Here is a 72,089-nt window from a genome sequence, read left to right on the forward strand (position 1 = left end):
GTGGTACCTTCAGGCATTTGGAAATTGCCCCCAAGGATGAACCAGACTTTTGGCTGATTTCTTTTGATTTCCCCATGATGTCAAGCAAAGAGGCACTGAGTTTGAAGGTAGACCTTGAAATACATCCACAGGTACACCTCCAATTGACTCAAATGATGTCAATTAGCCTATCAGAAGCTTCTAAAGCCATGACATAATTTTCTGGAATTTTCCAAGCTGTTTAAAGGCACAGTCAACTTAGTGTATGTAAACTTCTGACCCACCGGAATTGTGATACAGTGAATCATAAGTGAAATAATCTGTCTGTAAACATTGTTTGGAAAAATTACTTGTGTCATGCACAAAGTAAATGTCCTAACCGACTTGCCAAAACTATAGTTTGTTAACAAGAAATTTGTGGAGTGGTTGAAAAATGAGTTGACTCCAACCTAAGTGTATGTAAACTTCCGACTTCAACTCTACATATTATTTAATAATTTCACCCACATCGCTCGCACAAATGAGCTTCTGCCTAGCTAAGCACTAAAATAAAAATTGGTTATATTTTAGACGCTCCACAAGTCCCGTCCTTATTGGATATCAGAACGATACAAGCCCACGTGGATGCTTGAAAGACAAATGAGGAGAGATGAATTAAAGGTAACTAACTAAAAACTAACTAGGTTTCCCTTTTTATCTGTGGAATAATTGACAGAAACACCCGATTTTGAGAAACTTCTGATTTTGACCCTGGGTCAAAATTCTACAAAGAACCAGCTAAAAAGAGGACCATATGCATGTCAGGTAAAATAACAATGCAATGTTCTTCTCCCAGGACAAACAAATGTCCATTAATGTTTCTTGTGCGTTCCGACCTTCCACCCAAATGAATATAGTTGGTTCATAGTTGGTTTTGATATTTTAACCTGCATGTCTGGTGTGGATGGACAAAATCAATATAAGAGCAATGCCACAACATGTTAATCTCTCGTGTAGAATCTGTCGCAATGGGATGGAATGCATAGGACAGGGGACATTTTGCACAGCGGGTTGCATGCGGTCTTCACAGAGGTCCGGAGGGATGCATTTAAAATGTAGTATATTTCCTCCCCATCAACATTTTCTAAAAATAGTCCTCTATCCAGCGCTTTTAGAATATTCAATGCTTCCTGACTGTCTGTTTTGATGACTGTTAGCAAGCTGGGTGAATTGAAGAGACTATAAATGTAGGTCCATCATCATTTCAACACAGTTACGATTTTGTTTTAGTCATTTCAATGTCGATTAAGATGTTTCTTTAAAAAACAAACCCAAATCACCTGCGGGACGGATTGAATGGGATCCGACACACTGGCAGTATGTTTTAGGGTGGAGACTTTGCAAAACAGAACTCACAATTTCTAACACGTTTGAACCCAGACCTTAATCACGCTGCTTACCAAATTAATCTCGGGTTAACCGAGATTAGACTACTCTAAGGAGTGACTGCAATCCACACTTTGGTTTGGAGGAAAAGTCACTGGCAAGAATTGCTTGTGTTAGCGTTTTTGGACAATACATATTATTTTACTCAGCAGTGTGACTGTTCTGGAATAAAATGTTCAATATATTTTCTTAAGCATCCTCTTTATTGTGTGCTTATTGTTTAACCATTGGCATGTTCTATGGGCCATTTTGAGACCTTAAGGAGCATCAGGTAGTGCTGGAATGTCTACCAATGGCATCTCCATCTTTTTGTGGGAAATTACACTGGTCACAAAACATTTATAAAGTATAAATAGCCTGCGCTTTAGATGAGACCACGCAAAAAAAAACGTAGCTAATGATTAGTAAATGGTTTATAAGGACACATATTAAACATCTAATGAATTATCTTAGAAATTATTATTAAACACTTTATAAGTTGTTTATAAATGTGTGAATAACTAGGTGATTAATATTTACAAATGTGTGAGTAATGATGAATAAGCTTTTTACTAATCCATTATAAATGCTTTATTACGTGGAGTTATTATTAAAGCACTACCAAACAGTGTGTAGGCCGGATTGGTCACGTGCACACGGTACAGTGAAAGGCTTGCAAAGTGAAAAATAAAGTACACATTGTTCTGAGAGGGGTCTTTGTTCACTTTTAGAATCCCCAAATGAAACATTGAAATGTGACACACGCTTAGCTGAAATTGCAACCCTTGGTACGTCTATAAATGTGTATTTCAGGTCAGAGGGAGGCTAACAAATAAACACAGGATGAACAATGAGACCTATTTCTTATCACCCTAATCCAGTCCTTTCTAAATGCCTAATATGAAAATGTGATGTCCCTGTGTGATGGAGGGAGTGTAAAACCAGAGATAACATCCATTTATATACATGAGCACAAATTACAAGTGTCTCTTCTCTCCTCACAGACAAGGCACTAGCATTTTCCACTCATCTGAAGTCTGACCACCTGCGTATGCCCGTCACTGTTATAAATAGCTCCCTTGATGACACTATAGTGCATTAAAATCCCACTGGCTGTCATGTAAATCTCCAGCCAACACTAGACATGGAGATCCACCAGTAAGTGCTGAGGAGGAAGTGTAATTCTTGCAGAGGGTACAGGAAGGATGGCATGGTTCTGACAGCTTTGAGTGTTCTCTTTATTTACACAACGCTGCTTGGATCACCTGCTACACAAACAGCTCTGGAGAGCCTGGTGATATACTGGACGCACACACACAATTCTCCTAACTGAGGAATCCACTGTGCATTTGACAATTCTGTTCTGACACAGAATAGGTCATTGTATCTGTTCATTTGCTGGAAGGCATTGCCATGTTAATGGACTGTTGACTTACTTGTCATATCTGTTTATAGAGAGAGATACATGTAGGTACAATACATATATATTTTTTTACATTTATTTAACTAGGCAAGTCAGTTAAGAATAAATTCTTATTTTCAATGACAGCCTAGGAACAGTGGGTTAATTGCCTTGTTCAGGGGCAGAAAGACAGCTCAGGGATTGTCAGCTCAGGGATTCGAACTTGCAACCTTTTGGTTACTAGTCCGATGCTCTAACCACTAGGCTACCTGCAATATACCCTGTGTTGTGCGTGTGCATGCATTCGCTCGGCCACATACACATTCTCGTGACAGTGTTTCAGGGGTGCGATGGCTGCACCACTGGAGACAATGATGAATGTGTTAACAGAGTGTACCTCCAAGGCTCCTGATCTTTCTAGGTATATCACATCACTTTCTGCTCAGCTTTTAAATGTGAGCTCAGCATTAAACGAATATGGAACAGCTTTCAGAAGCTAGTCTAACAGCGATAGAGAGAGCAGAGAGAGAGAGAGAGAGAGTGGAGAGCAAAAGAGATATGGCGAGAGAGAGACCAGATGAGAGATAAAATATGTGGCCAGGTAATGTAACACAGAAGTTGAGGCTCAGTTCACTAGAGAGGTAGAGTGCTGTGTGGAAGCCTGGATCATGGTATAAGGTATATGGTATAAGGTAAGACATGCAGGTATACAATTGGGAGATGTCTTTTTGAGAATCTGTGATGAGAAGGGAAGAATGGACGAAAGACAGTTGTGTATTTTCTGAAATAAATAGTTGCCTTTGTCATGTAATGACCAGTTGTCTTGTGGTCCTTTGTAGCTCAGTTGGTAGAGCATAACCCTTGTAATGCCAGGGTCGTGGGTTTGATTCCTGGGACCACCTATACATAAAATGCATGCAAGCATGACTGTACAAAAAAAAGTGTCTGCTAAATGGCATATATTATGTACTCAATGAGAGAGAGTCATTGAAGTAAGCACAAAGGTGTAGTCCTATGCATATATGTGTTAGTGTCTATGCATATGAGAGAGACAAAAGGGGGATTTTTCACTGAGAGCTGGACTGATAAACTAATGGAGGACAGAAAAGAATGAAAGGAGAAAGATGTAAAGAGAGATTGAAAGAGTAACTACTTTGTACTCCCAGTGAGTACAAAGACCCTGCCAGTATGACGTCCCCATCTCTCATAGTGTGCCACCTGAGTACTCTCTAGGACGAGTGGCACCTGCGGTGCCAGGGCCTACCAGGTCACTCTCAGCCACTATACCTGCCATAATGACCACCGTTGCCATGGGCGACAAAAGCCAAGCCTAAATGGCCTTCTAAAAGAGCCCAGAAAGGCGTGCTTGTGTGTGTGTGGTAGGATAACACTGTTAATACACACCAACACAGTGAAGAAGGCATTAACCAAATAGCTAGCCGGACTATCTGCATTGAACCCCCTTTGCACTAACTCCTTTGATTCATCACATACGCTGCTGCTTATTATCCATTCTGTTGCCTAGTCACCTGCACTTCCAGCGGCTATGCATTCACAATCCCAACTGAGCTGCTTTTCCCATTGGCAAATGCACAGGTGTAGCGCACAATACGTCCCCATGCATCCCTGCGCTCTATAGATTCTAGAGAGGCGGGAGTCCCACAGGATATGCTGGATCACATATGGCTATTAAAGGCTGTAGCCTGCCTGTGCAGTGGCCTGTGTGTGAGAGGGATCAGGGGGAGGGCTGGGCCCCTGCGTACTTAATTGTCTGTTTTATAAGGGAGCATCATTGTCCATGTCACCGTGGGGGAGTCGCGGGCTGAGCCATTACAGCTTCATCTGGCCTTGACTAATTGTGCCTGCGCATCTCCTGTACTCCTCCTCAACATTCACCAGCTGAAAAGAGGGAGAGAGGAGAAGAGGGAAAGAGACGTGAAAGTGAGCGGGAAAGACAAACATCGACAATGACTGAGTAAGAGTGTGATTGAAAGGGAGTGAGGGACAGAGGGAGAAAGATAGAAATCGAAGTACAGTGTGAGATGAATGATGACTAAGAAGGCGCAACTGTCATAGTCGTGTGTGTAGGTGGCAGGGAAGTCAGGCGCAGGAGAAACCAACTTGGTTAAACTGGAGTAGTTTTATTAACAAAAACGAACTCCAAAACCAACAAAAATACCACCCGAACAAGGAGGGGCATCGACTTCGGTAGAAGTCGTGACAGCAACAAGTTACAAAGCGCACCTCAAGTCCAGACAAGGTGGACTATTGAACTATTGTATTCTCCCTCTAGTTTTAGCTTTAATGAAAGACAGATGTGTGTGCTAGTGCTTCATTTCTACTGTGATCTGCCCCTGAGAAAGAGAGAGGGATGACACAAGGGAGGAATGGATCAGAGAAAAAGAGGAGACTATGTGAGAGAGTGGGCATCAGACCACTGACACTCATCCCTTTATTTCTCCCTCTTTATTTTCCTTCCTTTGTTTGATTTTGTCATTTTTTTCCTCCTTTTCTTAAATGATTAGTGTATACCTGTCAACACCTGCCATATTTCTCTGACGAGGCGTTTGTTGGTTATTAAGCGCCCAGACAAATTTGCTTTTAATTGATTAACGGGGCCCACTCGGGGACGTGTTTGTGCAGAGCTGAGTAGCTTTTTAATTAAGACTATTAAGTAAACAGGTTTCCAGTACGGACAAACAGTGCATCTCAAATAGCATCCTATTCCCTACATAGTGCACTACTTTTGACCAGAACCATATGGGCCCTGGTCAAAAGCAGTGCACTATATAGGAAATAGGGTTCAATTTGGGATGATTCCATGGAAGAAGAATTAGCAGCTCTACTTTGGCAGTTCCCTGGCTTTGAACTGTTAGTAATGAGTGTATTGTCAGAGGATTATGATTCTACTGGCACACTGTCAATCAAGAGGCGGAAGCGAGACTCTAAAGTGACCTAAGTATTATGTTGTATAGAACTGTAGCCAGGAAAGTGTCAGAGGAGCTATACAGAGATAAGCCTGTTTTAGAGGCATGACATTATTACATTACCAAATGAAATTTCCAACATGTATGATACCCACACAGGGCTCTCAAATGGCTCATTTGAAGATTTCATTAAACCAATGGTCTTTCTCATCTCCAGTCAGGTGTAAAATGTGCAAATGAACTAATATTCTGTTTTTGTGATTCAATAGTGGTTGGTTCCCAGACTGGGGTCAATTTGAATTGAAGGCAGTCAATTCAGGAAGTAAACTTAATTAAAAATGTGAAAAACAGCATCTATTTTCAATGACTTCTCCATAAACTGAGGAGTACAAGCAATTTATTTAACAAATATTTACATTTTTTATTAAAATCACTTCCTGAATTGACTGCCTTCAATTCGAATTGACCCGATTGGTTCCTTGGGTATAATCCAAAGAATGAAACATAAACATTTCCCCAATGAAGTAATTCAATTTTTGTAACGGGGTGAGTGACTGGTTGCCGGGAAGTCAGGCGCAGGAGAGCAGAGATGGGTGATAACAGGAGAACTTGAATATACACCCTGGGCCAAAGGCACAGGCGAGGCAGCACAAAGCACAACCACGGTAACATGAACCGGATAAACAAAACAAACAAACCTAGGTTTGGAACAAACCTAGCGCAAGCCAGCCTGTAGCGTGACACCCTACACAAAGAACAATTCCACACACAGACATGGAGGAAACAGAGGGTAATATACATTTAGTCTGATGAGGGAATGTGAACCAGGTGTGCGGGAAAACAAGACAAAACAAATTGAAAATGAAAGGTGGAGCGGCGATGTCTAGAAGACCGGTGACGTTGACCGCCGAACGCCGCCCGAACAAGGAGAGGGACCGACTTCGGCGGAAGACATTTATTATACTACTGGCATAGATTTCTTAGATTAATCTTTCTTTTGCATATGCTGCATAGGAAGTTGCGGCAGTAAATAGGGACCATAATTCCTGGTCATATGATCAGAAAAAAACTCTGTGCCATTTATACAACCACACAAATTTAGAACAACTGTCTCAAACTCTTCTACTCTCCAGGAACTGACACGGGTAGTGTGTAAATAGATAATAGCCATATTAAAGAGGGCTTGTAAAATCTTAATCATAGCTTATCATTAGCATGGGCTGAGCGCTCAGCCTCAGTCGGAGTTTCATAAATTCTTCATTCACTACAAGATGTAATGAAATCTTTTTTGTAATTTTCCCCATCAATAATTTGGAAGGCCTTGTCGAATGCCTTTCAGAGTCTATGTAAATGGTGCCTGACTAGAAATCCTACACTATAAATGTTGCATGCTGCTCTGTTAGGCTGATTTAACAAGGGCAGGTATTTAATAAGCTGATCGCCCACCGAATGGTCAATATTTAATCCACTATATTACCTCAGTCGATTTAGAGGGGTTAGAACTTTGCAAAGCCCAAATACTCTCCACCCGCTGGGCAGAACATTCATTGATTTGAGAGTTGGATCTCTGGTGAAAACTGTGTAGAAATTCTAACTATATGGAATCTGACGATGAATTCAAAGCTAAAAAGAAAGGCTCTAAATAGTGACCCAGTATGGTTCAGGTGATTCAATACAATTACAATACCTTATGGACGTTTTTATACAGTAGTCCATCATAGGTGCTCATTAGTGCAGCATTACATCTAGACCCACTTACGTACAGAACCTCCACTCGATAGTTCATTGTAGAACTCTTTCATTTTTCTTCTTTGTATTAATCAACTCTCTCCTACTACTTACTCAGTGTGAAGTGTATATTATGCTCTGTGTGAAGTATGATTAACAGTTCCAAGTACAGGTAGCTCGCTCCCAATCTCCTGAGATCTTGTCACATCAGATCTTTTTCAGAACTGATCTGACTGGGCAAAATACCAATTAATGAAAAAAATATTAGATTTGGCTGCCTGTCTAAATCTAGCCTTAGTTATTGCTTGCTTTTCTAAGTCTTCCAAACTTGCCAGAAGGCATGCCAGCTAAGACAGTTAGACAAGCTAACTACTCTAACTTGGATTCATAGCCTGAAATGGCTATCAAGATGCCGTCGAGGGCTGCCTCACTTCTAGTCCTTAGGAAACTTTGCAGTATTTCATTTTTTTATGTATAATTTCTTACATTGCTAGCCCAGAAAATCTTAAGTGTTATTACATACAGCCGGGAAGAACTATTAGATATCAACTTACCAGCACTACGACCAGGAATGCGACTTTCCCGAAGCGGATCCTTTGTCCGAACTACCCAGGGCATTTGAACTGATTCCAGAGGCTGACCCAAAACAATGCCACCAGAGAAGAGGTAGACGGAGCGGTCTTCTGGTCAGACTTCGGAGGCACGCACACCACCCATCGCTTCTGAGTATATTACTCGCTAATGTCCAGTCTCTAGATAACAAGGTAGACGAAATTAGGGCAAGGGGTGCTTTCCAGAGAGACATCAGGGATTGTAAAACATACTCTGTTTCATGGAAACATGGCTCTCTCGGGATATGCTGTCGGAGTCGGTACAGCCACCTGGATTCTTTGTACGTCGTGCCGACAGGAATAAACATCTCTCCGGGAAGAAGAAGGGTGGGGGGTGTATGTTTCATGATTAACGACCCATGGTGTAATTGTAACAACATGCAGGAACTCAAGTCCTTTTGTTCACCTGACCTAGAATTCCTCATAATGAAATGCCGACCGTATTATCTCCCAAGAGAATTGTCCTCGGTCATTGTCACAGTCGTGTATATCCCCCCTCAAGCCTAAACCATGACGACCCTCAAGGAACTTCACTGGACTTTATGCAAACTGGAAACCATATATCCTGAGGCTGCATTTATTGTAGCTGGGGATTTTAACTAAGCAAATTTGTGAACGAGGCTACTTAAATTCTATCAGCATATTGACTGTAGTACTCACGCTGGCAAACCTCTGGATCACTTCTACTCTAACTTCTGCAATGCATAGATGACCCTCCCCCGCCCTCCTTTCTGCAAATCTGACCACAACTCCATTTTGATCCTCCCTTCCTATAGGCAGAAACTCAAACAGGATGTACCTGTGCTAAGAACTATTCCACGTTTGATCACGTGGACTGGGACATAGTCTGGGTAGCCTCAGAGAATAACATTGACCTATACGCTGTTTTGGTAATTGAGTTTATAGGAGATTTTGTTCCCACTGACTATTAAAACCTACCCTAACCAGAAACCGTGGATAGATGGCGGCATTCGCGCAAAACTGAAAGCACGAACCACTACATTTAACCAGAGAATATGGCCGAATACAAACAGTGTAGATATTCCCTCCGCAAGGCAGTTAAACATGCGAAATGTCAGTATAGAGACAAACTGGAGTCGCAATTCAATGGCTCAGACACGAGATGTATGTAGCAGGGTCTACAGACAATTACGGACTACAAAAGAAAAACCAGTCACACCACAGACACAGACGTCTTGCTTCCAGACAAACTAAACACCTTCTTTGCTCACTTTGAGGATAATCCATTGCCACCGCCGTGGCCCGCTATCAAGGACTGAGGGCTCAGCTTCCCCATGGCCGACGTGAGTAAGACATTTAAATGTGGTAACCCTCGCAAGGCTGCCGGCCCAGACAGCATCCCTAGCCACATCCTCAGAGCATGCGCAGACCAGCTGGCTGGTGTGTTTACGGAAATATTCAATCTCTCCCTATCCCAGTCTGCTGTCCCCACATGCTTCAAGATAGCCACCATTGTTCCTTGACCCAAGAAGGCAAAGGTAACTAAACTAAATGACTATCACCACTTAGCACTCACTTCTGTCATTATGAAGTGCTTTGAGAGGCTAGTCAAGGATCATATCATCTCAACCTTACCTGTCACCCTAGACCCACTTCAATTTGCTTACCGCTCCAGTAGGTCCACAGACGATGCAATGTCCATAACGCTGCACAGTGCTCTATCCCATCTGGGCAAGAGGAATACCATTCAACACCATAGTACCCTTCAAGCTCATCATTAACCTCTTGGGGCTAGGTGGGACGCTAGCATGCCACCCGTGGTGCACTCCATCAACAGCAGGTGCATTTCAAGAGCGGCAAATTTGAATCCAAATAAATGTCAAAATTCAAATTTTTCAAAAATACAACTATGTTACACCATTTGAAAGATAAACATCTCCTTAATCTAACCACGTTTTACGATTTCAAAAAGGTTTTACGGCGAAAGCATAAATTTAGAGTATGTTAGGACAGTACATTTACAAGAGTTGTGTGTAATGTTTTGTCAAGTCAAAGACAGGGTCACCAAAACCATAAAACCAGCTAAAATGATGCACTAACCTTTTACAATCTCCATCAGATGACACTCCTAGGACATTATGTTAGACAATGCATGCATTTTTAGTTCTATCAAGTTCATATTTATATCCAAAAACAGCGTTTTACTATGGCATTGATGTTGAGGAAATCGTTTCCCTCCAATAACCGGCAGTCAAGTCAGCGTCAGAAATTAAATAATTAAAATTAGAAAACATTGGTAAAATATTATATTGTCATTTAAAGAATTATAGATTTACATCTCTTGAACGCAATCAACTTGCCAGATTTAAAAATAACCTTACTGGGAAATCACACTTTGCAATAATCTGAGCACTGCGCCCAGAAAAATACGCGTTGCGATACAGACTAGACGTCATGTTGGGGAGATCTAAAATCGAAAATACTATGTAAATAATCCATTACCTTTGATTCTCTTCATCAGATGTCACTTCCAGGTATCACAGGTCCATAACGAATGTAGTTTTGTTCAAAAAAGCTCATCATTTATGTCCAAAAATCTCCGTCTCGTTAGCACATGATGTAAGCCAGCCGGACTTCTCGTCATGAACGAGGGGAAAAAATATATTTCCGTTCGTTCAAACATGTCAAACGTTGTATAGCATAAATCATTAGGGCCTTTTTAACCAGAACATGAATAATATTCAAGGTGGACGAATGCATACTCTTTTATAACGTATTGGAACGAGGGTACCCAACATGAACTAGCGCGCCAGGTGTCTAATGGGACATCACCGTTCCATGGCTCTTGTTCGGTCAGATCTCCCTCCAGAAGACTCAAAACACTTTGTAAAGGCTGGTGACATCTAGTGGAAGCAATAGGAAGTGCCAAAATATTCCTAAACCCCTGTGTTTTTCAATGGGATAGGTTTAAAGTCAATACAACACATCAGGTATCCACTTCCTGTCAGAAAATGTCTCAGGGTTTTGCCTGCCAAATGAGTTCTGTTATACTCACAGACACCATTCAAGCAGTTTTGGAAACTTTAGAGTGTTTTCTATCCATATATAATAAGTATATGCATATTCTAGTTACTGGGTAGGATTAGTAACCAGATTAAATCGGGTAAATTTTTTTTATCCAGACGTGCAAATGCTGCCCCCTAGACCCAACAGGTTAAGCTTGAGGCACTGGGTCTCAACCCGCCCTGTGCAATTGGGTCCTTAACTTCCTGACGGGCCGGCGCAGGTGGTGAAGGTAGGTAACATCATCTCCACTTCGCTGATCCTCAACACTGGGGCCCCACAAGGGTGTGTGCTCTGCCCCCTCCTGTACTCCCTGTTCACACATGTCTGTGTGGCCATGCATGCCTCCAACTCAATCATCAAGTTTGCAGACGACACAACAGTAGTAGGCTTGATTACCAACAACGATGAGACAGCCTACAGGGAGGAGGTGAGGGCTCTGGGAGTGTGGTGTCAGCAAAACAACCTCCCACTCAACGTCAACAAAACAAAGGAGATGATCGGGAACTTCAGGAAACAGCAGAGGGAGCACCCCCCCTCCCCCTATCCACATTGACAGCAGTAAAGAAGGTACCCCATAATGACAAAGTGAAAACAGCTTTTTAGACATATTTGGAGTCCACCTGTGGTAAATTCAATTGATTGGACATGATTTGGAAAGGCACACACCCGTCTATATAAGGTTCCACAGTTGACAGTGGATGTCAGAGTAAAAACAAAGCCAAGAGGTCGAAGGAATTGTCTGTAGAGCTCCAAGACAGGATTGTGTCGAGGCACAGATCTGGGGAATGGTACCAAAATATTTCTGCAACATTGAAGGTCCCCAAGAACACAGTGGCCTCCATCATTCTTAAATGGAAGAAGTTTGGAACCACCAAGACTCTTCCTAAAGCTGGCCGCCCGGCCAAACTGAGCAATTAGAGGAGAAGTGCCTTGGTCAGGGAGGTGACCATCACTCTGACAGAGCTCTAGAATTCCTCTGTGGGGATGCTAGAACCTTCCAGAAGGACAACCATCTCTGCAGCACTCCACCAATCAGGCCTTTATGGTAGAGTGGCCAGATGAAGCCACTCCTCAGTAAAAGGCACATGACACCTCGCTTGGAATTTGCCAAAAGACACCTAAGACTCTCAGACATGAGAGACAAGATTCTCTGGTCGGAAGAAACCAAGATTCAACTCTTTGGCCTGAATGCCAAACACACCATCTGGAGGGAACCTGGCACCATCCCTACGGTTAAGCCTGGTGGTGGCAGCATCATACTGTGGAGGTGTTTTTCAGCGGCAGGGACTGGGAGACTTGTCAGGATCGAGGCAAAGATGAATGGAGCAAAATAAAAAGAGATCCTTGATGAAAACCTGCTCCAGAGTGCTCAGGACCTCAGACTGGGGCGAAAGTTCACCTTCCAACAGGACAACGACCCTAAGCACACAGCCAAGACAATGCAGGAGTGGCTTCGAGACAAGTATCTGAATGTCCTTGGGAGCCCGGACTTGAATCCTATTGAACATCTCTGGAGAGACCTGAAATAGCTGTGCAGCAACACTCCCCATCCAACCTGACAGAGCTTGAGAGGATCTGCAGAGAAGAATTGGAGAAACTCCCCAAATACAGGTGTGCGAAGCTTGTAGAGTCATAGCCAAGAAAACTTTAGGCTGTAATTGCTGCCAAAGGTGTTTCAACAAGGTACTGAGTAAAGGGTCTGAATACTTATGTAAATGTGCTATTTCATTTTTTATTTTTAATAAATAGCAAAAATTTCTAAACCTGTTTTTGCTTTGTCATTATGGGGTATTGGGTGTAGAAAAAAAACCTATTTAATCAATTTCAGAATAAGGCTGTAACCTAACAATGTGGAAAATGTCAAGGGGTCGGAATACTTTACGAAGACACTGTATATATTTTTAATATGACAAATCTGAGGGGGCACATGCCCCTCTGCCCCCTATGGCATGACACCTCTGGTTGGGCCTTCCAACTCCTCCTCAGTCCATGTTAATGGCAGCACTAATGGTACTGCGAGAGAGCAAAGTTATGAATATGCATCCTCCTCACCGCTGATAGTTTTTCAGAAGCCCAGTCCGCAGAAATAGAAAAAAGGAACAACAAATAATATCTCGCTGTAATTGGCTGTCTGGCAAGGTAATATGCAAATATGTGCTCTTTAGCGAGGCCTTTGTAGTGCGTGGAGAGTTTTTGAAACATGGAAATAGAGGTACTAGGACTTGATTAGAGTGTTCATTAGCATTGGGCTGGTGGGCACTCCCTGTGGTAACAATTTATTGTACTGAAGAATGTTCTCTCGTGTACAAATGCTGTGTTTATGAAACAAAAATATTTGTACTTATTCTGCTGGTTATAACAAGTGAGGTCATATTGTTGCTATTGTTTTTAAGTGCTACCCAAAGCTATAACAATAATTGAAAAAGTAAGTTGCATAGTAAATTATAGCAAATGTGGATTATTCCATTGTTTACTGCACTTTGTAACATTATGTGGACTTAAATGCACCCATTTTGCTGATGCCAATATCAATATGATTACATCTAGAACTTAATTTGTTTGATGGATCTTCAAACTATACATTTCTGTCGAATGAGTGATGGAAACCAATAAATATGTCAGCATTAATTTGACAAGTTGGCAGCGGCTGTCTTGCTTTTGCCTGACATCACACAGATCAATGCAGTTTAATCTACTGTGGGTATTTTGACTGTAGTTAAATGAACGCACATTATGATCGGTAAACAGATGAGCAGTCAGTCGATATTGCATCATCTCTAGGGCCTACCTCATATCCTGTTTGTGACAGGTCCCTCACCATTCATACTGTTCTGTTTGTTTAGTCGTGGAGTACAGTAGTTGTCTGATGAGCATATTGAAAGTATTCTTGGAATGGTTATTTTGGTGTTGCCAAATGTGGGCTTTATTAATAGATGGGAAATTGCTTGATTCATTCAGACTGCTGAAATGTGAGAAAATAAATGGATGGTTAGCTTAGTTTTCTATTAGTTGTCTCATAGTTTTCATAATTTCTTCTCTACTTGGTAAAGAACAAGACAGCTGCTCCATCACTGATTAAGTGAGTGCTCTGACTGCCTCAAACACTCACATCCCCACTCTCCACATGCCCAGGACCTTGACTCCGACTCTCCAAACATCACAGTGATTCACACAGCCGAAGGCAGGGTACCCAGTGTTCCTCATCTGCATAACCATGGCTCTGCATTTCTCCTCGTTTTCCACATTAAAGAGTCGCCACACACTAATTAGACTTCCTGGGTCAGAGGTCAGGGAGCTGGAGGAGAGAGAAAGAGATAGAGCTCATCCTTCCACCCTCTAGGGAGGGAAGGAAGATGTGGCTTTCTGAAAGCTTCTGAAAGTTTTTATTTTTCCAGACATTAGGGCTTGGTCGTGTGGAAAGCAGCATGCTGACAACTCGATTGGTCCTCGGGGACTGTTGTTTGAGTCTGTGTGCATAGGCCTACTGTACGTGTCCTAATGTGTACTGTTTGTCTCCAGGTGCAGAGTATGTGGGTAGACATGTGCTTGAGTAGGAATTGGTGAAGTCTATGATAAACTTGTTGAAAATAGCAAGGAAAAACGGTATAATTGTAGTTTGTTGTACAACCATAGCCCTATCAACATCATAGACACCATCATCATCATAAGCAGTACATAGTGATAGGAATAAGTGGATGATGTCAGCGCTATGGAAAACTCTCGATGACGCATGAATCCGGAAGTATTTTAATTTGAAGCGCACCATATTGCTGAATGGGGTTGAACGGCAGCAAAAAATGGATCACGGTGAAAGTGGCCGTAACTAGCCAAGGATCATTGTCGATGTAGTCGGTTTCATCCTGCCTGAGAGAGTCAACCTTAATATCTATGGCATGAGGACACGAGCCTTCTCGTGGCCTGCCAGGCCGTGATTGGTCTGTGTCATCCCGTGACGACACATGTAGTAATCGGAATGGATCACAAATTAATTGAATATCTCGATTTGTAGCGAACATTAAAATAATTCACTGTGGGGATCGAACTTCATCATAAGACATTTTTGGGGGGCCATTCTCCTGATTGTTTTCTCCCCAATTTTGTGGTATCCACTTGGTAGTTACAGTCTTGTCTCATCGCTGCAACTCCTGTACGGACTCGCGAGAGGCGAAGGTTGAGAGCCGTGCGTCCTCCAAAACACAACCCAACCAAGCCACACTGCTTCATGACACATTGCCCGCTTAGCCTGGAAGTCAGCCACACCAATATGTCAGAGGAAACACCGTACACCTGGTGACCGTGTCAGCGTGCATGCACTCGGCCCGCCACAGGAGTCGCTAGAGTGCGATGGGACAAGGACATCCCTGCCGGCCAAACCCTCCCCTAACCCGGACGATGCTGGGCCAATTGTGCGCCGCCCAATGGTCTCCCGGTCGCGGCCGGCTGCGACAGAATCAGGATCTCTAGTGGCACAGCTAGCAACTGCGATGCAGTGCCTTAGACAACTGAGCCACTCGGGAGGCCCAATTGAAATTTACATAGGCTTTCTAGAGCAGACCAGGGCTTTAGGCACCACTAGGTTTCTACATAGTAACCGATCAGCAGGGCTGTGACTTCACGCTCCTGACCGGACACTGGGGGCCTTATCCCCATACATAAAGACATTGATCATTTGAAAAAGCAGTACACATTTGAAAGCCAATCTAAGGAGGCTCTCCTTTGGTTTTCCGGCCTCTAGTGGATTTACGCTGTTTTGTTTAAAGATGCTACTAAACACATAATCAATTACCAGCATGTGTCACTTTGATTCATAAGTGTTCCATGAGTGATATCCTCAAACACAGACAGCCCCTTCATCATCTTCAATAACAGCAATGGGACATCTGTGCACAATAGGCCCTTGTACACACATACTGTACACGCATGCACACGAGTCACACACGTAAACACACAGACACAAATGCAAGCGTGCACACACACTTGCAGATGCACACAAACACAAATGCAAGCGTGCACAGTGCACACACACTTGCAGAAGCACACATACAGTACACTTATGCAAGCATACTAACACACGCACACAATCATGCAGACACTCTACCATATCTCAAATCAAATTAAACTGTATTTGCCACATGCACCAAATACAACAAATGTAGACTTTACCGTGAAATGCTTACTTACAAGCCCTTAATTAACCAACAGTGCAGTTCAATAAGAAGAAAATATTTACCAAGTAGGCTAAAATAAAAAGTAATAATAAAAAGAAACACAATAAGAATAACAATAACGAGGTTATATACAGGAGGCACCGGTACCGAGTCAGTGTGCAGGGGTACAGGCTAGTTGAGGTAATCTGTACATGTAGGTGGGGGTGAAGTGACTATGCATAGGTCACAAACAAACAGAGAGTAGCAGCAGTATACAAAAGGGATGGGGGCTCAATGTAAATGCTGATTTTTATGAATTGTTCAGCAGTCTAATGGCTTGGGGGTAGAAGCTGTTGAGGAGCCTTTTGGTCCTAGACTTGGCGCTCCGGTACCGCTTGCCGTGGGATAGCAGAGAAAACAGTCTATAACTTGGGCTTTCCTCTGACACCGCCTATTATATAGGTCCTGGATGGCAGGAAGCTTGGCCCCAGTGATGTACTGGGCCGTTCGCACTACCCTCTGTAGCGCCTTACGGTCAGATGCTGAGCAGCTGCCATATCTGCTATGAACTCTATGATATAACACAGTACTACTGACATCAGTATACCACAGTCAGTCTGCCTGAGAGTAAAAATTGTGATTTTAACAGTGTGTCCTACAGGACCATACATGTGCATCCAGGCTACAATCAGACAACTAGGGAACTGAGATGAAATACAGCTTCAAGGCAAAACCCAAACTCACAGCACTTGGCCGACACAGCCTTAAATAAAATATTCAGAGCTCTCCCAGTAATTACATTATCCAATTCACATTTATCGCACTAAGGGATAATAAAAGGTGCAAATGTGAATGTAAATGCGTTGCACAGACACTGTAGATAATTGCCCCATTAATTGCTTGTTTTTTACCCAACTGATAGTTGTTCTAGGGCTAGGATTTCCCTGGAGTTATCCCTATAGGGGATGTTCTTCTCTACTCTCTCCTTCCCTCTTCTCTCTGTCCTGCATCTCCCTTATGACCGTGTGTGTTCAGGTACTCAGGGCAGAATACAGCTGTCTCATCAGCATCATTTGGATGAGAGATGGAGTCATCCGTGGAGTCCCGTTGACGCCAACACCCCAGCTGCAATTCGGTGGGTTATGGAGGGGGTCGTGTTGCTATGACAAATGCATCCAGTTGGTCAAAACTGAGAGAGGCCAGCAGAGCCCATTAAAACATAGGGGTTGTTCTGCATTACTGCTCAGATATCACAGGTACACACACACACACACAGATAGCAAACATTTATACAAATGCGTGCGCGCACACACAAGGCTTACATTTACCACATTCAATAGCATTGGTTTTGTGGTCTATCCAACCCCTCTTTAGTACAATCAAATAGGTCTCCCCTTCCCCCATCCTTATTAGCCCCATATCATAACAATAACAGCAGCCATAAGAGATAATAATGATGCTGACACTATGCCAACTCCAAGAGAAAACTCTTGTCTCAAAGCCAACTTCCTAAGCGAAGGGTGGGGCTGGAGGGTGTAACATATAAAAAGCTCTGAGCTTTATAGCCAATGAGGCTAATTTATCAGACAATAGCAAACCAATATCAAAAGCACCATCTATTTTGTGAGTCTGACACATAATCCATGATTTGACATTTTAAAAAGTGTCTTCCCTTTCCAACCAGCCAGCTTCCCATTCGCTTTGCCCCTCTGAAAGGCACGGTGGTGGTAATTTGTTAGATTATAGATGGAGAGCTAATAAATAGCGGAGCTAGCGGCTCACACAAACCATTTATCGTGACCTTTATTCCAGGCAAAATCAATTTGCCGTTAATATGCCTGTAATAAGGATACAGCTTTTATTTGCTTGGCTCTCAAACTGCATTGATGTTTTTAGTGATGGCTGTGGCAACTGGCGAGGAATGGCAGTGTTGCATTTTGATTTGTTTACTGAGAATTGACAACCACTTAGCAACGACCTCTCGGAGGCAGTACAAATAAAGAAAGTGACACCTAACATAGCGCCAACAGTTGCCTGACGACGCAAACTGAATTCATCTGCTGCTCTATGTTCGCTACATACTTCAGTCGTTGTATGTTGTTCAGTTGTTTGTGGTGATGTCAAAATGAGGGGTGTTGTACAAAACAACGTCATAATCGATTGGATCATCTCTAACCAATCAGAGTATCAAAGAGAGAATGACACATTTTTGAAACACCGCTTTACCCACGTGTTCTGGCTCTGGCCCAACCCATCGGTTTCTGGGACCAATCAGAGCGGCTAGAATGTGTTCGCGTTCTAGAAATCGATGGGGAGGTACTCAGATCCAGACTCGTTGCAGAGGTTCCGTGTGGCTCAGTTGGTAGAGCATGGTGTTTGCAACGCCAGGATTGTGGGTTTGATTCCCACGGGGGACCAGTACGGAGAAAAAAATGTATGAAATGTATGCATTCACTACTGTAAGTTGCTCTGGATAAGAGTGTCTGCTAAATGACTAAAATGTTTTAAAAAAAATAAAAATAAATAACATCTGTGGGCGTGGCATAGAGTTTGGCCGGAGCAAGGAGTTTGGGTACCCAGGCAATGAAAACAGCAGTTATATCACTAGCTCTATTTATTGGATTGTAAAACTGTAGGCCTGTATACTTGATTGTGTTTCTGTGCTTTTAGTTTTGGTGATTTTCTTCCCAAAAACTGTGTGTTTTACATTGCTGATTGAGGTATGAAGAACAAACACATTGGCATAAGAGAGACTTCAAATTATGTTTGCTAGATCTCTAGTGCTGAGCGATTAACAGAAATTCCAGTTATTTGTATTTTTTTTAAACAACCAATTGACCTAGGTCGGTTCAGTTATTTGAATTCCATTTTGTTCTTCTTTTTTCTTGTGAACTCAATGCACACATTGAGCAGTTTCTCTAGAGATAAATCAGATCAAACCTGAACTGTGCGATGTAGTAGGACAGGGTTTCCCAAACACATTTTGGTTTTTGCCCTAGCACTACACAGCTAATTCAAATAATCAACTAATCATCAAGCTTTGATGATTTCAATGAGCTGTGTAGTGCATACAAACCAAACGTGCACCCCTTGGGGTCCCGAAGACCGAGTTTGGGAAACGCTGTTGTACGGAGTTGTAGTTTCATAGAGGCCAATATTCTACATAGTTTAGTGCAGAAAACATGGTAATTAAATACAATGACCACAATCCACTGCGCACCTAATTGTCTGGTCTGTGTTTCTTTTTACGGCTGCTATGTAAAAGAGAGAAGAATGCATGATTGAGAGGGATAGAGAGGAGTTGCTTCGCGAGGTACTGTATCTCTAGACTAGAGAATACACTGATACACTGATTCAGCAGTCAAAAGTATGCCTTATTTACTTTGAAGAACAACTAAAATAGTGATTTTGTCAAACAGCATAGGCAACAGCTCTATAGAGATGATGAAATAATACGTGTAATAAGTGATAAGCAGTAATGGGTAGTCACTACCATTTGTGGGACTTTTATTAATTATGTTATGCTGTGTTATTACAGCATTCAATCCACATAATGCATAGTGCATTTAGTGTTTAAAAAAATTCTTGAATCCGAAATTGAAAACTGTGATTATTATTTTTAAATCGAACCGAAACCTAACCAACCTCAAAAAGCACTAATCGCTCGGCGCTATAGAGCTCAGATATACATCTAGTCTAAATCTGATTCACCCCTTTAATCCAGTTGTACAGGTCTTGCACTGTATAATATGATAGACATACCTCAATGAGATCCACATCTGTTGAAGACCATAACAAAACAGAAATTGTGGTTTGAATAGATGACTACTTTGATCTTCGAGGTCAATAGACTGAATGGAAGAACACACAAGAGGTTACTCCATATTCATTTCTCAGACAATCAACCAGGGTATGTATTTTAAACAATGAAGTTGGAGTGTGTTTGCGCCTCTCCTCCAGGCTGACAGGCCTGTGATTGGTCTAAACATAATCCCGCCCACCAGCTGGCTCTCACTCTGTCAAACTGTCTGGTTTCACAGCTCCTCAGAATGGAACTTGAATGAAAGCCTATGGCAGTAGCAGATGAAACAACCTCTGGTTTTAATTGGCTGATCTCTCAGTCCATCACCATCTACCACAGGGGTTCCTTCATTTTTTGGGGCCCTTCTCCCTATTTTGATACCAAATAATTTTTAGACCCCATCATGTAAAAAGAGTTGTATAGTCAACGGGCAATGTATACTTTTTCCAATTTGGGATATGACTATTGTCTATTACAAATCAGTCTGACAGTATTTTTGACAGTATTTCAACATGAAAACAGTATGGTTTGAAGTGACTGAAATACATCAGAAAGGTATTGGGAAATTCAGAAGATCATCAGGCAATAATGTTGTATGATCTGTGTAGAAATGAACATCATCATTGATGTTGAGGGGTTGGGTTAAATGCGGAAGACACATTTCAGTTGAAGGCATTCAGTTGTACAACTGTCTAGGTATCCCCCTTTCCCTTTCCCTTTCTTTTCCCCACAGTCTGATTTAGTGCCTACTCTTTGTCCACTCGGTTCTAAAGGCTTATGGGCAAAGTAAAGGGAAATAGTACGTACATACGTGTTCCTGAGAGTCTTATCTTTCAGTGATGGGGTTATAATAATTTGTAGTTTAAACCATTCAAAAGATGTAGACACATTTGTAGGAAGTAAACAGAAATCACTCTGTTTATTACAACCACATCTAGCGGCTACCCGAGGATACTGGCGTAACCCTTTTATGTATCAAGCATGAATTTATCAAGCGATCCTTAGGTTAGTTTAGATTCGGTGCGCGAGCAGTGCAGGTTAAATAAGGAAGTGCATTCGGAAAATATGCATCTTAGAAATTGTTTTCACATTCCCGAATTGAGAATCAATTGGGCTTCCCCAAAATAATATTGTCAATGTGATAGTACATTTATCAAAATCCCATCAAACACAACTATAGCAGGCTTGCTCCCTATCACGTTCCACTTTATAGCACAGTGTTACCAGAGTTTATAATTATAATGGCGGCGATTTTCGAAAACTGCAATATTCTCGGCTTTTCTGAAACATGGCTCTTGGACTAGATACACCCAATGGCTATCCAACTCGATGGATTCTCCATTCACTGTGCAGACAGGACAGTGGAGTCAGAGAGGGGGAGGGGTTTGACTCTTCATCAACAACAACTGGTGTGCTGACTCAAGTGCGGTGTGCATGTCGACCCACTGTTTACAGTCTTGGAAAACCTGATGGTCAAATTCAGATCCTTCTACCTCCCGAGGGAGTTTTCAGCTGTTATTGTGACTGAATCAATGAGCCCAATCAGTCCTCCATGACAACAAAATCATAATCAACAGAGAAGGACTGGCTAATAAGTCCTTAGTTTTGGGGTTATGCTCAGGTAAAACAATTTGGCTGATCTATATTTCCATATTTTCAAGTCCTATTCTTGAAAATCAAGGGGTATAACATGTATTGGAACGACTCCAATTCAGATTTTTTTATGTGAAGGCAATAATAATTTAAGCATATTATTACATGTAGTAGAAAGTGATGGGTTAGAAGAGGCCTAGTTAACCAACTCCATAAAGTAACATTTATTTAACATCCATATATGGCCAGCTATGTAAACTTGAACCTTTCTGGGAAGGGGGTTCCGCTAGCGGAACACCTGGCCTACAGCCAGTGAAATTGCAGGGCACCAAATTCAAATAACAGAAATCTCAAAATTACAATTCCTCAACATACAAGTATTATACACCATTTTAAAGATAAACTTCTCGTTAATCCAACTACAGTGTCCGATTTCAAAAAGGCTTTACGGTGAAAGCACACCACGCGATTATGTTAGGTCAGCGCCTAGCCACAAAAAACCATACAGCCATTTTCCGAAGAAGGAGAGGTGTCACAAAAGTCAGAAATAGGATTAAAATTAATCACTAACCTTTGATGATCTTCATCTGGTGGCACTCCTAGGACTCCATGTTAGAAAATAAATGTTTGTTTTGTTTGATAAAGTTAATCTTTATGTCCAAAAACCTCATTTGAAATTGGCGTGTTATGTTCAGAAATGCATTGTCTCAAACAAACATCTGGTGAAACGGCAGAGAGCCACATCAAATTACAGAAATACTCATCATAAACATTGATATAAGATACAAGTGTTATACATATGATTAAAGATACAGTTCTTGTTAATCCAGCCACTGTGTCCGATTTCAAAAAGGCTTTACGGTGAAAGCACACCATGCGATTATGTTAGGTCAGCACCTAGCCACAAAAAACCATACAGCCATTTTCCAAAGGAGAGGTGTCACAAAAGTCAGAAATAGCATTAAAATGAATCACTAACCTTTGATGATCTTCATCTGGTGGCACTCCCAGGACTCCATGTTAGACAATAAATGTTTGTTTTGTTTGATAAAGTTAATCTTTATGTCCAAAAACCTCATTTGAAATTGGCGTGTTATGTTCAGAAATGCATTGTCTCAAACAAACATCCGGTGAAACGGCAGAGAGCCACATCAAATTACAGAAATACTCATCATAAACATTGATATAAGATACGTTATAAGTTCATCTTTATGTCCAAATACCTCCTTTTTGTTCACGCGTTTAGTTCAGTAATCAAAATGCACAAAGCGTGGGCACAAAGTCTAGACGAAAAGTCAAAAAAGTTCCATTTGAGTTCGTAGAAACATGTCAAACGATGTTTTTAATCAACCCTTAGGGTGTTTTTATCATAAATATTCAATAATGTTTCAACCTGGACAATACTGTTTTCATTAGAAAAGAAAGGGAACGGAGCTCGCGCTCACGGCCACGTGCATGACTAAACTAAAGGCTTTCACCTGGGCCATCTGCTTAGAGTGCTCTTATTCGCTCCCCTTTCACAAAAGAAGCCTGAAACAACTTCTAAAGACTGTTGACATCTAGTGGAAGCCTTAGGAAGTGCAATCTGACCCCAGAGACACTGGATATTCAATAGGCATTCAACTACAAACCTCAGAAAACTACAAACCTCAGAATTCCCACTTCCTGGTTGGATTTTTCTCAGGTTTTTGCCTGCCATATGAGTTCTGTTATACTCACAGACATTATTTTAACAGTTTTGGAAACTTTAGAGTGTTTTCTATCCAAATCTAATTATATGCATATTCTAGCTTCTGGGCCTGAGTAACAGGGCACGCTATCCCTAAATTAACATTGATTTATCTTGCAATAGATGTCGTTCAAATGTTAACATACATTTTTGTCTTCTTCTAATGGCTCTTAAAAGGAAAGTCATTTAAAAGTAACTGAATGTAATCAGATTACATTACCGAGTTTGGGAAAACCAAAATGTACGTTACTGACTACACTTTTGGACAGGTAACTAGTAACTAAAGAATTACATTTAGAAAGCAACCTACCCAACCCTGCGCATTGTTGAGATTACAGCTTCCAAGAAAGGCATTTCACTGTACTTGTGCACGTGACATTAAACTTGAATCTACAGCTGAAGTCGGAAGTTTACATACACCTTAGCCAAGTACATTTAAACTCAGTTTTTCACAATTCCTGACAATTAATCCTAGTAAACATTCCCTGTCTTAGGTCAGTTAGGATCACCACTTCATTTTAAGAATGTGAAATGTCAGAATAATAGTAGAGAGAATGATTTATTTCAGCTTTTATATTTCATCACATTCCCAGTGGGTCAGAAGTTTATTTTGGTAGCATTTGGTAGCATTGCCTTTAAATTGTTTAAATTGGGTCAAACATTTTGGGTAGCCTTCCTTTCTACTACAGCTGGAGCTCTACATGGCGACCGTCCACCCGGCTCCTTCGGGGCGTGAGAGTGTGTCTGCCCTCGTCTCCTGCCTCACAGGCAAAGCCCTGGAGTGGGCCAACGCCATATGGAGTGAGGGAGACGCGATGTTGGACCATTACACAGAGTTCACCCGCCGCTTTCAGGCAGTGTTCGACCACCCACCTGAGGGTCAAGCGGCAGGTGAACATCTGTTCCACCTGAGGCAGGGGACGAGGAGCGGGCAGGATTTCACCTTGGACTTCCGGACCCTGGCCGCCAGCGCGGGATGGAACGACAGGGCCCTGATCGATCCCTACAAGTGCAGTCTGCACGAGGACGTCCGTCGGGAGTTGGCCTGCCGAGATACCATCCTCACATTGGACCAGCTGGGGGACATGTCCATCAGACGTCCGGATCGGACCTGTCAGTTCCATCCCCCAGATGCTGCACTTAGGGCAACCGGAGGAGGGGTCATTCCCTGCACCATCTGTGGTCGCAGAGGGCACACTGCTGGTCGGTGCTGGGGGTGTTCCTCAGGGAGTCAAGGCAGCAGGCAGGGCACTATCGTGTCACCCCAGGTGAGTCGGCACCAGGCTCACCCAGAGCCCCCTGTTGCTCACATGTATGTGTTTATTTCATTTCCTGAGTTTTCCCCGCGTTCCCAGCATAAGGCACTAGTAGATTCAGGCGCAGCTGGGAATTTTATTGACCGTTCATTTGCTCGTAGTTTAGGGATCCCCCTTGTTCCTGTGATATGCCCTTCCTGTGCACGCCCTAGATAGTCATCCATTAGGGTCAGGGCTGATTAGGGAGGCCACTGCTCCACTTGACATGGTTACACAGGAGGGTCACAAGGAGAGAATCAGTCTCTTCCTTATTGATTCTCTTGCGTTTCCCGTGGTGCTGGGCCTACCCTGGTTGGCCTGTCATAACCACACTATTTCGTGGCAACAGAGGGATCTCAAGGGGTGGTCACGAGAGTGCTCAGGGAGGTATGTGGGGGTTTCCATCGGTGCGACTATGGTGGAAAGTCCAGACCAGGTCTCCACCGTGCGCATCCCCTCAGAATATGCCGATTTGGCTCTTGCCTTCTGTAAGAAGAGGGTGACTAAATTACCAACCCATCAACGGGGGGATTGTGCGATAAATCTCCTGGTAGACGCAGCACTTCCCAGGAGTCACGTGTATCCTCTGTCACAAGAGGAGACGGCGGCTATGGAAACATATGTCTCCGAATCCCTGGGGCAGGGATACATTCGTCCCTCCACTTCACCGGCCTCCTCAAGTTTATTTTTTGTGAAGAAGAAGGATGGGGGTCTGCGCCCGTGTATTGACTATCGAGGGATCAATCAGATCACAGTGAGGTACAGCTACCCACTGCCTCTCATCGCCAGTGCGATCGAGTCAATGCATGGGGCGCGCTTCTTCACAAAATTGGATCTCAGGAGTGCTTACAACCTGGTGCGTATCCAGGAGGGGGACGAGTGAAAGACGACATTTAGTACCACCTCAGGGCACTATGAGTACCTCGTCATGCTGTACGGGTTGATGAATGCTCTATCAGTCTTCCAGGCCTTTGTAGACGAGATTTTCCGGGACCTGCACAGGCAGGGAGTAGTGGTGTATATTGACGACATTCTGATATACTCCGCTACATGCACCGAGCATGTATCCCTGGTGCGCAGGGTGCTTGGTCGACTGTTGGAGCATGACCTGTACATCAAGGCTGAGAAATGTCTGTTCTTCCAACAGTCCGTCTCCTTCCTAGGGTACCGCATTTCCACTTCAGGGGTGGAGATGGAGAGTGACCGCATTTCAGCCATGCGTAATTGGCCGACTCCCACCACGGTAAGGGAAGTGCAGCGGTTTTTAGGGTTTGCCAACTACTACCGGAGGTTTATCCGGGGTTTTAGTCAGGTAGCAGCTCCCATTACCTCACTGCTGGAGGGGGGACCGGTGCGGCTGCAGTTGTCGGCTGAGGCGGACAGGGCTTTTGGTCACCTGAAGGCTCTGTGTACCTCGGCTCCCATGCTGGCTCACCCGGATCCCTCTTCATAGTGGAGGTGGATGCGTCCGAGGCTGGGATAGGAGCCATGCTCTCTCAGCGCTTGGGCACACCACCAAAGCTCCGCCCCTGTGCTTTCTTTTTGAAGAAGATCAGCCCGGTGGAGCGAAACTATGATGTGGGGGACCGGGAGCTGTTGGCTGTTGTCAAGGCTCTGAAGGCGTGGAGACATTGGCTTGAGGGGGCTAAACACCCTTTCTCATCTGGACTGACCACCGCAATCTGGAGTTCATCCGGGCGGCGAGGAGACTGAACCCTCGCCAGGCAAGGTGGGCCATGTTTTTTACACGTTTTGTTTTCACTCTATCCTACAGACCATGTTCCCAGAACGCTAACGCAGACGCACTGTCCCGGATGTATGACACAGAGGAGCGGTCCATGGATCATACTTCCAGCCTCTTGCCTGGTGGCACCGAGGGTGTGGGAGCTGGACGCGGACATTAAGCGGGCGTTACACACTGAGCCCACTCCCCCCAGTGTCCAGCTGGGCGCCTGTACGTTCCGTCTGCTGTCCGCGACCGGTTGATCTATTGGGCCCACACGTCACCTTCCTCTGGTCACCCTGGCATCGGTCGGACAGTGCGTTGCCTTAGTGGGAAGTACTGGTGGTCCACCTTGCCCAAGGACGTGAGGGTTTATGTTTCCTCCTGCTCAGTGTGCGCCCAGTGCAAGGCTCCCAGGCACCTGCCCAGAGGGAAGTTACAACCACTACCCATTCCACTACCACTACCCATTCCACAACGGCTGTGATCGCACAGCTGTGGTCGCACAGCCTGACGGATCTTCCTCCCACACAGGGCAACACCACAATCCTGGTCGTTGTGGATCGGTTTTCTAAGTCCTGCCATCTCCTCCCTTTGCCCGGTCTCCCTACGGGCTTACAGACTGCGGAGGCCCTGTTTACACACGTCTTCCGGCACTACGGGGTGCCTGAGGACATAGTTTCTGATCGGGGTCCCCAGTTCACATCCAGGGTCTGGAGAGCATTTATGGAACGTCTGGGGGTCTTGGTCAGCCTCAACTCAGGTTTTCACCCCGAAAGTAACGGGCAGGTGGAGAGAGTAAACCAGGATGTGGGTAGGTTTCTGCGGTCATATTGCCAGGACCGGCCGGGGGAGTGGGTGGCGTTTATCCCCTGTGCAGAGATGGCCCAAAACTCACTCCACCACTCTTCCACTAACCTCTCTCCTTTCCAGTGCGTACTGGGGTATCAGCCGGTTCTGGCACCGTGGCATCACGGTGGACGAATGGTTTAAGTGCTTGGAGGAGACCTGGGACACCGCCCATGTGCACCTGCAACGGGCCGTGAGGTGGCAGAATGCGAGCGCCGACCGTCACGGCAGTGAGGCCCCGGTGTTCACACCGGTGGATCGGGTCTGGCTCTCGACCCGGAACCTGCCCCTCCGCCTGCCCTGCCGGAAGCTGGGTCCGCAGTTTGTGAGGCCATTCAAATTCCTGAGGAGACTAAACAAGGTATTCTATAGGTTACAGCTTCCCCCCGATTACCGTATTAATCCCTCATTCCATGTGTCTCTCCTCAGGCCGGTGGTGGCTGGTCCACTCCAGGAGTCTGAGGTGCGGGAGGTTCCTCCGCCCCCTCTGGATATCGAGGGGGCCCCGGCGTATGCTTTTCGAGCCATACTGGACTCGAGGCGTCGGCCGAGGGGCCTTCAGTACCTCGTGGAGTGGGAGGGGTACGGTCCGGAGGAGAGATGCTGGGTGCCGGTGGAGGACGTTTTGGACCCTTCGTTGCTGCGGGAGTTCCACCGTCTCCATCCGGATCGCCCTGCACCTCGTCCTCCGGGTCGTCCCCGAGGTCGGTGTCGACGTGCAGCTGGAGCCATGCGTCAAGGGGGGGGTACTGTCACGACTTCCGCCGAAGTCGGTCCCTCTCCTTGTTCGGGCGGAGTTCGGCGGTCGACGTCACCGATCTTCTAGCCACCGCCGATCCACTTTCATTTTCCATTTGTCTTGCCTGGTTTCACTCACCCAATTTCCTGTTTATTATTTAACCCTCTGTTCCCCATGTTTGTTTGTGAGTGATTGTTCTTTGTAAATTGGTCCGTTATTTGTCGGCTCGTATATTTGCCTTGTATTTTTGTATTTTGAGTAAAGTACGTTGTTTACTCATTTCTGCTGTCCTGCGCCTGACTCTCTACACCAGCTACACACAGGACCACATTACAGAAATAATCTGTATGTAAACAATTGTTGAAAAATTACTTGTGTAATGCACAAAGTAGATGTCCTAACCGACTTGCCAAAACTATAGTTTGTTAACAAGAAGTTTGTTGAGTGATTGAAAAACAAGTTTTAAATGACTCCAACCTAAAGTGTCTGTGAACTTCTGACTTCAACTGTATTTGTGGTAGCTATTGAGCCTGGGGATGAGGTTAGTCTAAGACTTACCTGGTTAATCTCCAGGGGACTGAGGTGAAGACATACATCAGCAGGCCCGTTTCTTCCTTTTGCCTTAAAGTTATTATTTCCCACCTCTCCCGCGAGAATCCCAGAGTAAGCCAGCCAGGGTGCCAGGGATAGGGGAGGGCTGGGTGGCTGCATTATGGAGATTTGAGCCTCCGAAACATTTCAGCAAACATGCCTCAAGATCACAACTGTCAGTCTTGCTCGCAGCACAAGACCTTGTATTGTCAGCCTGCTCTCACCCTCCTTCCTCTTTTTTTCCCTCTTGCTTACCTCCACTTCCCAATTTATATGTAAATTCGTCTTCCCTAAACAATGCTGCACCCACATCTTTCGGCGAATGGCGGAGGTCCAAAAGCTAGAATAACAAGGCTGAGCCCTTGCTTTCCGAGGCAGCACTACAAATTATGTTTTTTTGGTGTTTTTAACGGTGACCTTCTGCGAACACTTGTGATGATACATTAATTGAGTGTGCCTTTTTCTTTCATAGCAGACATGTGTAGTGCTTCGACGTTTCAGCCTAACAAGCCCACACAGCACAAGCACAGAAAGTACTTATTTTAGAGTCTGAGCTACAGAAATCTCTCCCGTACAAACAGACGTAATGGCAGGTAACGTTTGACTGACTTTACACCAGAGGAAAGATTTATTTATTTTATTTTATCTAGGCAAGTCAATTAAGAACAAATTCTTATTTACAATGACGGCCTACACCGGCCAAACCCAGACAACGCTGGGCCAATTGTGTGCCGCCCTATGGGACACCCAATCACAGCCGGTTGTGATAGAGCCTAGATTTGAATCAGAGTGTCTGTAGTGATGCCTCTAGCACTGAGATGCAGTGCCTTAGACCGCTGTGCCACTCGGGAGCCCAAGTAAAGTAGAACAGAAAAATATATACTCTAAGCCATGTTGTGAAACTGTGAAAAATCACAAGCCAGATTTGCGGTTTTCAACAGACTGTGTCGGTTCAATTACTTTAATTCCGTTTAGTTTGTTTTGTTTAAGAGCTGTTTGTCAAGAGCTGGGCTGGGAGTCGTAGTTTTCATTAAGCAAATATTCAACCCAGTTCAGTGCAGAAATATGATAATTAACTACAATGACCATAATCCATTGCACCAATTTTATCCAGCTCGGACAGAGATGGATACACGTTTATGCCTGCTACTTTAGGTTAGGCCACATGACAAAGGAATGTACACAACACAATGACTAGAAAAAGAGATAGAGGCAGTTCGTGAAAGTACGCCTTATCTGCTTTAAACTAGTCATTGATTTTATCCTAACCTAATATGACCCCTTTGGGGTCACTTTTATTGTAAATAAGAATAGAATATGTTTCTAAACACTTCTACCTGAATGTGGATGGTACCATTATGGATAATCCTGAATGATTTGTGAATAATGATGAGTGAGAATTTAGAATTAATTTCTATTTGACACAATATAATTTGAAACACAACCAAAACAGAGTTGGTCCTACAAAGCCAGAGCCCCCTGATGGGAGAGAATAATATACAAGGAAATTCTCAAAGCTGCTAATGAGAACCTTGACGACCTTGTACCTAACCGGTGGGGATTCCAGGGGGTATTGGTAGTGCTGGCAACACTGGCTGCAGTAACCTATGGGGAAGGGGGTCACACTCGGACAATCAGAGAGGGGGACAATTATTGTGGCCCTGGTGGCACAAAATAATCAAAGGTCTGACTGCACAGAGATTGGGAAAATGGTCACAATGGGGGACCAGTGTGTGTGTGTTTCAGGGAAAGGCGGTGGATCTGATCACCATCACACAGGACTTGACATTGGTTAATCAAATCTCACATTTTGTCAAATTCCTGCTCAATCTTGCATGCTTTCTCAAACAGCTGTAACTGTATATGCATTCATAAATCATGTCCTTTCTTGAGTTGGGCTCTGGGATGTAACAACCGTTGAGCATCTGAGCTTATGGTTGATTGTGGGGGAAAGGGGTTGCGTGTGTGTGTGTGTGTGTGTGTGTGTGTGTATCCCACATCTGTTGCAAGGGGGTAAGGATGTTAGGGACAATATAGGATGAATCACAATAATTGTTTGCTATCGTCAGGTCTTGTTTGCCCAGCCGGCTCGTCAGACAATCACGTCTCTGTCGGATCATTGGGCTTCCTCGTCACAGCGCGATCGACGGGCGTTCATGACTCAGCCGGATCATCAGGCTCCCATGCCTTAGCCGGCTCGCCAGGCTCCCACACCCCTGTCGGTTAGTCGGGAGTTTACCCCCAGCCGGCTTGCCCTGTGCCCATGTCCCGGCTGGCTCGCCCAGGTGGGATGCCGGGTGGTGCCCCTAAAGGGGAGAGGGGAACTGTCACACCTGCTCCCGCTCTTTCTCCCTGGCGCTCGAGGGTGCCAGACTCCTCGACTTTACGTACTCAAGCCACCTTCAGTATGCACACCTGCCTTTCCTTGTCACCCGCATCAGCGCTCATTGGACTTACGTGGACTCAATTACGTGTGTAATTTACTTCCCTATGTCTGTCTGTTTCCTAGCTCTGTTCCCTGATTCGGGATTGTTTGTCATATGTCCTTGTTTACCCCTGTGCTGATGCTGTTCCTGTCGTGTTCTATGTTCGTTCCTGAATTAAATGTTTGACTCCCCGTACCTGCTTCTCCTGTCCGGTGTCGGTCCTTACAAAATGTTCAACCCTGCAAGCAATACAAGACTCTATTATTATGGTGGGAGATTTTAACACTGTTTTAAATACATCAATGGACCGTAAAGGAAATCACACAAAAAACTATCATGAATGTCATGGATATATTGTTTCAATTTACTGCTGTTCACCAGCTCCGGAGGTCTACGTCACCGGCTTTCTTGGGGTCACTGAACTGGATCATTACCACCAACCCCGGACTGTCTTGTCTCATTACACACACCTGGTTCCCATTCCCCCTCATTAGTATGTGTAAATACAGTTGAAGTCGGAAGTTTACATACACTTATGTCGGAGTCATCAAAACTCGTTTTTCAACCACTCCACAAATTTCTTGTTAACAAACTATAGCTTTGGCAAGTCGGTTAGGACATCTACTTTGTGCATGACACAAGTAATTTTTCCAACAATTGTTTACAGACAGATTATTTCACTTATAATTCACTGTATCACAATTCCAGTGTGTCAGAAGTTTACATACACTAAGTTGACTGTGCCTTTAAACAGCTTGGAAAATTCCAGAAAATTATGTCATGGCTTTAGAAGCTTCTGAAAGGCTAATTGACATAATTTGAGTCAATTGGAGGTGTACCTGTGGATGTATTTCAAGGCCTACCTTCAAACTCAGTGCCTCTTTGCTTGACATCATGGGAAAATCAAAAGAAAAAAGCCAAGACCTCAGAAAAGAAATTGGAGACCTCCACAAGTCTGGTTCATCCTTGGGAGCAATTTCCAAATGCCTAAAAGGTACCATGTTCATCTGTACAAACAAAAGTACGCAAGCATAAACACCATGGGACCATGCAGTCGCCATACCACTCAGGAAGGAGACGCATTCTGTCTCCTAGAGATGAACGTACTTTGGTGCGAAAAGTGCAAATCAATCCCAGAACAACAGCAAAGGACCTTGTGAAGATGGAGGAAACAGGTACAAAAGTATTTACATCCACAGTAAAACGAGTCCTATATCGACATAACCTGAAAGGCCGCTCAGCAAGGAAGAAGTCACTGCTCCAAAACCGCCATAAAAAAAGCCAGACTACGGTTAGCAACTACATGGGGACAAAGATCGTACTTTTTGGATAAATGTCCTCTGGCCTGATAAAAAAAAATAGAACTGTTTGGCCATAATGACCATTGTTATGTCAGGAGGAAAAAGAGGGACGCTTGCAAGCTGAAGAACACCATCCCAACCGTGAAGCACGGAGTTTGCAGCATCATGTTGTGGGGGTGCTTTGCTGCAGGAGGGACTGGTGCACTTCCCAAAATACATCATGAGTTAGGAAAATTATGTGGATATATTGAAGCAACATTTCAAGACATCAGTCAGGAAGTTAAAGCTTGGTTGCAAATGGGTCATCCAAATGGACAATGACCTCAAGAATACTTCCAAAGTTGCGGCAAAATGGCTTAAGGACAACAAAGGCAAGGTACTAGAGTGGCCATCACAAAGCCCTGACCTCAATCCTATAGAAAATTTGTGGGCAGAACTGAAAAAGCGTGTGCGAGCAAGGAGGCCTACAAACGTGACTCAGTTACACCAGCTCTGTCATGAGGAATTGGCCAAAATCCACCCAACTTATTGTGGGAAGCTTGTGAAAAGCTACCTGAAACGTCTGACCCAAGTTAAACAATTTAAAGGCAAATGCTACCAAATACTAATTGAGTGTATGTAAACTTCTGACCCACTGGGAATGTGATGAAAGAAATTAAAAGCTGAAATAAATTAATCTCTCTTCTATTATTCTGACTTGTCACATTCTTAAAATACAGTGGTGATCCTAACTGACCTAAGACAGGAAATGTTTACTAGGATAAAATGTCAGAAATAGTGAAAAACTGAGTTTAAATATATTTTGCTAAGGTGTATGTAAACTTACGACTTCAACTGTGTATAGGGAAGGTAATCAGGGAAGTGATGGTCCAGGTGAGTCTGACGACGCACAGGTGCATGTAACGATAGTTACAGGTGTGCGCCATAACGAGCAGCCTGGTGACCTGGAGGCCGGAGAGGGAGCACACGTGACAGTGTGTGTGTTTATATATGTTTGTGTGTGCAGTATGTACGTAATATATTTGCAAAAAAATATCTGGGGGATTGGAAGTGATGCAGACAATTACATTGATGGAAGCTACATTCTATCTGCAATAATATAGCTGATAAAAATAATACAACAGCAAATCCATCCAACAAATTTGTAGTCAGAAGCTTGATGTAGTCATTGTGTGCTATGAATGTTGGACCAAATACTTCCGTTTTTACTACTTTAATACACATACAAGTGTATTTGTCCCATTACTTGTGCTCCCCTAAAATGTGGGACTATGTACAAAAATGTAATCTGACAGTCTGCACTTTAACTTCATAGTCATTGTTTGATTTCAAATCCAAACTTTTGGAGTATAGAGCAAAAATAAGATAAAATGCTTCCCTGTCCCAATAATTATGGAGGGCACTGTAATTCATATCATAGGCCTAATAGTGCTGTAGAGCTCGTTTTACTTGCACACAATATAGCTATTGCACACTATATAGTCCTGTCCCTAGGGGTCCACCGCCCTGCAGCGCCCCAACGCAACACACCCCACTTAGCTTCAGGATCTTTGTGAAACATTCATTATTGGTTCCGGGTGTGTAAGGCCACGGCCAGAGTGACAACCATGAGTACGGCAGACCCCCAGGGCTAGGACTGAGCAACCCAGCAGCTAGGGATTGCCTAAATAGGTATCTCCCTTGATGTGGGCATGTTTTCAATACAGACTGTTTTGTTGTGCAGTATTCCATATAAGGCATCCTGACCTTATTAAAGTTGCACAGTAATAAATAAAATATAGTCATAACTTTACATTTCTGCCATCCACAGTGACATTGTGGGAAGATAACCAAACTTCTAATTAATGGCAATGTACTTCTTAGCCACTATAAATGCTAGGTTATGTAGCCAGCATGTATGTAGCTTTAAGCTTAAACTGCTGTCTTGTAACTACTGCAGGTCTATCCATCAACTGTATCATTCACTCATATTGTTAATATGCTGCAAAATTCACCTGACCCTGGTGGGACACCTGTCACCATCTGATCCTGCTGAGCTATGATGAGCATAGTGTTGTGTACTGACTGTGCACAATGACAGTGATGCCTGTCGAGCTGTTTATTTCTGTGTTTGTGTGAAAAGTAGGGAATTAGCTAGGGAAACTGACAGATTAATAACGTAACATTGCTATGCTGACTAATAAAAACTCACATTGCACTGAAAGAAATTCAGATTATCAGTCTTCAATTGTTTGGCCGCTGGTTTCATCGTTTGATTCAGGTCTAGTGTGTTTGAGGCAAAAATAATAGCTAACTTAGGCACATTTTGGCCAGCTCTCTCTCTCTAACAGTAAATCAACTGGCGAAAGCTATGGGACGAAACAAAGGCTCTGAAACATTTCCATACAAACAGCTGTTAAATAATATTAATAGCCACCTCATATCGCTACCTGACAGATAGCTAGAGGCTAGAGCTGAACTGGCTGTAGTAGCTACTAGTTAGATAATTAATTTACCTCAGTCTAGATGGGATGAAACATTAGCTAGCGTAACATGTCAGTTACACTAGCTAATAGCTCAGCACTGGGAATAAATACTCGTTTTGTTTTTTCTCTTATGTTAAACAGAAGTTACCTTGCCAGCTACATCAGCCAACTAAAGAGTAGCCAGTTTCTGCTCTTGCTTTTACAGAAAGAGCACAACACACTTCAACTCTCCCATGCTGGTCCAGACAGCCTTTTAGAAGCTTTGCCTTTCACACAAAGCACACCATTGCAATGATAAAACTGGGGGGGACATGACCCCCCATCCCTATTGAAAGTTTTACCCCTGTAGTACAGTATGGGAGCACAGAGATAACTCTGTCTGGCTACTGCCTGAGTAGAGATGATGACTTTACTTTATTATTTTTCATTCCTTATTAATCAAATAAAAACGAAGTAATATACACAACTGAAATATTTTATTATTTCATACTAATTACTTATTTTTCTATTGATGTCTACCGAATGTGGACCTGACAGAGATAATATAATATTTTCAATGTTTTGGCAATTGTATGTTAACTATTTTTGGCTTTGGAATTTCCATTAAAAAGCTTTAAATTCATTTTAATGTTATTATTTCATAATAAATGTCATGTTTTATTGGATATTAAAAAAAATTATCTAACGCAGTGGTCACCAACCGGTCGTGATCAACTGGCCATTCCTAGTCGATCACCAAACATTTCTGTAGAAAACCTATTGATAAACAATTGCGTTCCTATTTTTTTTTTTACTTGTTTCGCTCACGACGGTAGGTGCACTTGTTACAGCAGCCCGAGTACCGGGAAGGCATAGTGTTCCCATTTTGAACCATTTAATGTTTCTGAAGGCAGAACTCCACCTACATGGTGGGCCCAGAGAGCAAATCAAGTGCACCGATAGGCCTACCTCTGGCCAGTCAGATAGCTCAGATCACTGTGTTGGCAGTTTCCATGTGTCAAAGGCTGTAAAAAGAAGTCTCGAAAACACAGCCTCAAACGCACAGCAAAGTTGAAAATGTGAGATTTTAAAACCATGACTAATCAAATCAAATGTTATTGGTTACATACACGTGATTATCAGATGTTATTGCGGGTGTAGCGAAGTGCTTGTGCTTCTAGCTCCGACAGTGCAGTAATATCTTACAAGTAATATCTAACAATTTACACGACATATACCCAATAAACACAAATCTAAGTAGGAATTAATTAAGACTATATACATACAGACGAGCAATGTCAGAGCGGAACGGACTAAGATACAATAGAATAGTATGGAAAAAACAGTATATACATATGAGATGAGTAATGCAATATATGTAAGCATTATTAAGTGAATGAGATACCGTAGAATAGTATAGAAAACAGTATATCCATATAAGATGAGTCTTGCCAGATATGTAAACATTATTAAAGTGACTAGTGTTCCATTCCTTAAAGTGGCCAGTGATTCCTAGTCTATGCCTATAAGCAGCAGCCTCTGTGATGGTGATGGTTGTTTAACAGTCTGATGGCCTTGAGATAGAAGCTGTTTTTCAGTCTCTATGTCCCAGCTTTGATGCACCTGTTCTGACCTCGCCTTCTAGATGATAGCGTGGTGAACAGGCAGTGGCTCGGGTGGTTGTTGTCCTTGATGATCTTTTTGGCTTTCCTATGACATCGGGTGCTGTAGGTGTCCTAGAGGGCCGGTAGTTTGCCCCCGGTAAAGCATTGAGAAGACTGCACCACCCTCTGGAGAGCCTTGCGGTTGCGGGCAGTGCAGTTTCCGTACCAGGCGGTGATACAGTCCGGCAGGATGCTTTCAATTGTGCATCTCTAAAATTTCTGAGGGTTTTAGGTGACAAGCCAAATTTCTTTAGCCTCCTGAGGTTGAAGAGACTCTTGGACCTTCTTCACCACACTGTCTGTGTGGGTGGTCCATTTCAGTTTGTCAGTTATGTGTCCACCAAATCCACTGTGGTCCCGTCGATGTAGATAGGGGGGTGCACCCTCTGCTGTTTCCTGAAGTCCACAATCATCACTTGTTTTGCTGCCGTTGAGTGAGAGGTTGTTTTCCAGGCACCACACTCCCAGAGCTCTCACCTCTTCCCTGTAGGCTGTCTTGTCATCATTGGTAATCAAGCCTATTACTGTTGTGTCGTCTACAAACTTGATGATTGAGTTGGAGGCGTGCTTGGTCATGCAGTCATGGGTGAACAGGGAATACAGGAAGGGGCTGAGAACGCACCCTTGTGGGGCCCCAGTGTTGAGGATCAGCGGAGTGGAGGTGATGTTTCCTACCTTCACCACCTGGGGGGCGGCCCGTCAGGAAGTCCAGGACCCAGTTGCACAGGGCGGGGTTCAGACCCAGGGCCTAGAGCTTAATGATAAGCTTGGAGGGTACAATGGTGTTGAATGCTGACCTATAGTCAATAAACAGCATTCTTACATATGTGGAGAGAGACTAAACTAATACAGCAAAGAGCTGCTGTTTTATAAGTTAATGTTTAAGATGGTATTCAGCACTGTCAACACTTTGTTCAACAGTTTTAGAAGCCATAAAATGTGTGTGTTTTGATAAGCTAGCATCGTTATTATTTGCAACTTGTGTTTTTTGCGGCTTTTTTAATATCGAGGAATATTTCACTTTCTCTGGTCATAGGAGTAACAACATAAGTTTGCGCATGAGGCAGAAGTAATGCAGTGCGACTTAAGTTTCGCCATCAGCTAGAAGACTGTCCCCTTTTCTCAGTGGAGGGAGGGAGAGAGAGGGACGGTGAGTCGGGTGAGGCAGCCTCACCGCTGCTCCCTCCCCTCAGACTGACCATCATATACAGACCATCAGTTCAGTACAAAAAAAGGCAAATATTTATGCCTTTGAAAAATACCATTTCAAAATGGTCTGAGAAGAACAACATTGGCAGGGAAATTCAAGCGTAGCCAATATGCAGTGATAATGCATTGGGCCTATAGCCTACTGCACAAACCTCATTGCTACAGAACTGTTTTTAATTGGTTAATGTTGCATAGGCGTATGTTTTTTTATGTCATGTTTAAAAAAAATCTGAGCGGTAGATCTCGGGTTGCATTTTGACTCAGAAAGAGATCTTGACTCAGAACAGGTTGGTGACCATTGATCTAACTGAAACCGACATCAAAAAGCACAAATCTCTCAGCACTAAAACAGAGACAGTTTTGACAATGTCTTAGCACTGCCAGAACATATTTAGAAACTTGAGTGTTCTCTATGACACAACGGTATTCTAAAACTACAAAACCGGTTCAAAATGTCTCAATTTTGAATTTTTGGAATGGTTCCATCCCAAAACTGACAGGTGTAGTAGTTGTTAGTGTTCTCAGCTGCCAGACAGTGATGTCTGGGGGGGTAAAACTGTTGGTGCATCATCTTTGATCAGTTGTAGTTGCTGAGACTACCTCCTACTGTGAGCGTGAGAATAGAGACAGCTATCTCACGTCACCAGATTTGTCAACTTTGTGAGTTCTGCTACATGGGTGGAGCTGAGGAGAAGAATCTGGGAACAATTTTAACGAGACAATTGATGCTCGACTTATACAGCAAAATCTAAAATTCTTATCTATCATGTGACTTGAAAAACAGAAACTTAAAGAGTGACTGCCCCTAAAAAGCAACTTCTTGTTTTGAAAACTGCCCATGTGGCATTGATATGATTTTGGTGAAGGCTAAACTTGCCGGGTGTCTAAATAGCTAGCCCGTGATGGCTGGGCTATGTACTTAGAATATTGCAAAATGTGCTTTCACCAAAAAGCTATTTTAAAATCGGACATATCGAGTGCATAGAGGAGTTCTGTATCTATAATTCTTAAAATAATTGTTATGCTTTTTGTGAACGTTTATCGTGAGTAATTTAGTAAATTGTTAGTAAATTCCCCGGAAGTTTGCTAGTTCTGAACGTCACATGCTAATGTAAAAAGCTGTTTTTCGATATAAATATGAACTTGATTGAACAAAACATGCATGTATTGTATAACATAATGTCCTAGGGTTGTCATCTGATGAAGATCATCAAAGGTTAGTGCTGCATTTAGCTGTCTTCTGGGTTTTTGTGACATTATATGCTAGCTTGAAAAATGGGTGTCTGATTATTTCTGGCTGGGTACTCTGCTGACATAATCTAATGTTTTGCTTTCGTTGTAAATCCTTTTTGAAATCGGACAGTGTGGTTAGATTAACGAGAGTCTTGTCTTTAAATAGCTGTAAAATAGTCATATGTTTGAGAAATTGAAGTAATAGGATTTTTAAGGTATTTGAAAATCGCGCCACAGGATTCAACTGGCTGTTACGTAGGTGGGACGAATTCGTCCCGCCTGCCCTGGAGAGGTTAAAATATCCTCTGTTTTGTTCGTGCATTCAAGACACTATCCGAATGGTAAAGAAGGGTGACACGCACGACGCATTTCGTGACAAAAAATGTATAAATATTCCATTACCGTACTTCGAAGCATGTCAACCGCTGTTTAAAATAAATTTTTATGCAATTTTTCTCGTAAAAAAGCGATAATAGTCCGACCGGGAATCTGTGTTTAGGTTCAAAGACGAATGAAAATAAAAACATGCGTTCGACTTGTGCACGCGCCTCAGCCCATTGTCCTCTGATAGAGCACTTGCCAAAAGCGCTAATGTGTTTCAGCCAGTGGCTGGAATTACATCATTCAGCTTTTTCCCGCCTTCTGAGAGCCTATGGGAGCCGTAGGAAGTGTCACGTTACAGCAAAGATCCTCAGTCTTCAATAAACAGAGTCAAGAAGCTCAAGGAATGGTCAGAGAGGGCACTTCCTATACAGAATCTTCTCAGGTTTTTGCCTGCCATATGAGTTCTGTTATACTCACAGACACCATTCAAACAGTTTTAGAAACTTTAGGGTGTTTTCTATCCAAAGCCAATAATTATATGCATATTCTAGTTTCTGGGCAGTAGTAATAACCAGATTAAATCGGGTACGTTTTTTATCCGGCCGTGTAAATACTGCCCCCTACCCCCAACAGGTTAATCCGTTAGAAAAAGGCTGTATAGTAACAATTGGAAAAAGTTAAGGGGCCTGTATCCTTTCAAACCTTGGTTGATTTGGTTCTCCAACTCAGTCAAAAATAAAAGTTAAAGAATAGGATTTAATAAAATCAAACTGCATTTTTACAATTATATATATTTACACACACACTACCAGTCAAAAGTTTAGAACACCTACTCATTCAAGGGTTTTTCTACATTGTACAATAATAGTGATGACATCAAAACTATGAAATAACACATGGAATCATGTAGTAAACAAAAAAGTGTTAAACAAAAAATAATATATTTTATATTTGAGATTCTTCCAGTAGCCTTAATGAAAGCTTTGCACACTCTTGGCATTCTCTCAACCAGCTTCACCTGGAATGGTTTCCCAACAGTCTTGAAGGAGTTCCCACATATGCTGAGCACTTGTTGGCTGCATTTCCTTCACTCTGCGGACCGACTCATCCCAAATCATCTCAATTTGGTTGAGGTCCTGGGATTGTGGAGGTCAGGTCATCTGATGCAGCACTCCATCACTCTCCTTCTTGGTAAAATAGCTCTTACACAGCCTGGAGGTGTGTTTCTGGATCATTGTCCTGTTGAAAAACAAATGATATTCCCACTAACCCTAAACCAGATGGGATGGTGTATCGCTGCAGAATGCTGTGGTAGCCATGCTGGTTATGTGTGCCTTGAATTCTCAATAAATCACACAGTGTCACCAGCAATGCACTCCCACACCATCACACCTCCTCCTCCATGCTTTACGGTGGGAACCACACATGCAGAGATCATCCGTTCACCCACACTGCGTCTCACAAAGACATGGCAGTTGGAACCAAAAATCTCCAATTTGGACTCCAGACCAAAGGACAAATTTCCACCGGTCTAATGTGCATTGCTCGTGTTTCTTGGCCCAAGCAAATTTCTTCCTTGTATTGGTGTCCTTTAGTAGTGGTTTCTTTGCAGCAATTCGACCATGAAGGCCTGATTCACGCAGTCTCCGCTGAACAGTTGATGTTGAGATGTGTATGTTTCTTGAACTCTGTGAAGCATTTATTTGGGATGCAATTTCTGAGGCTGGTAACTGGAATGAACATATCCTCTGCAGCAGAGGTAACTCTGGGTCTTCCATTCCTGTGGCGGTCCCTCATGAGCCAGTTTCATCATAGCGCTTGATGTTGTTTTGCGACTGTATTTGAAGAAACATTCAAAGTACTTGATATTTTCCGTATTTACTGACCTTCATGTCTTAAAGTAATGATGGACTGTCGTTTCTCTTTGCTTATTTGAGCTGTTCTTGCCATAATATGGACTTGGTCTTTTACCAAATATGGTTATCTTCTGTATACCCCCTACCTTCACAACACAACTGATTGGCTCAAACACATTAAGAAGGAAAGAAATTCCAAAAATGAACTTTTAACAAGGCACACATGTTAATTGAAATGCATTCCAGGTGACTACCTCATGAAGCTGGTTGAGACAATGCCAAAAGTATGAAAAGTTGTCATCGAGGCAAGGGGTGGCTATTTGAAGAATCTCAAATATAATATATATTTTGATTTGTTTAACACTTTTTTGGTTACTGCATGTGTTATTTCATAGTTTTGATATCTTCACTATTATTCTACAATGTAGAAAATAGTAAACAAAAAATAAGAAAAACCCTTGCATGAGTCAGTGTTCTAAAACTTGAGACCGTTAGTGTATATTTTCATTCCTTTCCATTTTACAGACGCACACAAACAATGACTACATCTCATCTGGCCAGATCCGCATGCTCACACCCCCAAACTGTGTTTAAAGTGCATTTAAAGCTGCAATATGTAACTTTTTCGGTGACCCAACCAAATTCACCTAGAAATTGGAGTCATAGATCTGTTCTATGTGCGTAAATTCTTTGTTTCCTGTTGTTCAGTTTCGTGTTTTGCCTCTTACTTTCGGTTTTGTACACCACCTTCAACCACATGAAAATAAATATTTTTTTATCCTGTTGGGGCTAGGGGGCAGTATTGAGAATTTTGAAAAAAATATGTGCTCATTTTTAACTGCCTCCTACACCAACTCAGAAGCTGGGATATGCATATTATTACCAGATTTGGATAGAAAACACTCTGAATTTTCTAAAACTGTTTGAATGGTGTCTGTAAGTATAACAAAACTCATATGGCAGGCAAAAACCTGAGAAAAACGAAATAATTTTGTGGCTGTACAATTTTTTCGAGTCATTGCTAATAGATCACACAGTGACAAAGGATTCATTTCGCACTTCCTACGGCTTCCACTAGATGTCAACGATCTTTATAAAGTTGTTTGAAGTGTCTATGATGAACAGAGACCGGATGACAAGGAAGAGAAGTTGACCTCCCTGTGATGTCGTCACTTCATTATTGCCCGCACATGCGCATTCATGTGAGTTCATGTGAGGCGAGACATTTTTCAAAAACGTTTTTCAAGACACAGGAGAGGTCGGGTTGAAACATTACTGATGTTTCACGTTAAAAATGGGCCTAAAGATTGATGCTAAACAACGTTTGACATGTTTGAACGAACGTAAATAGATTTTTTTTTTACTTTTCGTCGTGACTTTGATTCACCGGAAGCATTTGAGGGGAAAAAAATCTGAATTTCACCGCTACTGTAAAATGCTGTTTTTGGATATAAATATGAACTTGATGGAACAAAAAATGCATGTATTGTATAACATAATGTCCTAGGAGTGTCATCTGAGGAAGATTGTCAAAGGTTAGTGCATAATTTTAGCTGGTTATCTGCTTTTGGTGACGCCTGTCTTTGAATTGACAAAACATTACACACAGCTATTTTCATTGTACTCTCCTAACATAACCTAACTTTATGCTTTCGCCGTAAAGCCTCTTTGAAATCGGACAATGTGGTTGGATTTAGGAGATGTTTATCTTTCAAATGGTGAAAAATAGTTGATTGTTTGAGAAATTGAAATTATTAGATTCTTGCAGTTTTGAATTTCCCGCCATGGTCTCTTGACAATAAATCCCAATACCGGGCAGGGATCCTCAACAGTGGTTTAGATGATACAATGATTCTCTACACTATACTTGCTTGTTTTGTCACAAACTGAAATTAGGGGAAAGATTCAAATTTTTGAAACCAGGAAATGGCAAGGTATTTCTGCACATTGCACCTTCAAAGTTTGATTTGATTTAGTCCTATTGTTTTACTTCGATTTTTGGTTGAAATGGAGACATGAATACATATGAATTATTATTTTGTAGATAAATTGGAATTAAAGCCAGACTCAGTGGCACAGATACAGTTGAAGTCGGAAGTTTACAAACACCTTAGCCAAATACATTTAAACTCAGTTTTTCACAATTCCTGACATTTTATCCTAGTCAAAATTCCCTGTCTTAGGTTAGTTAGGATCACCCCTTCATTTTAAGAATGTCAAATGTCAGAATAATAGTAGAGAGAATTATTTATTTCAGCATTTATTTCTTTTATCACATTCCTAGTGGGTCAGAAGTTTACATACACTCAATTAGTATTTTGTAGCATTGCCTTTAAATTGTTTATCTTGGGTCAAATGTTTCGGGTAGCCTTCCACAAGCTTCCCACAATAAGCTGGGTGAATTTAGGCACATTTCTCCTGACAGAGCTGGTGTAACTGAATCAGGTTTGTAGGCCTCCTTGCTCACACACGCTTTTTCAGTTCTGCCCACACATTTTCTATAGGATTGAGGTCAGGGCTTTGTGATGACCACTCCAATACCTTGACTTTGTTGTCCTTAAGCCATTTTGCCACAACTTCGGAAGTATGCTTGGGGTCATTGGACACATTTGCGACCAAATGTTAACTTCCTGACTGATGTCTTGAGATGTTGCTTCAATATATCCACATCATTTTCCTTCCACATGATGCCATCGATTTTGTGAAGTGCACCAGTCCCTCCTGCAGCAAAGCACACCCACAACGTGATGCTGCCACCCCTGTGTTTCACGGTTGGGATGGTGTTCTTCGGCTTGCAAGCCTCCCCCTTTTCCTCCAAACATAACGATGGCCAAACAGTTCTGTTTTTGTTTCATCAGACCAGAGGACATTTCTCCAAAAAGTACGATCTTTGTCCCCATGTGCAGTTGCAAACCGTAGTCTGGCATTTTTATGGCGGTTTTGGAGCAGTGACCTCTTCCTTGCTGAGTGGCCTTTCAGGTTATGTTGATATAGGACTCGTTTTACTGTAGATATAGATACTTTTGTGCCTGTTTCCTCCAGAATCTTCACATGGTCGGCTGCGTGGTCCCATGGTGTTCATACTTGCATACTATACTATTGTTTGTACAGATGAACTTGGTACCTTCAGGAGTTTGGAAATTGCTCCGAAGGATGAACTAGACTTGTGGAGGTCTACAATTTTTTTCTGAGGTCTTGGCTGATTTCTTTTGATTTTCCCATGATGTCAAGCAAAGAGGCAATGAGTTTGAAGGTAGGCCTTGAAATACATCCACAGGTACACCTCCAATTGACTGAAATGATGTCAATTAGCCTATCAGAAGCTTCTAAAGCCATGACATAATTTTCTGGAATTTTCCAAGCTGTTTAAAGGCACAGTCAACTTAGTGATTGAGTGAATGAAAAAAGACTTTGATGACTCCAACCTAAGTGTATGTAAACTTCCGACTTCAACTGTACATCTTCAAAAGTTGATAATTGTTTGCGTTGACAACCAAACACAATTCAATATCACTTGCAGTATGGTAAATAGTCTACTAACTCGTCGACAAGTTAACAAATAGTAAATATGTTGAATTCAAGCTTCCTTCTCAAACAAAGTTAAAGAATGGGATTAAAGACATGCTCTGGTACTTTGGCAACGAAGAAAGTATTTTTTAAACCTCCTGTTGGGCTGGATGTGTCAATGTTTAGTTCATACAGTACATGCATAATCTATGAGCAGAATCACTGAGTACGGTTACATGCACACAGTAATACAATTATTGTGGATAGTCATCTTACTCGAATAGTTTGTTAACCTCTATGGGCTAGGTGGGACGCTCGACAGCCAGTGTAATCCCGTGGCGCGTTATTCAAATTCCTCAAATGCAAAAACTTCAATTTTTCAAACATATGACTATTTTAAAGACAAGACTCTCGTTAATCTAACCACACTGTTCGATTTCAAAAAGGCTTTACAGCGAAAGCAAAACATTAGATTATGTCAGCAGAGTACCCAGCCAGAAATAATCAGACTACCCATTTTTCAAGCTAGCATATAATGTCACAAAAACAAAACCACAGCTAAATACAGCACTAACCTTTGATGATCTTCATCAGATGACAACCCTAGGACATTATGTTATACAATGCATGCATGTTTTGTTCAATGAAGTTCATATTTATATCAAAAAACAGTTTTTTTACATTAGCATGTGACGTTCAGAACTAGCATACCCCCCGCAAACCTCCGGTGAATTTACTCACGATAAACGTTCACAAAAAACATAATTATTTAAAGAATTATAGATACAGAACTTCTCTATGCACTCGATATGTCCGATTTTAAAATAGCTTTTCGGTGAAAGCACATTTTACAATATTCTCAGTAGATAGCCCAGCCATCACGGCTAGCTATTTAGACACCGACCAAGTTTAGCCCTGACCAAAGTCAGATTTACTATTACAAAAGTTTCATTACCTTTGTTGTCTTCGTCAGAATGCACTCCCAGGACTGCTACTTCAATAACAAATGTTGGTTTGGTCCAAAATAATCCATCGTTATATCCAAATAGCGGCGTTTTGTTCGTGCGTTCCAGACACTATCCGAATGGTAAATAAGGGTCGTGCGCATGGCGCATTTCAAGACAAAAGATTTCTAAATATTTCATTACCGTACTTCGAAGCATGTCAACCGCTGTTTAAAATCAATTTTTATGCCATTTTTCTCGTAAAAAAGCGATAATATTCCGACCGGGAATCGGAGTTTCGGTAAAAAGAGGGAAAAACAGAAAGACGGGGGCGGCCAGTGCACGCGCCGAAGCCCACTGTCCCCTGATCGGCCACTTGACAAACGCGATAATGTGTTTCAGCCAGGACTTTGAATTACGTCATTCAGCTTTTTGCTGCCTTCTGAGAGCCTGTGGCCGCCGTAGGAAGTGTCACGTAAGAGCAGAGATCCTTTGTAATGGATAGAGATGATAAAGAAGGCCAAGAAATGGTCAGACAGGGTACTTCCTGTACAGAAGCTTCTCAGGTTTTGGCCTGCCAAATGAGTTCTGTTATACTCACAGACACCATTCAAACAGTTTTAGAAACTTTGGAGTGTTTTCTATCCAAAGCTAATAATTATATGCATATTCTAGTTTCTGGGCAGGAGTAATAATCAGATTAAATCGGGTACGTTTTTTATCCAGCCGTGGAAATACTGCCCCCTAGCCATAGCAGCGTGAGGAATTGACTCGGTGCAAAAAGACAACTAAAGCTTACTGCTATTTTTTTATTTTTTGTTACAAGCCGTGTTTCGTTAAAGCCTATTTCTTTTTGTTACAAGCCGTGTTTCGTTAAAGCCTGTGTAAAGTTCATTTGTTTCAATGTACCGGTAGGCACCTGCGGCTTATAGACATGTGCGGCTTATTTATGTTCAAAATAAAAAAAATGTTTTAATTCAGTGGGTGCGGCTTATATTCAGGTGCACATAATAGTCCGGTAATTACAGTATTGGCTAAAAAGTATACAAAAGTATCAGAGAATCTTTTTAAGTCAGTGGCTGATGGAACTATCCAAGCAGTAGATAAATCTCCTTTAAATGTTGATATTTGGTTGCATTGTCAATCAAACACAAAAGTAATATTACAAGAAAGTAAGTAGCCTTAACATTAGGCTCTTACAAACTAATATACAGTATTTATTTAACCTTAGAATGAGCAACACATTTTAGGTTACTGTAACAATACCTCCCCACGTCTACCTTTGACTCATTCCTCTCTGCCTCCTTCTTTCCACTCCTCTCCTCTTTTGACCTCACCCTCTCACCTTCCCCCCTACTCAAAAGGCAGGCAATACGCTTTACCTCATCTTTACTAGATGCTGCTCTTCCACTAATCTCATTGCAACTCCCCTCCAAGTCTCCGACCACTACCTTGTATCCTTTTCCCTCTCGCTCTCCTCCAACACTTCTCACTCTGCCCCTACTCGGATGGTATTGCGCCGTCGCAACCTTCGCTCTCTCTCTCCCGCTACTCTCTCCTCTTCCATCCTATCATCTCTTCCCTCTGCTCAAACCTTCTCCAACCTATCTCCTGATTCTGCCTCCTCAACCCTCCTCTCCTCCCTTTCTGCATCCTTTCTGCATCTCTATGTCCCCTATCCTCCAGGCCGGCTCGGTCCTCCCCTCCTGCTCCGTGGCTCGACGACTCATTGCGAGCTCACAGAACAGGGCTCCGGGCAGCCGAGCAGCAATGGAGGAAAACTCGCCTCCCTGCGGACCTGGCATCCTTTCACTCCCTCCTCTCTACATTTTCCTCTTCTGTTTCTGCTGCTAAAGCCACTTTCTACCACTCTAAATTCCAAGCATCTGCCTCTAACCCTAGGAAGCTCTTTGCCACCTTCTCCTCCCTCCTGAATCCTCCTCCCCCTCCCCCCCTCCTCCCACTCTGCGGATGACTTTGTCAACCATTTTGAAAAGAAGGTCGACGACATCCGATCCTCGTTGGTTAAGTCAAACGACACCGCTGGTCCTGCTCACACTGCCCTACCCTGAGCTTTGACCTCTTTCTCCCCTCTCTCTCCAGATGAAATCTCGCGTCTTGTGACGGCCGGCCGCGCAACAACCTGCCTGCTTGACCCTATCCCCTCCTCTCTTCTCCAGACCATTTCCGGAGACCTTCTCCCTTACCTCACCTCGCTCATCAACTCATCCTTGACCGCTGGCTACATCCCTTCCATCTTCAAGAGAGCGAGAGTTGCACCCCTTCTGAAAAAACCTACACTCAATCCCTCCGATGTCAACAACTACAGACCAGTATCCCTTCTTTCTTTTCTCTCCAAAACTCTTGAACGTGCCGTCCTTGGCAAGCTCTCTTGCTATCTCTCTCAGAATGACCTTCTTGATCCAAATCAGTCAGGTTTCAAGACTGGTCATTCAACTGAGACTGCTCTTCTCTGTGTCACGGAGGCTCTCCGCACTGCTAAAGCTAACTCTCTCTCCTCTGCTCTCATCCTTCTAGACCTATCTGCTGCCTTTGATACTGTGAACCACCAGATCCTCCTCTCCACCCTCTCCGAGTTGGGCATCTCCGGCGCGGCCCACGCTTGGATTGCGTCCTACCTGACAGGTCGCTCCTACCAGGTGGCGAGAATCTGTCTCCGCACCACGTGCTCTCACCACTGGTGTCCCCCAGGGCTCTGTTCTAGGCCCTCTCCTATTCTCGCTATACACCAAGTCACTTGGCTCTGTCATATCCTCACATGGTCTCTCCTATCATTGCTATGCAGACGACACACAATTAATCTTCTCCTTTCCCCCTTCTGATAACCAGGTGGCGAATCGCATCTCTGCATGTCTGGCAGACATATCAGTGTGGATGACGGATCACCACCTCAAGCTGAACCTCGGCAAGACGGAGCTGCTTTTCCTCCCGGGGAAGGACTGCCCGTTCCATGATCTCGCCATCACGGTTGACAACTCCATTGTGTCCTCCTCCCAGAGTGCTAAGAACCTTGGCGTGACCCTGGACAAAACCCTGTCGTTCTCCACTAACATCAAGGCGGTGACCCGATCCTGTAGGTTCATGCTCTACAACATTCGCAGAGTACGACCCTGCCTCACACAGGTAGCGGCGCAGGTCCTAATCCAGGCACTTGTCATCTCCCGTCTGGATTACTGCAACTCGCTGTTGGCTGGGCTCCCTGCCTGTGCCATTAAACCCCTACAACTCATCCAGAACGCCGCAGCCCGTCTGGTGTTCAACCTTCCCAAGTTCTCTCACGTCACCCCGCTCCTCCGCTCTCTCCACTGGCTTCCAGTTGAAGCTCGCATCCGCTACAAGACCATGGTGCTTGCCTACGGAGCCGTGAGGGGAACGGCACCTCCGTACCTTCAGGCTCTGATCAGTCCCTACACCCAAACGAGGGCACTGCGCTCATCCACCTCTGGCCTGCTGGCCCCCCTACCTCTGAGGAAGCACAGTTCCCGCTCGGCTAAGTCAAAACTGTTCGCTGCTCTGGCACCCCTATGGTGGAACAAGCTCCCTCACGATGCCAGGACAGCGGAGTCAATCACCACCTTCCGGAGACACCTGAAACCCCACCTCTTTAAGGAATACCTAGGATAGGATAAAGTAATCCTTCTAACCCCCCCCCTAAAATATTTAGATGCACCATTGTAAAGTGGTTGTTCCACTGGATATCATAAGGTGAATGCACCAATTTGTAAGTCGCTCTGGATAAGAGCGTCTGCTAAATGACTTAAATGTAAATGTAAAATACATTTCTTCTTATGTAATCATCGTGGTCACAGGCAGGCAATGGTCGTACACAGGTAGGCAAACAGGCAGGTGAATCAAAACTAGGACTGAAGGCTATAACTGGTTCTCACAAACGAGCAAGGAAAAGGCTTAGTATAGTCAAAACTAACAATACCTCACAAAGGCACAAACAGAATGAACTGAAGTAAATAAGGAGCTGATGAGACCAGGTGAGTAACTAACACAGGTGAAATCAATGAACAAAAATTAAAGACAGGGCTACGTTCAAGAACACAACGAAACAGAACACAAGGTTGACTACGAAAATAAATACAGAACCTTACAATTTCTGGTACTTTTGTATACATTTTAGCCAGTTGCTCTGAAAGTAGCACTCACGAGCCAAAAGTGGTCCCCTAAAATTGCGTACTGCGTCATATATGTGCAGATACATCATGTGCACCACATCATTGGTCTCTCTCTTGCTGTGTGTGCAGGATGTGCCTCTTGCTAGCTGTCACTCATATGGCGAGGGGCTGAAACTCATTGGTAGTCCCCAAAGTTCCAGAGCATGTCTTTAATATTTGATTTCAATAATGAGCAATTATGTGTGTTCATATTTCATTAATAACTCTTCAGTATAATGTATACAATTCCACATTGTGTTCATTCCATGTTGTGTGCAATCATATTCAATGAATACTGTACATCTTAATTTCATTATAGTAGGTGGTGTAGTGGAGGGTAAATGCAGGTAAATGCCATTTACACACCTTTTTATTTTGCACTAGAGCACCTATTCTTGTTACCACTACATCTCTGATTAGACTGTATAAAACTCGACAAGCATTCCGTAACACAATTGTGCAGTGCACCCAGTTGGTTTTTTACCTACTAAGGTAAATACATGTTCATTTTTGGAGAGTCAGGAGTTTCAGTTTTCAACCTCATCAGTCTAGCAGCCAGACCTTCCCAAGGGTAGTCTAACCTTGGTATCTGCCAACAGCAGGTGGTCAGAAGAAAGGCAAGGATTCAAAAAACAATAACCCTCCTAAATGTAATATTACGTTTTTTTTAGAGGGAACAGGTAAATACTCCACTAAACCCAGTCTGCTGAAATTATATTTGTCTGAAGATGTTCTTTGAGCTTGGGTTTGAGGGAGGAGTAAGTTTAGTATTTGTGATTTGAATAAACAGTTCTGATTGTAACCGGTGGTGAATTTGCATCACATATCTGTCGCACAAGCAACACCTCACTAAGCAACTTAAAACAAAATAAACGCATTATCACAGACATAACAATGCTATATACACTCCTCAAAAAAATAAAGGGAACACTTAAACAACACAATGTAACTCCAAGTCAATCACACTTCTGTGAAATCAAACTGTCCACTTAGGAAGCAACACTGATTGACAATATATTTCACATGCTGTTGTGCAAATGGAGTAGACAACAGGTGGAAATTATAGGCAATTAGCAAGACACCCCCAATAAAGGAGTGGTTCTGCAGGTGGGGACCACAGACCACTTCTCAGTTCCTATGCTTCCTGGCTGATGTTTTGGTCATTTTTGAATGCTGGCGGTGCTTTCACTCTAGTGGTAGCATGAGACGGAGTCTACAACCCACACAAGTGGCTCAGGTAGTGCAGCTCATCCAGGATGGCACATCAATGCGAGCTGTGGCAAGACGGTTTGCTGTGTCTGTCAGCGTAGTGTCCAGAGCATGGAGGCGCTACCAGGAGTCGTGGAGGAGGCCGTAGGAGGGCAACAACCCAGCAGCAGGACCGCTACCTCCGCCTTTGTGCAAGGAGGAGCAGGAGAAGCACTGCCAGAGCCCTGCAAAACGACCTCCAGCAGGCTACAAATGTGCATGTGTCTACTCAAACGGTCAGAAACAGACTCCATGAGGGTGGTATGAGGGCCTGACGTCCACAGGTGGGGGTTGTGCTTACAGCCCAACACCGTGCAGGACATTTGGCATTTGCCAGAGAACACCAAGATTGGCAAATTCGCCACTGGCGCCCTGTGCTCTTCACAGATGAAAGCAGGTTCACACTGAGCACGTGACAGAGTCTGGAGACACCATGGGGAACGTTCTGCTGCCTGCAACATCCTCCAGCATGACCGGTTTGGCGGTGGGTCAGTCATGGTGTGGGGTGGCATTTCTTTGGGGGGCCGCACAGCCCTCCATGTGCTCGCCAGAGGTAGCCTGACTGCCATTAGGTACCGAGATGAGATCCTCAGACCCCTTGTGAGACCATATGCTGGTGCGGTTGGCCCTGGGTTCCTCCTAATGCAAGACAATGCTAGACCTCATGTGGCTGGAGTGTGTCAGCAGTTCCTGCAAGAGGAAGGCATTGATGCTATGGACTGGCCTGCCCGTTCCCCAGACCTGAATCCAATTGAGCACATCTGGGACATCATGTCTTGCTCCATCCACCAACGCCACGTTGCACCACAGACTGTCCAGGAGTTGGCGGATGCTTTAGTCCAGGTCTGGGAGGAGATCCCTCAGGAGACCATCCGCCACCTCATCAGGAGCATGCCCAGGCGTTGTAGGGAGGTCATACAGGCATGTGGAGGCCACACACACTACTGAGCCTCATTTTTACTTGTTTTAAGGACATTACATCAAAGTTGGATCAGCCTGTAGTGTGGTTTTCCACTTTAATTTTGAGTGTGACTCCAAATCCAGACCTCCATGGGTTGATAAATTGGATTTCCATTGATTATTTTTGTGTGATTTTGAAGTCAGCACATTCAACTATGTAAAGAAAAAAGTATTTAATAAGATTATTTCTTTCATTCAGATCTAGGATGTGTTGTTTAAGTGTTCCCTTTATTTTTTTGAGCAGTATATTTAAAACCCATTTTCAGTTTTCAAAGACCTGAAGAATGATGAATTATAAAGAGAAGTGAGTGTGAGAAAGCAAGGCGTTCCTGGCCTGGATGCTCTACCGAGCGTTACAGTGTTTTGTTGTGTTGTGCTAATACCATTTGTTTTCTATTCCTCTGCTGCTTCGCCACTCTGGATCAGCTTTCCGTTTATCCATCTGACTCCGCCTGAGAAAGGCCAACCCAGAGCCCGCACTCCTCCCAACAGGGGAGAGGAAACCAGGCCTGGGTTTAAGAGACCGCAGGTCTAAGGCATTCCTCCAGGAAGCCTGTGGCTGGTCTATGGTGTTGACCTGGACAGTACCCTTCCTCCTTAACCACCTAAAGTCGATGTCTTCGACCCCGCTGAAATCGAATTAGCATAATAATCAAACTATTTGTCAGTTTAAGCTAGAGATATGCTTTGCATTGGATGTGTCTCGATCCACTGCATCTGCCTATGTCGCATTTCTGCATCTGCGGTGAAAGGTGGCAGAGCTAGAGCGGTGTTTGTCAGACCATGAGACATCCATGAAAATCGGTCTTCTCACAAAATCGTCTGTTGCGTCCAAACGGTATGCTGGAAAGGGGGCTTGTGTGAAAAAGTTTGGGAACTCCTGGTATAGAGAAGTGTGGGGGCATTCCCAAAGGAAGGGGGTAATGTAGTGACCTTAACTGAACACCTAGCAACCTCGTCAAGAGGGTCAGCAAATTTGGTGTAATGGTGAAGTGGTTGCCTTGACAGTCACTGGACCCAGGTTTGAGGGACTACCCCTTGAATTTACTACAATATGTACATACAGAGTATAATACATACAGATAATGAAATTAGGAATTCTTTGTTGATCATTTGCAACAAACATATTTATATGGTCTCACTCATATGGTTTACATTATAGTTTACATATGTGTTCGAGAAATGTCCACTGCGGTCTCGGTGGACAGACTATTTTCAAAGAGGTTCATGGCTGCAACTGTGGATTCCACTTTCAGAAGGTGACCAAATATGTCTAGCCCAATGTTAAACATGTTATTGTCCATACCAAACACACACACACATATATATATATATATATATATATATATATATATATATATTATATTATATTATATTTTTGGACCAACAAAAAACAGAGGGGGGTTAAAGGTACAAAAACAATTAAAGCAATGCCTACAAAAATAACCCAACCGATTCCCACCCTCAGTCTCCATACACCTGCTCGCATCCTCCCTCTCCACCCAGAAACCATGTTTCCAAGCTCGCCTAGACCCTGACCCAAAGACAGCATGCCTCCTACCCCTTCCCATCCCATCTCACCCAGCAACCGGGGTTGCTTATCAGTCCCCCTCCAACCCATCCATCCCATGAGACTCAATATCATATCATAATTGAGTCAAAATAAAGTTTACAATAAAACATATTTCATAACTTAACTATTAAAAAATTATATACTTTCAGCAACCCAGGATCAGTGCACTACTGCAGTCTGGGACCATTCCTCGGCAGAAGACACCCCTTTCTACTGTCTCTAGCCAGTCTCCACTACCAACCCTACCAGCCTCCAGTCCTGTTAAACTGACGGATTTTGATGGGGATTTTTTTATTAAATTACTTAGATTACGTCAGTAGACTTTGGGGGGTTATGGGGCATGCTTTGAACTTGAAAACGGTACATTTTAAATGTTGCATTGCTTTATTTTAAGATGTGATATATATATATTGTTTAAAATACTCATTGAAATCGAGGTTGTACAGAAGACATATTTTTGTCACACCCTGATCTGTTTTACCTGTCTTTGTGCTTGTCTCCACCCACTTCCAGGTGTCGCCCATCTTCCCCATTATCCCCAGTGTACTTATACCTGTCTTCTCTGTTTCTGTTGCCAGTTCGTTTTGTTTCATCAAGCCTACCAGTGTTTTTCCCGTGCTCCTGTCTTTCTCTAGTTCCTTTTTTCTAGCTTTCCTGTATTTTGATCATTCTGCCTGCTGTGACCCTGAGCCTGCCGTTCTGTACCTTGTCACTCCATCCTGGATTACCAACCTCTGCCTGCCCTGACCTTGCCTCCCATTCTGTACCTTTCGGACTCTGCTCTGGACTACTGACCTCTGCCTGCCCTTGAGCTGTCGTTTGCCTGCTCCCCCTGTTTCTGTAATAAACTTTTGTTACTTCGAAACTGTCTGCATCTGGGTCTTCTCCTGAGCCGTGATAATTTTACTATACTCTTTAATGTTTTGTGTTGATTGTTTTTCACAGTTCACCACTTTCAATCAAAGTTTGGTGGCACACACACTACATGTCCCAAGCCAGACATTGATGTGAGGAACTCATCTCAGGTTAATACAATTGTGTGAAGTTGAATGTCATGAACACTAAATGTTTGAAATCCAATCACTTTTAACATTATCATTATCTCAAACCAAAATAACAACAATGATATAATTGTCTAACCTTTAAAAATTGGTCACATACACATGGTTAGCATATGTTAATGCAAGTGTAGCGAAATACTTGTGCTTCTAGTTCCGACAGTGCAGTAATATCTAACAAGTAATCTAACAACACCCCAACAACTACCTAATACACACACATCTAAAGGGGTAAATGAGAATATGTACCTATAAGTATATGGATGAGCGATGGCCGAGCGGCATAGGCAAGGTGCAATAAAATACAGTATATACATGTGATATGAGTAATGTAATATATGTAAACATTATTAAAGTGGCATTCTTTAAATTGCCATTGTTTAAAGTGACTAGTGATCCATTTATTAAAGTGTCCAGTGATTGGGTCTTAATGTCTGCAGCAGCCTCTCTGAGTTAGTGATTGCTGTTTACCAGTCTTATGGCCTTGATATAGAAGCTGTTTTTCAGTTTCTTGGTCCCAGCTTTGATGCACCTGTATTGACCTCTACTTCTGGATGGTAGCGGTGTGAACAGGCAGTTGCTCGGGTGGTTGTTGTCCTTGATGATCTTTTTGGCCTTCCTGTGACATCTGGTGCTGTAGGTGTCATGGAGGGCAGGTAGTTTGCCGCCGGTGATGCGTTGTGCAGACTGCACCACCCTCTGGAGAGCTTTGCGGTTAAGGGCAGTGCAGTTGCCGTACCAGGCTGTGATACAGCCCGACAGGATACTGTTGAGGGTTAGTGAAGGGGAGATGTTGTTTCCTACATTCACCACCTGGGGGCAGCCCGCCAAAAAGTCCAGGACCCAATTGCACAGGGTGGGGTTGAAACCCAGGGCCTCCAGCTTGATGATGAGCTTGGAGGGTACTATGGTGTTGAATGCTGAGCTGTAGTCAATGAACTGCATTCTTACATAGGTATTCCTCTTGTCCAGATGGGTTTTGGGCAGTGTGCAGTGTGATGACGATTGCGTCATCTGTGGACCTGTTGGGGCGGTATGCAAACTGAAGTGGGTATAGTGTGGCCGGTAAGGTGGAGGTGATATGATCCTTGACTAGTCTCTCAAAGCACCAGTCACTCTGCTGTCCCTAGTACCAGTCAGTGTGCCGTCACCAGCACCAGTCAGTTTGCCATCACCAGTGCCAGTCAGTCTTCCAGCAACAGTCGCTCTTCGGTCCCCAGTGCCAGTCAGTCTGCCAGGACCAGTCATTCTGCTGTTCCCAGTGCCTGTCAGTCTGCTGTTCCCAATCCCAGTCACTACCGTGCCAAGCACCAGTCACTCTGCCAGGCCCGGAGCCAGATTCCATCAATGTGCCCCTTGTGTGGTCTGATACACTGCCACCACAGGACCACAAATAGATCGAGGCCGCACTTTTTCGAACAGGTGCCATAGGTAAGCCAGAGCTCCGTGACAACCTCCAGCTCTGGTACAACCCTCTCCTGATCCGTTCTTCTGCAATCGACTACTCCCGTGGATGCCCTACTGGCTGTGGAAAGTCAGGTTGTGCTGCCCCAACTCTGCTTGTGGAAAACATAAATTAACTGGAGCTGGTCTCAACAAAAAAGTGTGACAGGTTCTGGACACTAATGGTTTTTACCACATGGCAACAGAGAACCTCACATGCAACAAATGCCGTGGTAACCATCTGTTTTGGAGTCAGACGTGCTGGACCAGCTGGACTTAGCTCAATGTGTCCAGTTCTGGGACACTCTCACATAGAAGTAATTTTGCTTTATATTTGAAACAGGGAATGAGTTGGGCAATATTTGTTTTTCTACTATTACTTGCATTGCTCATATACAGTATGCTCCTATATTTACTGACTTAATGTGGTAAAATCAGACGTTAATACAATACAAACGTGTTTTCCTAGGTTTGCCTGTGATGTGCAGGTGATAAGGCCATTGCGTTACCGCACCCTGGGCAACAGCCCCACCCGGCTCATGAAACAGCTGCAAGAGAGTAGCTGAAATGCGCTGCATGTTACATCAGAGTGTGCCCAGTTCAAAGACCATCCCACCATCACTCCCCTGGTCTTTAAGAATACTCCAGAACCTGTGCCAGTGCCATCCTACAAGTGGATTGTGAACGTTTATGGCCACGACATCATGGGGAGACTAGATGACATCAAGGCCAAGATCACATCTACATTTGGATTTCTCTTGATAATGGATTCGACCAAGAAGGTGAGAATACACATACATTTGACATTTAATTATTGATTGAAACCATTGTAACCCAAAATATTAGGTTGTTTTTCCATTTGTAGATAACTTGTCAACAATGTACTGGTTCAAAATATATTTACTGTGTTCAAGGATCACGCAAACATAGTTGAAGTTATGTGTTGGTTATTAAGTCCTGTGTTATTCTTATGTGTATTTTCAGATGATCGGAAAACTTGCTGGGACATCAAAGGGGACTGCACTCTGGCTCACTTCAAAGTGGGTCAAGGTGCTCATTTCGACCGCCCAGGAGGGTTCAGGTTCGGAAAACATGGCTTCCGACCTCATCAAGCGGTACACCAATGCCGGTGGCTGATGCTCTGAAGCTGGGAGGACCAAGCTTGGCAATCAGGTTCAGTGGGTGGATCTTGTTATCAGGCTCGACATCTGGCACTTTATGAGGAGGATTGCTGTGGGATGCACTACTGATGCCCATCAGCGCTATGCAAAACTGAACAGGTGCTGACAGAGTTTGATAGCCACAAGGGGCTGGACTCCCTTGGTTTTCCTCTCATCGACTCTGAGCGGATGCAGACCATCTGGCGCACACAAATGTGGCATGTTAAGTGCATCCAGGCTCTTCCTGGTGTTGCACTTAACATGGAGACTGGCACCCTCACAAAGGGTGGCATCATACTGAAACATGACAGGTGTGCTAGAGGCTCCACATCTCTCGAGTACTTCCACCATCATCTGAACAGATTTATCCCAGGTTTGTCTATTAAAATGTTTATAATATTTACCTTATTCTTATAAATGCATTTGGATTGGGGAGGGTTTTGTTGATGCTTATATTAAGTGTATAGGAATCAGTGCCAACAGCCTCAATTTCCAGCTCTACCTTCCTTGAAGGACTGGAGGAACCAAGACCGGGCTACTGAAGCTTTGGCAGTGGAACCATCACCTCTCGACAGCTACACTGGTGGTTTGGTTCACTATGTGAACCAGTTGGGTGATAAGGTTCTGCACCAAAGGATGATTCCTTCTTTCCACCCCCCAGCCAAGTACACTGCTAAGTCATTATTAACTATTGGATAACTGTTTGTATTTGTTTTGGTCAATGTGTTTTACTTATTTGTGCCTTCTATAAAGTTTTGAATGTTCTATATGGTTCCTTCCCGGAGAGCTCATAGGTATTCAGTACTTGTACAACCAGACTGGCCAGCCCCTCCAGAATATGCATGCACACATGGAGGCGGCCACTGAGAAGCCTGAGGACATCACTCTGGAGGAAGACGGCACAGAGGGTGGCACTGTTGGTGCTCTGCAGCTCTTTGACATCATCCCAGAGATATCTGGTGACTACATCCCAGATGACTTCACTGCAGAGAGTCCATCCCTGATGACACTACAGAAGTCACAGATGAGGTAGATGGAAATGCTAGTTTACTGTTTTAGGGGTTGGGTTGTTGATTGGGTTGAAGACATGATTTACATTTCATCACAGCACTTACAACTTTATGTATTCACAGCCTGTGGATCCGGATGGCCTTACTAGCATGGCCCACGTTGACAAGCTGGCAGAGTAACTGGTAAAGCTGCGTAATACTTCTGGCCTCTCTCAGTCAAACCAGCAAGCTGCCACTATAATATCCTTGTGGAAAAAGCTGAGCCAGCATGACAAGGACAGATTGTTTATCCTAACTGTCACCAAGACAGGCTGGTGATTGGTCGCATCTGGTCACAAAAAAATAAGACCAGTATCACTGGAGTGGAGAGCACAAGGAGGTGCACTCTGGTGTGCGGAGGTTCATCTGCCCAGTGGCCTGACCGTTGCCATGTGGTAGAGACCATGTTCAGCCGATTGCGTGGCATATACCCTAGCCCACAGAAGGGGAAAGGGGCTCTCATTCTGCATGATGGCCAGAAGATCAGGCAGCTGGTGGTGACCAACGGGCTGGTCATGCAGCATACCAAACTGCAGCTGTATGAAGTGAACCTGGACACCTTGGTGCAGTGGCACAACAGCAGGCAGAAAACCCAGGATGTGGCTGTGCTCCTCCAGGGGATTCAGTACCCTCTCCAGTGCTCACAAGCCACAGAGCCTCGGCCGACTGAAAAAGCCCAACCTGCTGCTACTCATCGGTACAACTAAGAAGAGCATGTCTACCACCTACCTCCTAACACAGCAGAGCAGGCTAAAACTAAATGCAGAGCCCGTTGGACCACTTCTGGTCACGCCAAAGATTCCTGCACAGAGGCAGCTATTCATCGAAGCACCAGCTGTCTATGGTACCAGTGGTGGACTGGTTTTTAAGTCCTGAACTGCCCTGGACCGTGCATGCCATTTGTTCCCCGAGTGACGTTCTTGACAACACCGGCATCCATAGCAGCTTATTGTGTTACCTTTACTCACCAACACAAAAGCGGGCCAACAAATGGATTGTCAGAGGCAATACATGCAAAAATTGTGGTCAGTTCAAGGACAAGCAGACTGGGCATGTCCTTTATAAAGGCAGTGTTTACTGCCCCCATGCAGAGACTCTCCAAAGAACAGTAGTCGGAGACAATATGCAGGCAGCAGCAGTGAGAAAAACTCCCTATTTATGCCTGTTCACATTATCTCTCATAACATTTCCATGTGTGTGTGTAACTCTTAACTATTGTGTTGGCCATGGGTTTGTTTTTTATTGTAGCCTATTGCTGTGTTTTGGCCTGGCAGTTATTAACTACCATAGGAGAAAGTATGATTAAATAAAAAAAAGCATGGGAAAAGTATTTCAAACCATCAATAATTGCATAATGTTCTCTTTCCATCTATCCACCACCTCAGCCCTCTCTTTTCCACTTCCACTCTAGCTGCATCACCATTAGTTTTCCTCATACTTACATTTGACACTTTTTTGTTTTATTTTGTGCCCTACATATTGTTCACTTTGCCTTCCTCTGTTATTCTTGTTATGTTATTGATTTGTTATATATTTGTTTTGGCAATAAACAACCGGGGGCAAACTACCTGCCCTCCAGGACACCTACAGCACCCGATGTCACAGGAAGGCCAAAAGATCACCAATGGAAACAACCACCCGAGCCACTGCCTGTTCACCCCACTATCATCCAGAAGGTGAGGTCAGTACAGGTGCATCAAAGCTGGGACCGACAGACTAAAAAGCAGCTTCTATCTCAAGGCCATCAGACTGTTAAATAGCCATCACTAGCACCTTAGAGGCTGCTGCCCTATATAAATAGACTTGTAACAACTGGCAACTTTAATAATGGAACACTAGCCACATTAATAATGTTGACATATTTTGCGTTATTCATCTCATATGTATATACTGAATTCTATCTTATTCTACTGTATTTTAGTCTATGCCGCTTCGACATTGCTCGTCCAAATATTTATATATTCTTAATTCCATTCCTTTACTTTAGATTTGTGTGTATTGTTGTGAAATTGTTAGATATTACTTGTTAGATATTACTGCATTGTTGGAGCTAGAAACAAAAGTATTTCACTACACACGCAATAACATCTGCTAAACATGTGCATATGACCAATAAAATTTGATTTGATTTGAAATTGTTGAATGAAAAAGCATAATACAGATGGGGAATCTAGCCCAGATCCCAGTAGATTTAAGCCGTAACAGATGTATTTTGTCTATCATAAAAACATTTGTTTTCATATAAGTGGAATTTGACTATTTCTCTCCTTGAATTTATTTTATTTATTTTATTTCACCTTTGTTTAACCAGGTAGGCAAGTTGAGAACAAGTTCTCATTTACAATTGTGACCTGGCCAAGATAACGCAAAGCAGTTCGACACATATAACAACACAGAGTTACACATGGCGTAAAACAAACATACAGTCAATAATACAGTAGAAAAATAAGTCTATATACAATGTGAGCGAATGAGGTGAGATAAGGGAGGTAAAGGCAAAAAAGGCCATGGTGGCAAAGTAAATACATTATAGCAAGTAAAACACTGGAATGGTAGATTTGTAGTGGAAGAAAGTGCAAAGTAGAAATAGAAATAATGGGGTGCAAAGGAGCAAAATAAATAAATACAGTAGGGGAAGAGGTAGTTGTTTGGGCTAAATTATAGATGGGCTATGTACAGGTGCAGTGATCTGTGAGCTGCTCCGACAGTTGGTGCTTAAAGCTAGTGAGGGAGATAAGTGTTTCCAGTTTCAGAGATTTTTGAGTCTATTGAGTCTGCCGATGAGGATGTGGTGATTGACAGAGTCGAAAGCCTTGGCCAGGTCGATGAATATGGCAGCACAGTATTGTTTCTTATCGATGGCGGTTACGATATCGTTTAGGACCTTGAGCGTGGCTGAGGTGCACTGATGACCAGCTCTGCAACCAGATTGCATAGCGGAGAAGGTGGGGTGGGATTCAAAATGGTCGGTAATCTGTTTGTTGACTTGGCTTTCGAAGACCTTAGAAAGGCAGGGTAGGATAGATATACAGTGAGGGGGGAAAAGTATTTGATCCCCTGCTGATTTTGTACGTTTGCCCACTGACAAAGAAATGATCAGTCTATAATTTTAATGGTAGGTTTATTTCAACAGTGAGAGACAGAATAACAACAAAACAATCCAGAAAAACGCATTTCAAAAATGTTATAAATTGATTTGCATTTTAATGAGGGAAATAAGTATTTGACCCCTTCTCAATCAGAAAGATTTCTGGCTCCCAGGTGTCTTTTATACAGGTAACGAGCTGAGATTAGAAGCACACTCTTAAAGGGAGTGCTCCTAATATCAGCTTGTTACCTGTAGAAAAGACACCTGTCCACAGAAGCAATCAATCAGATTCCAAACTCTCCACCATGGCCAAGACCAAAGAGCTCTCCAAGGATGTCAGGGACAAGATTGTAGACCTACACAAGGCTGGAATGGGCTACAAGTCCTTCGCCAAGCAGCTTGGTGAGAAGGTGACAACAGTTGGTGCGATTATTTGCAAATGGAAGAAACACAAAAGAACTGTCAATCTCCCTCAGCCTGGGGCTCCATGCAAGATCTCACCTCGTGGAGTTGCAATGATCATGAGAACAGTGAGGAATCAGCCCAGAACTACACGGGAGGATCTTGTCAATGATCTCTAGGCAGCTGGGACCATAGTCACCTAGAAAACAATTGGTAACACACTAGGCCGTGAAGGACTGAAATCCTGCAGCGCCCGCAAGGTCCCCCTGCTCAAGAAAGCACATATACATGCCCGTCTGAAGTTTGCCAATGAACATCTGAATGATTCAAAGGACAACTGGGTGAAAGTCTTGTGGTCAGATGAGACCAAAATGGAGCTCTTTGGCATCAACTGAACTTGCCGTGTTTGGAGGAGGAGGAATGCTGCCTATGACCCCAAGAACACCATCCCCACCGTCAAACATGTAGGTGGAAACATTATGCTTTGGGGGTGTTTTTCTGCTAAGGGGACAGGACAACTTCACCATATCAAAGGGACGATAGACGGGACCATGTACCGTCAAATCTTGGGTGAGAACCTCCTTCCCTCAGCCAGGGCATTGAAAATGGGTCGTGGATGGGTATTCCAGCATGACAATGAGACCCAAAACACACGGCCAATGCAACAAAGGAGTGGCTCAAGAAGAAGCACATTATAGTACTGGAGTGGCCTAGCCAGTCTCCAGACCTTAATCCCATAGAAAATCTGTGGAGGGAGCTGAAGGTTTGAGTTGCCAAACGTCAGCCTCGAAACCTTAAAACCTCTATGGGCTAGGTGGGACGCTAGCGTGCCACCCGTGGTGCACTCCATCAACAGCAGGTGCATTTCAAGAGCGGCAAATTTGAATCCAAATAAATGTCAAAATTCAAATTTTTCAAACATACAACTATTTTACACCCTTTGAAAGATAAACATCTCCTTAATCTAACCACGTTTTACGATTTCAAAAAGGTTTTACGGCGAAAGCATAAATTTAGAGTATGTTAGGACAGTACATTTACAAGAGTTGTGTGTAATGTTTTGTCAAGTCAAAGACAGGGTCACCAAAACCATAAAACCAGCTAAAATGATGCACTAACCTTTTACAATCTCCATCAGATGACACTCCTAGGACATTATGTTAGACAATGCATGCATTTTTAGTTCTATCAAGTTCATATTTATATCCAAAAACAGCGTTTTACTATGGCATTGATGTTGAGGAAATCGTTTCCCTTCAATAACCGGCAGTCAAGTCAGCGTCACAAATTAAATAATTAAAATTAGAAAACATTGGTAAAATATTATATTGTCATTTAAAGAATTATAGATTTACATCTCTTGAACGCAATCAACTTGCCAGATTTAAAAATAACCTTACTGGGAAATCACACTTTGCAATAATCTGAGCACTGCGCCCAGAAAAATACGCGTTGCGATACAGACTAGACGTCATGTTGGGGAGATCTAAAATCGAAAATACTATGTAAATAATCCATTACCTTTGATTCTCTTCATCAGATGTCACTTCCAGGTATCACAGGTCCATAACGAATGTAGTTTTGTTCAAAAAAGCTCATCATTTATGTCCAAAAATCTCCGTCTTGTTAGCACATGATCTAAGCCAGCCGGACTTCTCGTCATGAACGAGGGGAAAAAATATATTTACGTTCGTTCAAACATGTCAAACGTTGTATAGCATAAATCATTAGGGCCTTTTTTAACCAGAACATGAATAATATTCAAGGTGGACGAATGCATACTCTTTTATAACGTATTGGAACGAGGGTACCCAACATGAACTCGCGCGCCAGGTGTCTAATGGGACATCATCGTTCCATGGCTCTTGTTCGGTCAGATCTCCCTCCAGAAGACTCAAAACACTTTGTAAAGGCTGGTGACATCTAGTGGAAGCAATAGGAAGTGCCAAAATATTCCTCAGCCCCTGTGTTTTTCAATGGGATAGGTTTAAAGGTAATACAACACATCAGGTATCCACTTCCTGTCAGAAAATGTCTCAGGGTTTTGCCTGCCAAATGAGTTCTGTTATACTCACAGACACCATTCAAACAGTTTTAGAAACTTTAGAGTGTTTTCTATCCATATATAATAAGTATATGCATATTCTAGTTACTGGGTAGGATTAGTAACCAGATTAAATCGGGTACATTTTTTTTATCCAGACGTGCAAATGCTGCCCCCTAGCCCTAACAGGTTATTAATGACTTGGAGAAGATCTGCAAAGAGGAGTGGGACAAAATCCCTCCTGAGATGTGTGCAAACCTGGTGGCCAACTACAAGAAATGTCTGACCTCTGTGATTGCCAACAAGGGTTTTGCCACCAAGTACTAAGTCATGTTTTCCAGAGGGGTCAAATACTTATTTCCCTCATTAAAATGCAAATCAATTTATAACATTTTTAACATGCGTTTTTCTGGATTTTTTTGTTGTTATTCTGTCTCTCACTGTTGAAATTGTATTTATTTTACCGTTATTTTACCAGGTAAGTTGACTGAGAACACATTCTCATTTACAGCAACGACCTGGGGAATAGTTTCAGGGGATAGGAGTAAATAAACCTACCATTAAAATTATAGACTGATCATTTCTTTGTCAGTGGGCAAACGTACAAAATCAGCAGGGGATCAAATACTTGTTTCCCTCGCTGTAGGTCTGTAGCAGTTTGGGTCAAGAGTGTCCCCTCCTTGAAGAGGGGGATGACAGCAGCTGCTTTCCAATCTCTTGGAATCTCAGACGACACGAAAGAGAGGTTGAACAGGCTAGTAATAGGGGTTGCAACAATTTGGGAAGATAATTTTAGAAAGAAAGGGTCCAGATTGTCTAGCCCGGCTGATTTGTAGGGGTCCAGATTTTGCAGCTCTTTCAGAACATCAGCTGACTGGATTTGGGAGAAGGAGAAATGGGGAAGGCTTGGGCGAGTAGCTGTGGGGAGTGCAATGCTGTTGACCGCGGTAGGGGTAGCCAGGTGGAAAGCATGGCCAGCTGTAGAAAAATGCTTATTGAAATGTTCAATTATAGTGGATTTATCAGAGGTGACAGAGTTTCCTATCCTCAGTGCAGTGGGCAGCTGGGAGGAGGTGTTCTTATTCTCCATGGACTTTACAGTGTCCCCGAACTTTTTGGAGTTTGTGATGCAGGAAGCAAATTTCTGATTGAAAAAGCTAGCCTTGGCTTTTCTAACTGCCTGTGTATATTGGTTTCTAACTTCCCTGAAAAGTTGCAAATGCCCTTCTCTCTCTTCTTCTTTTTTCTTCTTTGTCCCTTTTTTCATTTTTTTCTCCCTCTCCCTTTTCTTCTTCCCACCCCTTGACAGACAATTGTTCCTGCGTTTTCACGCGGGGTTCAATGCAGATAGTCCGTGTAGCCACTTAACTATTTAGTAGTCTTATGACTTGGGGGTAGAAGCTGTCTCGGAGCCTGTTGGTTCGAGAGCCGATGCTCCAGTACCGTTTGCCGGACGGCAGCAGAGTGAACGGACAATCTATGGCTTGGGTGGCTGAAGGCTTTGGTACATTTTCGGGCCTTCCTCTGACACCCCCTGATATAGAGGTCCTAGATGGCAAGGATGTACATTACTTAAATCCATGCCATCCGGGGAGTGATGTACTGAGCCCTCCGCACCACCCTCTGTAGCGCTTTGCGGTCGAGGGCGGTGCATTTGCCATACCAGGCAAGCGGTGATGCAGCCAGTCAAGATGCTCTCAATAGTGCAGTTGTAGAACTTTTTAAGGATCCGAGGGTCCATGCCAAATCTTTTCAGCTTCCTGAGGGGGAAGAGGCGATGTGCCCTCTTCACAACTGTGCAGGTGTGTGTGGACTTTGTTTAGTCCTTAGTAATGTTTAGTCCTTAGTGATGTTGACGCCAAGGAACTTGAAGCTCTCGACCTGCTCCATGTGACTGACAAAGTAGCTAACAATGTGGCACTGGGAATTTCATTGGTTAAGTTGTTTTTATTTATTGAGTGATCTTCCTCAGTTTCTGAAGACATGTGAGCCAGAACTGTCTGTAACAGGAGAACAAATCATACAGTAGCTTAAGAGTTTGAATACAGTATATTAAACAAGACGGAGATACACTGCAAACTAATGTTAGCTTTTTTTAAATCCATATCACTATCCTCAATACAGCAATGCCCATTAAAAGCATTCTGACATCAGTGAAGGGCAAGATAGACTTCCCAAACAAAACAGCTCATTGCTGACAGACATAACGTTCTGCTTTTCAATAAGAGGGTAAATGTAATTTAGGCCTGAAACCTCTACCTCCACTGTTAAAATGAAAATATACCATAATAACGGGGACCTGCTCATTGTGGTTGTTGTAGAAAACATCCCCCAGTCTCCACCCTTACTCCAGCCAGGTCCAAAATTCCTAAACAGAAACACACACACACACACCTGAAGGATGCTTTGAACAGCTTAATGCAGTCGTGCCCACACTGTGGCAGGAACTATTGCCCACCAATCATTAGGGTGCTTGGCTTGACCCATGTCAACATGACCAACAGGAACATACTTTTTTGCTATAATGTGTAAGCAATACTCCACCAGAGTAGGGCCTGCTAAAATGTTATGTGATGAGACCTCTCATCTATTTGACTGTACACAAATGTTGTATTCAGTTTATGTTAGCATGAAACGGGTTAGAGTAGTATTTCCCAACTACTGGGGTATACTCACAGTGCTAAAAAAGTATAAAATTGTATGCACTCACTAATGTAAGTCGCTCTGGATAAGAGCGTCTGCTAAATGACTAAAATGTAAAATGCTAAGTGAACTTCAGTATCTAATCCCCCTCTCCACCAGCTACATCCCTCCTACATACATCCTCTCCATACAGCTCCTACATACACATACAGCTAATGGTTTGTACACATTGTCCTTAAAAAATATAACACCAATATGTGCAAGGGGGAAGTCAGAAAAATATGTAGGGAGGTAAGGTATGCATTTAGAACGAGAGAGAGTAGAAGGAACACACGTTCAGGTATGTACCGTATAACGGAGGGTCCTACCAAGGGCTCAGGGCTGGTTAGTCATTGTAATCAAAACAGTCCAACAGCCTCTAGGCAGGAGAGAGATGATGTTCTGGAGCATCTGTTGGAGTAAAAGAAAGAGATTCAAGTTAGGACACCAGGGATGCCAGAAGATGGGAAAAAATTCCATCGTCCACATCGGTCTCATCATCATGGCCTTACCCTTTTCTTCAGTGGGACAGACACAGAGGTTCTCAAAGAGTCCTGTAATGTTATTTTAATTATCCATGATCGAAAAAAAGGATGCATCTTTCTCATGTCAGTCATGTGAGATTCTCATGTCAGTCATGTGCGATGTTCTACGTGCTCTAAGTAACTCAACTGGCTGTCTGTAAAGAGAAGGGTGGGCTGTACGTTGAGCCTGCTACTCTGATTGGATAGACTTAAGCTGTATTTCTCCATCCACTCGCTTCATAATTTCACCTAATCAGTTTTCCTTGCATGTTTTCGGTCTGATTATTTAAATTGCTGCTGCCTGCTACTATGATAAATCACATGGTAAGGGCGTTTGCTATCAAGCTATCAATGTGCATAATATCTAACAAGCGGGGCAATGGTAGGACGCTGATGCGCATTCTGAGTGAGAGCAGACTAGCCTGCCTGCTGCAAGTTGAGGACACATACACAAACGCACACACCCCTCCGCACGCTGCTCCTAGTATGCATTTTTTTTGCAGTGACCATGTGCAGGAAAGTATTTTGGCAACATGTACTTAGGCATGTTAAAAACAATTCATTTTTTTCCGATCAAGAGTATCATTCGATCCAACTAACTGTCAATTTACAGATACGAGTCTGGACTTGCCGGCACACCCCTAACAGCTAATGGACTTAATTTTACCATACTTTATTTATTGGTCATTTGCACAGATATTCTAGAATGACTATGAAGTCTGCGGAAAACATGAAGAAAGGGCCAGTGATCAGAATGCTGAGACCTTGGAACCTCTGGAGGTTAGGAACGTAAGTGCTGGATTTTATTAAATACTACCCTTATGAAGTGACAGATGTTAGCTAGCTAGTCAGGCAACAGATACTGAGGTGATCTTAAGTAGGAAGACCAGGGAAGCCCGCAACTTGATACGGGCAATGAAATAGACAGGGAATCTTTGAAATCCTTGAAAACACAATATTAGAAGAAACATTAATAGAAATTGGCAGAATTGGACATATAGCTAGATACAGTAGTCCAAGTAGAATGAAGAATTTTGACCTGTCAACTGAGGGGAGATCTGACAGACTTCACTGTGACATCAGCCTTTGCTAATGCCAGAAGATTAGTGGACAACAGTATACAGGCTTCCAGGATGCAGGCTGGCTACCTCCACCTCAACATCAACAACAACCATAACATGTGCTGGCGACATAGAGATGTATCCGAGGAGATGGCACAAAAGCTGAGGACCCTTTTTGAAAATGGTCGTTCCCCTTCCTCAAATCAAATCAAATTTTATACAAACCTGTAGCACTGGACACATTAAAGTATGATCTCCAAGAAGAGCTTGGAGACGAGTATGTATTCTCCTCAGCTGACAGAGCAATATGCCCAGACATTTAGTACTGCTACAGGTTTGTGAATAACATGCGTGTCACCAGGTTTGTCACACGTTTAAGTGATAGTCTAGAAATATTAAGATTTCACTTTTGTCATCCACAGATTGTTCAATAGCGTCTTTCAAAAGTGCTATGGGGCATCTACAGGGGAGCTGTTGGACTTGGAGGAGCGCATCACCAGCTACAACTCCATGAATCAAGACAGCTGTGCAAAGATGCAGTGGACCTCAGATGGACAAACCATCATAGCCATCTGCACACAGCTTATGAAAAGAGTCCATACCCTGTGTAAACAAAGTGGGTAAATTGTTTTCGTGGACACATCAGGGAACTGTGATCGCCACAACAGCCGGATCTTTGTTCCCCTGACTCTTTCATCACAGGAAGCCTTCCCCTCGGGATCCTGATGACCACGTCAGAGAGTGAGGACACTATCAAGGCTGGTCTCCATCTCCTCAACACCCTGCTACCAGAACAGACTTTCTGTGGGAGAAAACACCTACAACCCCAGATCTTCATGATTCAGGCATACCCTCAAGGAGGGGTTTACAAAGAGTATCCAGCTGCTATGTGTGTTTCACATGCTGCAGGGAATGTGGAAGTAGTTGGGTACAAGACCGGCAGTACCTCCTTGAGCTGGTTAATAGTCTGGTGTATGCAGATGATGCCACATCCCTTGACGTCCTCTACATGAAGATAGCAGGAGATCACGTAGCCATTAAGAACAGTGCATTCGGAAAGTATTCAGACCCCTTGACATTTATTTTACATTGCAGCCTTATGCTAAAATTGATTAAATAAAAGATGTTCCTCATCAATCTACACACAATACCCCATAACGAGAACGTGAAAAAAGGGTTTTAGAAATGTTTGTAAATAGAAATACCTTATTTACATAAGTAAGACTCTTTGTTATGAGACTCAAAATTGAGCTCAGGTGCATCCTGTTTCCGTTGATCATCCTTGAGATGCCACCTGTGGTAAATTCAATTGATTGCACATGATTTGGAAAGGCACAGAGCTGTCTATTTAAGGTCCCACAGTTGACAGTGCATGTCAGAACAAAGACCAAGCCATGAGGTCGAAGGAATTGTCCGTAGAGCTATGAGACAGGATTGTGTCGAGGCACAGATCTGGGGAAGGGTACCAAAATTGTCTGCAGCATTGAAGTCCCCAAGAACACAACATCATTCTTAAATGGATGAAGTTTGAAACCACCAAGACTCAGCCTAGAGCTAACCGTCCGGCCAAGCTGAGCAATCGGGGGAGAAGGGCCTTGGTCAGGGAGGTGACCAAGAACCCAATGGCCACTCTAACAGAGCTCCAGAGTTCCTCTGTGGAGATGGGAAAACCATCCAGAAGGACAACCATTTCTGCAGCACTCTGCCAATCAGGCTTTTATGCAAGAGTGGCCAGACTTCAGTAAAAGGCACACGACAACCCACTTGGAGATTGCCAAAAGGCAACTAAAGGACTCAGACCATGAGAAACAAGATTCTCTGCTTTGATGAAACCAAGATTGAACCCTTTGGCCTGAATGTCAAGCGTCATGTCTGAAGAAAACCTGGCACCATCCCTACGGTCAAGCATGGTGGTGGCAGCATCATGCTGTGGGATGTTTCTCAGTGGCAGGGACTGGGAGACTAGTCAGCATCGAGGAAAAGATGAACGGAGCAAAGTACAGAGATCCTTGATGAAAACCTGCTCCAGAGCGCTCAGGACCTCAGACTGGGTCAAAGGTTCACCTTCCAACAGGGCAATGACCCTACGCACACAGCCAAGACAATGCAGGAGTGACTTCATGACAAATCTCTGAATCTCCTTGAGTGACCCACCAAGAGACCCGATCTGTAGAGAATCTGTAGAGAAGAATGGGAGAAACTCCCCAAATACAGGTGTGCCAAGCTTGTAGCGTCATTCCAAAGAAGACTTGAGGCTGTAATCACTGCCAAAGGTGCTTCAACAAAGTGCTGAGTAAAGGGGCTGAATACTTATGTAAATGTAATATTTCAGTTTTTATTTTTATAACATTTGCAAACATTTCTACAAACCTGTTTTTGCTTAATCATTATGGGGTACTGAGTGTAGATTAATGAGAGAAGAAAATGATTGAATCCATTTTAGAATAAGACTGTAACATAATAAAATGTGGAAAAAGTGAAGGGGTCTGAATACTTTCCGAATGCACTGTATATGGAGCACCTTGCAGCTGTATATGAGAGGCGTAATATGTGGGTGGAATGTCTCCGTGCCGACCTACCAACAAGGGGAAACCACACAAACAACTTTGTGGAGAGTGCAATGAGGGTCATCAAAGATAAAGTTCTCCACATGATGAATGCCTGCAATGTGACCCAACTGGTTTTCGCCATCACAACCAGACTCAAGGCCTATTCCGTTTGCCACCTGATCCAGCGCTATGCAGTCAAAGTACTTCATCCGAGACAATGGCATCAATACGAATTGCATTGTTAAGGTACTTATTAATATACCACATAGTTCAGTTACGTTGACACCAGTCTCAAAGTCAGCAGTGAAGAGGCAACTCCGGGATGCTGGCCTTCTAGGCAGAGTTGCAAAGAAAAAGCCATATCTAAAACTGGCCAACAAAAATAAAAGATTAAGATGGTCAAAAGAACACTGGACAGAGGAACTCTGCCTAGCAGGCCAGCATCCCGGAGTCGCCTCTTCAATGTTGACGTTGAGACAGGTGTTTTGTGGGTACTATTTAATGAAACCACCAGTTGAGGACTTGTGAGGCGTCTGTTTCTCAAACTAGATACTCTAATGTACTTGTCCTCTTGCTCAGTTGTGCACCGGGGCCTCCCACTCCTCTTTCTATTCTGTTTAGAGCCAGTTTGCGCTGTTCTGTGAAGGGAGTAGTACACGGCATTGTACAAGATCTTCAGTTTCTTGGCAATTTCCCGCATGGAATAGCCTTCATTTATCAGAACAAGAATACAGTGAGGGAAAAAAGTATTTGATCCCTGCTGATTTTGTACGTTTGCCCACTGACAAAGAAATGATCAGTCTATAATTTTAATGGTAGGTTTATTTGAACAGTGAGAGACAGAATAACAACAAAAAAATCCAGAAAAGCGCATGTCAAAAATGTTATAAATTGATTTGCATTTTAATGAGGGAAATAAGTATTTGACCCCCTCTTAATCAGAAAGATTTCTGGCTCCCAGGTGTCTTTTATACAGGTAACGAGCTGAGATTAGGAGCACACTCTTAAAGGGAGTGCTCCTAATCTCAGTTTGTTACCTGTATAAAAGACACCTGTCCACAGAAGCAATCAATCAATCAGATTCCAAACTCTCCACCATGGCCAAGACCAAAGAGCTCTCCAAGGATGTCAGGGACAAGATTGTAGACCTACACAAGGCTGGAATGGGCTACAAGACCATCGCCAAGCAGCTTGGTGAGAAGGTGACAACAGTTGGTGCGATTATTCGCAAATGGAAGAAACACAAAAGAACTGTCAATCTCCCTCGGCCTGGGGCTCCATGCAAGATCTCACCTCGTGGAGTTGTATTTGACCCCTCTGCAAAACATGACTGAGTACTTGGTGGCAAAACCCTTGTTGGCAATCACAGAGGTCAGACATTTCTTGTAGTTGGCCACCAGGTTTGCACACATCTCAGGAGAGATTTTGTCCCACTCCTCTTTGCAGATCTTCTCCAAGTCATTAAGGTTTCAAGGCTGACATTTGGCAACTCGAACCTTGAGCTCCCTCCACAGATTTTCCATGGGATTAAGGTCTGGAGACTGGCTAGGCCACTCCAGTACCATAATGTGCTTCTTCTTGAGCCACTCCTTTGTTGCCTTGGCCGTGAC

The sequence above is a fragment of the Salmo salar genome, chromosome ssa14, assembly GCF_905237065.1.
Source record: "Salmo salar chromosome ssa14, Ssal_v3.1, whole genome shotgun sequence".
Lineage (NCBI taxonomy): Eukaryota > Metazoa > Chordata > Actinopteri > Salmoniformes > Salmonidae > Salmo > Salmo salar.